Genomic DNA, 71226 nt, shown 5'->3' with positions numbered 1-71226 from the left:
AAAGACAGCTTTCCTTCATGGTGATTTGGAAGAAATCTATATGAGGCAGCCAGAAGGCTTCATAGAGGCAGACAAGAAAAACCTGGTATGCAGGTTGAAGAAGAGCTTGCATGGTTTAAAACAAGCTCCTAGACAGTGGTACAAGAAGTTCGATAGTTTCATGAGTAGCAGTGGTTTTACCAGATGCCAAGCAGATCATTGTTGCTACATCAAGAAGTTCGACAATAGCTTCATTATTTTATTGTTGTACGTTGATGACATGCTCGTTGCAGGCTCAGACATGCAAGAGATTATAAACTTAAAGCAAAATTGTCAAAGCAGTTGCTATGAAGGATCTGGGCGCTGCAAAAGCAGATTCTTGGGATGAGGATCAAGAGAGACACAAAGTCAGGGACTTTAATATTATCACAGGCTGAGTACATCAACAAGTACTCTCCAGGTTCAACATGCAAGATGCTAAACCAGTAAGTACACCTTTAGGTGTTCATTTCAGACTCCAAAGAACAGTCACCAAAGACGGAGGAAGAACGTGCACACATGGTGAAGGTGTCGTATGCCTCAGCAATTGGAAGTCTGATGTATGCCATGGTTTGTACCAGACCAGATATTGCTCAAGCAGTGGGAGCTGTTAGCAGGCACATGAATAATCCGGGCAAGGTACACTGGGAAGCAGTCAAATGGATCCTCATATATCTGCGGGTACCAAACAAAACTTTGTTTCAAAGGTGGAGATACGATACTGACAGGCTATGTAGATGCTGACTTAGCCGGAAATGTTGACATCAGAAGGAGCATACAGGGTATGTCTATACTCTAGGAGGAACCGCAGTGAGTTGGGTTCTCAACTACAGAAGATAGTTGCTCTCCACAAACTGAAGCATAATATGTCGCTATTACGGAAGCCAGCAAGGAGATGGTTTGCTCCAAAGTTTCTTGGAAGAGTTAGGCAAGAAAAAGAAAACAATGTCTTGTATTGCGACAGTCAAAGTGCTATACATCTAGCAAAGAATCCGTCTTTCATTCCAATACAAAGCACTACAATTGCGATATCATTTTATCCGGTCTCTTCTGGAAGATGGGATTTGAAACTTGAAAAGATCAGTGGAGCTCAAAATCCAGCAGACATGTTGACAAAGACGGTGACTACAGACAAACTGAAGTTGTGTTCAACTTCAGTTGGCATGCTAGAGTAACAAGACTAGAAAAGCTGTTGCATTGATCGAGGTGTGAAGACAGATTAAAATCAGTCTTCAAGTGGGAGATTGTTGAAAATATTAAAATGGTTTTCAAGTTTGGTAACCAACTTTGAAAAAATGGTTTTCAAAGTTTGGTAAATGTTTCTTTGAAAATAGTTTTCAAAGTTTTGTAAATGTTTCTTTGAAAAATAGTTTTTCAAAGTTTGGTAGATGTTTGTTGAAAATGATAATGGGATAATCACAATTAATCCCTAGGCTTTAGGGTATTTACAAGATTAAGTCCTTAAGTTTCAACTATAAATACCCTAGCTCATTTTGCTTCAAAACCATCCCAAAATCATTCTTTCTCCCAATACTAGAGAGTTTCTTGTGAGTAGTGAGTGTTTGTAAACACCTGTAATTTTCTCTCTTAGTAAAAGATCTGCAGCAGCCCGGAGACGTAAGCACAATTGGCTGAACTCCGTTATCAATTTCGAGTATTATTTTTCCGCTTTTATTTCGTATTCTCACTAATCTGACTATAGGAAAATTACTTGTACTTGGTTTATTTCCCAACATATCCACACTATTGTCTATATAACCCAACTCATCGAATTAAATTACAAATCTCATTGTCATGAATACTAATTAGAATATCCTAATTACGAGATTAAGCCTTAATATTCTTATTATTCATTATTTTAAAAATAATTACATTTTTAATTACATTTTATTATTATATTACTAATCAAACATTAAAGTCGATTATACTAATAATATCTTTTTAGATAATCAATTGGCTTATGATATTATCATTTATTGTTGGAGAGCTTCCTCACCATGATATCAACTTTGTGCCGCATATTTGTTAGAGGTGTGTTATTAAGTTGATATATTTCACGTAGATATTATTATATTAGTTATCATATCATTTTTCATATAATCTTGATATTATTTTATATTCATTCCGTGTACAAAAAAGCTTATAAATTGATATCAACTATCACAAGATAAATAATATAATATAAAAATATTTGATACCACCATTAAGAAAACATGTATGCAATATAATACCATTATCTCTCTTTAACAAATTAAAATGTAAAAGAAAACATAACAAGAACTCACATGGTTTCTTGGTTGAAAACCCAGATAATTTGTGTTTAACAATAATGGAGTTGTATACCTAAAAAGATGAGATAAGTTTACTTAGACCGCAAACACTATCAGATAAACAATGAATTGTTGGATTCGAATAACTTGGTGCTTCATGAGAGCAATATAATAACTCTTTAGTATAGTTTTAGGGTTTATAATTATTGAAAACTTGATGAGTTCAACACACCATATATCATTCATGCAATAGAATTGACCATATATTATTTAAGTAACAATATATTAAAACTAATACAAATGCATTAAAAACTTAAAACAAACTAAGATTTAATCTGAGAACTTACAATTATGAGAGAAGAGAACACTTTTATTAATACAAAATACAATCACAGTATTACATACTTAACTCACTATTTTTCTCTTCTCTACTTCTAAGTCTTTTTTCTCTGACTCACACTTTTTGTAATATTTTTCCTTATTTTCACTCTATAACAATCATAAATCTCACCTCTATTTATAGATTTTAGTGATAATTAGATGTTAACCCATATCAATATCTTAGCCATTAATCTTATAAATATCTATATTATTCTATAGATAATTTTAGATATAATATTAAATATTACAAATATTTAAATTATTTTATTAATATTTTTATATTCTGACATCTAATATTTTCATATTATTTTAAGACATTCTCAAATATATCTCCTGATACTTACAGATTTTCTTAGTTGTATCGTCTTTTAACAACAATAAACCGGACATGAGTTTGTGGAAGGAATAAGACAAAAAATTTCTCTAACGGCATAAGAGTGATTATCTTGCATTTCAGTCTGGGGATCTGGTCTTGTACACGGGTTCCTGACTGCCCAAACTTATTGGTCGTTGTGGGTGAAATGCAGAAAATCAATAAGAATTCTATTCTGCAGTTTTAATATCCAGCCGATGGAACTTGATGAACTGCGTACAGCAAAGGGATTGGCTTATCTCCATGAGGAATGCGAATTCAAGATCGTGCACTGTGACATAAGGGTAAATTGATGAACTGAAACCAAAACTGCACAATTTTACACTTGTAAGTAGGGGATTCATGGCCGGTTCATCGTATCGTTTAGTCTAAACGGTCGGTTAACTATTATAATGGTTATTAAATTTTGTTAATCGTAACTTAAACATTAAAAAATAATTAACCGATAATAGTTTACCGTTTTTAACGTTTCAATTACAAGTTAACATAACCTATAATAATTTTTTTTTCACATACAACGCAACACGAAAATTTGAAATTTCATAAAATTTACAATAATAGAAACATATATATTGTAGAAATCTTATTTATTTTTATAGAAATATATATATATTATAAGATATATTCATTTTTTTGCAGTTTAAAATATTACGGTGCATATTTATATTTTATATTTTAAAAACAAATATTTTTTCATCTATATTTGATTTAATGTATCCCTAAGGTAAACGTGACAACTAAAAAAGTAGAAAGAAACTTTTTTTTCTTTTTTTTCTAATTCTATTCTTTAACAGTTAATTGATGGTTAAACATTTAACAAAATTTATAATCGTAATTGTAACCGTTAACAGACACTTATAACCATTTATCGATGGTTAACCGAAATCATTAAACCTTATTAATTCAATTAATTAATTTGTAAAATATAACGGTCACACCGGTTAACGGTTTCAGTTAATGGTAACAAATTAAATTTGAAGACCCCTACTTGTAAGATAGTTTGCATTATGTTCCAAGATTGATTTACCCTTGTTTTCATTGTGGCCAAAAGTCTTTGTTGTTGATTGCTCTCACATTGAATTGAGCATCCTGTGGTGGAAAAGTACCAAGTATACAGGCATGATTAGTTTTTTATTGACAATTTATTTTTGTTATTTTAGAATTTTATACATTTTAACCCTAAAATTTTATAAATTTCTGACATAAAATCCTATGTTCGTCCCAATAATGTCCAACCAACCAACACTGGGGGAATCTCACTTTCAGCAATTCTGACTGACATTATAATTTACTTTCTCCTTTAACTATTATAATTATACAGTGGGGGCATCTCACTTTCATCTTCCTCTTAGAAGCGAAAAGAAAAAACCTTGAAATTGATTCATTGATTCACTGAGATATTACAGGAAAATGTTTCCCTGGAATAACAAAAACGAAGAGGAAATAACAAAGTATACGTTCTTTGTCTATATTTGAATTTTCCACAGTAGTAATCTATCTCTCAAATTTATATACAGAATCAAATTTCTTACTAGTTTACTTCTAAATCGAGATCCTTTATCAGGTTACCAGAATTCGTCCCGTCCCATGCAGAGTACCAGAAGAACAGAGACATCCAGAAAAGAACAGCAAAGAAGATCCGCACACGATCCTGATATATGGTCATCTTTCCCACTAACCTGTTCCACAAAAATGAACCATAAGAACACCACAACTTGCTGCCTTCAAAGCAGTTCCAACGTAATCTTGAATTCAAATGCAAAAAGAAGAAAAAAAAAAGATGAATTACACCGGACACTACTGAATTTATAGCTGTATCACTGAACTTTCAATTGTAAATTCAATTGCTTTACTTGAAGCTATGAACTTTCAGTGATATGAACGATACAACACCTGAAATTAAGTACTGTACTTGTAGGAGAATTTGAACTTTCAGTAGTATAATAAAAGTTTAATTCTTTAATTAAAGCAATTGAAAGTTCAGTGATATGAACGATAGAACACCTAAAAGTTCAGTTATACCGAGGGGAAAATAAGGGTCTTTTAATCCTCTTCTATTGCATTAACTTACAACAGGAAAAGACAAATATGAGCGGAAAATATCCAAAGTCGTAAAATTTCCAGGCTTATTAACAAAAGCCATATCAATCCCAGTACAAACTACAAAGGCATGAATATAATTACTAAAAGTTCAAAAACAAAGAGAAAATGGGGGAAACCTGGGGGGTCTGAGTCAGGCGGAGAAGGCGGACGGGATACGGCTGATATACTACGTGGCGGGCGCGTGGTGGGATTGGAACGGAGGCGGAAGGGCATGGGGCGGCGGAGGGGATGAAACTTCGGGGGAAATATTGAAGCTTGAAGGGAATCTGAAATCAAACTTCTGGAAATGAAAAGACTGGAGAAATTAGGGTGGCGTGAAGCAGAGCAAATGGTAAGCATTTCCATTTCTGGTTTCTATTTCACCAAATCATACATAAACTGGGGAAAATATCATTTATATAGCAGTGGACTTCGATTATTTCTTTTTTGGGCCTTTTCATTTTTCACATCTAAAATTGGCCCTAGCAACTTTTGGCAAATGAATTGATTTTTTCACCTATTTGTCAAAAATAATCTTTAAGGGTGCGTTTGGTTCGCAGAATCTTACATTATGAAGGAGAATTTTTTTCCGAAATTATTTTCTCACGTTTGGTTCACGGAATCTTACATTACTCGGAATACTCTTTTCCCAATAGTAGCATTTTTGGTTAAAATGGTTGGAATGCCATTACCTCCAAATTCTTAGATAATCTTACATTCCCACCACTTTAGACAAGAATACCCTTGGACTAATAATTTTTTTATAATGATCCTTATAAATTCTTATTTTTTATACTTTACTCAAAATTATAAAAATAATAATAATATACAAAGATTTTGATTTACTGAAATATTAATAATTTTGAGAATTTAAAATATTTTATATTTTTAATATTCAATATTTTAATATTTATAATTTTATGGGATGAAAAAATCGTATTATTATAAAAATGTAATTATTTAAAATAATATTTTACTACCATAATATTATTTTTTATATTATAGTATATTTTATATAAATAAATATGATACTTATGAACATTATTTAAAAATATAAATTCAATATACTAATTATATTAATTGTATATTAAATTTAATTTCTCCTCAAAAGTTAGATTGAATAACGATTAAAATATTTTTATGAATTTTCATTCAAATATTTATAAATTAATATTAAAGTTTAACTTTAAAAAAATATATCACGAGAATAATTTGGTAAAATATGCATCCAAGTAATCTTATATTCCTCCAACCAAACACTGTAATATTACATTCATGCTAAACAAACCAAACAAGGTAATTCAATGTTACATTCCAGTAATGTTATTCCTAAAGGTAATCTTACATTATGTGAATCAAACGCCCCCAAAATGTTTATGTTTTAACCCTAGTAGAAGATTTCTAGGGGGTTTTGGAATCTTTCTCATATTGGAGGGGTTTTGAGTGTTGTTTGATAATTCAAACGGTGAAAATATTATTTTAAAAAAACGAACGATATAACTCAAAATTAATTTTATCTGACGATCATTGAAGGATAATTTTGAGTGGATTTGTGAAAAACCAATCTGATGAGAAGATGGAGGAGTTAAATGTAAATATTTTGATATTAATCTTTTCACGAATCAAGACGGTGACATGTGTCAATTGATTGCCTAACACTTAATGCTTGGAACGACGTCATTTTCAACATCAATATTTGTGTCAAAACGATGTTGTTTTATCTATATCATCACAATGAAGAAATATTTGTTCATGTCATTCGTCGTTAAAATTTAATGACTCAGTAATATAATCGCAATCGAAATCAAACTTTAGTGTCATAATTAAAACAATTGAATGTTCTATTATATAAACGATACACCGCCTAATGTTTCATGATATCTCGTATAGTCATCCTTTAAAATATAATAAATTTAATATAATAATTATTATCCTTTAAAATATAATAAATTTAATATATAATATTATTATATATTTTTCCATAGAGAGCACTTGTAGTTCACAAACAACAAATTTAACAGATATATGCGTTGTATATAAATCCATAATTTAAATCCAAATTTAATGGCTAAGAAAGATTATGATCATATTGTCTTGTAATTAACCTATACTATTAAAAATGTAACACCCCAATTTAGGGGCTAAAATTAAGAAATTATAAAGTGACGGATTTAATTGATATTTTGAAAGAAACATTGGGAATTAAATTGTAAAGTTTTAAAGTTGGCAGACCGTTTTATAAAGTGCAAGAAATTCAGTGGCTAAACCCATGATTTAACCATTTCTTATATATGATGAATTATAAGCTCCTCCCCGTGCGCATGTTTCATATTTTCCAGATTTCTCTTCTCCAACAACCCAACTTCCAACTCCGATCTACTCGCCGTCCGATCTCCAAACGACGAGCCAAAACCACTATCGTGTTCATTGTCAATCGATGAACAAAACCCCTCAAACCTTTCATCGTGAATCATCGCCGTTCGTCGTGAATTTCAGTCGGAAGTATCGTCGGTAATAACTCGGTTTTAGTTGGTTTTTCATCGATTCACGACGATCGGGTCATCTATTTACAACACCTCCCGCACCATCGTGTTCGTTGCATCGTTCCGAGTTTGTCGGTGTCATCCTTGGTCTCCGTCGACGGCGGCGCGTGAGGAGGTGAAGCGGTCAAAGTTTCCGATTTGTTGAAATCGAGCTCTCCGCCATTCAAAATTGTGAACCGAGCTTTGTAAGTATCTCGAAATCGCTCAAAATAATTTTTAGAAATTTTTCCGGGATTTTAGCACTGTTCACGCGCAGCCACTGCGCGTGGGGAAGAAAAAAATGAATGATTTGACCGGTTTTGGTGCATAGTTGACCGGTTTGACCGGTCACAACCCGACCCGACCCGTTTACCCGACCCGTTGACCCGTTGACCGTCGTTGACCACTGTTGACAAAAACTTTGACTGGTTTTGACCGGGCATTAAACGACCTTTGACTTCGACCGAGTATACCTATCCTGACATTTTTCGACGTTTCAAATCCGATTCCGCTGTCCGCTTTTCGAAATTCGAACCCAAAGGCCTCGAAATTGTCAGTCAAACCCGTTGACTTTGATTTTGACCGAAAATTCCAAATTTCCGAAAAGTCACATTTTATGCTTTCGACGTCCTGAATCCGAAGTCCGTTTCGCCAAATTCAAACCCGGTAAGCCGTCTTTCACTGATTTATCACCCGATTTGATCCGTTTATCGCAATTAAGCTCCGTTTCTGATATAATTTATGTTGATATGTATCTGAGGAATTATTTGAAGTTGAATTGAAGATCAAAGGCATTCGAATGGAATTTTTATGGTCGATCGGTATTGCACAGAAATCGAGGTAATATTTTACTGCCTCTTTTTGCTTTATGGAACATGTTGATATTGGTAAATGCATGAATAATATAATGTTGGTCACTTTTGTGGAGTTGAATAATTTATTCACTCGATATGAATATGGTAGAAATTCTGTAACTGAATACGGATCGAATGACTAAGATAAGAGATTGATAATTGTTAGAATTAAATTACAAGTTTGTGATTGGTGATAAAGAAATCAGCTCTGGATTTGTAACTTATATTTTATATCATCAAGGGTTAATGTTAAAGATACTTGGATGAAAAATTATGAGAATACTCCGATATGGTAAAATTACGAAATTACCCTTATATTGGAAAATGATAAGAATTGCCACTGGAAGTTGGTTAATAACATGAAAAGACATATTGATCCGATATAACTACTGATGTGCATAAGAAATGTTAGTTTTATTTGGAAATTATGGATAACCGGTTTTAATCCTATGAGAGTTTGTGAAGGAATCATTTCAAAATCAAAGAATATTCGGGAAAGCAATTGATCATAGGATCTCTAAATTATAATTATTTTCGTTAAGATCTAATATTGAAATTATCTGGTTAAGAAATTACGAAAATGCCCTTGAGAGATAAAATAGTCTGAATTAACCCTGAATGAGAGAGTACTTTGAGGATTTGTACTTAACTCGATTAAGTACGAATTTAATTGTTAAGATCCTGTCTTTGTACAGAAAAATTTATAATATTCCGTTTGTAAAATCTGAGAAGACACTTGACCCGAAAATATTCGAATAAGGAGTAAATACTTGAAGAGTAATTTATCGGAGGTATTATGCTGACAGAATTGTTCGAAAGGACTGAAGTAAATGATAAGATTGAATTAAATAATAAGACCGGATGGAAGGAAATGATTGAAAGATTCTAGAATTATAAAATGACCAAATTACCCCTGGAATGGAAATGATTCAGGAATGTCACCAAGCTCAGGAATGAATGGATATACTCAAGCTTTGAAATGAATAGAAAAAAATGTTAAGCACCAAAATGACCAAAATGCCCTTATGACCTAGAATAAGTAAATGTCTTGGATTAATTAAGAAATCCAAATAAACATGGATGTTGTGCTACCAGTAAAAGTTGTGGAACGCAACTTAAGTGATTAACCAACGTTAGTACTATATCATTACCTGAATGATATAAGTATCACTTGAATGTTTGTTCATCTTCTCAAATTTGGATCGATGATAATTCTGGAAGTACTTGGCGCAGCTCAACTCTAGAGCGCATAAAGTACTAATAAGTGGGTAGTCGTTAGTCAAATCAACCACGAATACCAGAATGACTTTATTATATGAATAAATTGAAATGAAATGAAGTACAACGTGTATTTGAAATTCAGAAACGTCTGAATTATTCTGGAAAACTTTAAAGTAATCGGGATAGACTTGCTTACCAAACGAACTAAGTAACATCAATGACTAAGGATTAAATAGGTGATTTAATGAGTTTGGAAACACTGTTGAACTTACATGATGAATTGTCATTATGGGTTATGAGCCATGGATCAAGTACGTCAGTATTTCCTGATATTGTTGAAACGTGGAAATGAAATAAAGACCGTTGGAAGATTTATTCAGTGATGATTATGGGGATGCTCTATGGATCTACACTATGGTATTAAAGAGTGAATACACTGGAAGGATAATGAATTGACTTGTTGACATGCATCAGTTTGAGAGTTGTGTAACTCGAGTTGTTTGATAATATGATCGATAGTCGTAGATTGTAAATGACTTGAATCTTCGATTCTATATTTCATCTAAAATCACTTCGGTCATGTTTGAAAAAAAAAACAAGTAACGCAGATGGAAAAGATTCTGAATATCTCATTTGGTTCAATTGGGCTGAAATCCTATGAATTTAAAGTATATTCCTGAATACCCCTAATTGTTTGGGTAATGGAATCACTCGCAGTAAATCTGAATTTAGAATTATTATGTACAAAGGTTCCTGAACGTTTTCCTAAAGCACACGAAAATATAGTGGGATTCTAATGTATCAACATTAAATGTCTGACTAGATCGGTTAGTAATCGATTCTCCTCAATAGGACCTTGTTCCAGGAATTCGTTCAAATTTCATAAGTTTCATGTTATCCAAAATGATAACTACAATGGCCTCTGGAAATACTTGGATTCTCTAGTGTGTTCCCTACTTATTACTGAACTGTTTTATTGGTTTTAATATGTGGTACACCGAATTCATTGGTTATTGTTTTATGGATGCACCAATTTAATGTGACAATTTATGGAATATTGCTGCTATCTAATTTTTGTTTTGAAATGGTATATGATTACCATGTTTTTGGATTTATGGAATTTATGTCACGGTGCAATTGAATTTTGGAATTGAATTACGATGGAATAGCTCTGATCAAGCTAAATGGGCCTAATGTGACTCTTGAGGGCCCCAAGATGTTTCATTAGGTCGGCTTTCCTTTGCTGTGTGCTTAGGGTAAGCTATATGGACTTATTGACTTGGGCTTAAGGATACAAGCTTCATAGCCTATCCTTAAGTTGGCTTTCTTTTTGCTATGTGCATAAAGTAAGCTATATGGAAAATAATTTTTGGGAACTACTGATGGTTTACCAGAAAAGGGTTTAAACTATGATTTTCAAAAGTTAAACTCTTTTACGAAATTGTGAGATTTACTGGACTATGATTTGTACCTATTATGATTTTATTATACTGTTGGAACACACTAGACATCCTATTCGATCTCCTGAAAATGTCATACTTTGAAAGGTTTCTTATGAACTGAGATTCATGGCTTCTACTCGATGAACTTCTAAGGGAACTCCAAATTATTCTGCAAGCTGGTATACGTATGATTCAATAAGGAAATTATATGGCTTTCCATTTATCTACATGTCATGTAGCATCATCTGGTAGTTTGTATTACTGAGCTTTCCAAAGCTCACTCTATTACTCACCTTTTCAGGTTAAAACAATTGTACCAGTGCATCTATCGATTTCAGTAAGGGAGTTCTTCCGGCGTGGTTGCAGAGTATGGTACTTGTGATTAGGGGGCATGTAATTGTATTTTGATTTATATACGAGTTTGGAAATCTGTTTTATTTTTAAATAGTGATAAATGATTTTATAAGTTTACATGTTCTGATAAAAAGTTTTAAAATTTCTGCTATTTTTACGGTGGGTCGCTCCGGTGGCCCTAATGTGACTTCCCGAATCGGATCGGGCTACCCGCATCGGTTTGGGGTGTTACAAACTTGAAAGAGCTGTGTGTCGTGGCCATGCGATCAAGGTTGAAAGAACTTATCCCCACATTTGCATTCCACGCCAGGAGATAATAGTTATCTTCTTCATCACCACGATACGTCGCCTTTTTGAAGCTGTTCTTCCATTTGTGCGAAGGAATGACTGGAGTAGCCATGCAAGGCCTGCAACTCAAGCACTTGTTCACACAACCGGGAGGCTTTGACCCCAACACCATTTTACTTTGCCGCAACCCGCCTGAGTTTACTGCCCCATCTGCAAAACCTAGGCTACACAGTAAAATAGGAATTAAAAAAAAGCTGAAACATAATCCAGATAGTTTTTGGAATTTTTATTACCTGATGGAATCAGAAATATTGCAATGGACAAAATGAAAGCCACAGTGATGGCAAGTTTGAGGCCATTGGGGCAGATTCTTGATGAAGCAGCCATCACTGTTTGCTTAATGTGAGGCTGTGTTGTTTTGTGAGGAAAGGTACAAGTTTTGAAAATGATGGAGGGATATATATATATATATATATATATATATATATATGTTTGAAATAAGTTCAAAGTTTTCTGCCTGTGGAAAAGGGGACATGGCACTGGGGCAGATGGCTTGTTCACCAATTAAAAGCTCTTCGTCATTGAAAAAAGCAAGAAATTGTTTGTTCTTGGTCCTTCTGGGAAACTGGTGCCCTTGACTTTAAACGCTTCAACGACTTGGATCATTGTTTTTGGTGACCCTCTCCATTACTTGTGTGGGGAAAAAGAAACACACACACACACATATATATAAAGATTAATGTTACTGATATTACCCCAGCTAAGCTTTTTCTTTCAATTGAAAATAAAAATGCATAATTAGATATTAAAACGCATGGAACTGTACAATCATGCACAGACAACAGCACGTTTCATACAGCCAAAACACTTTTTCTTTTGTTTTCAATTGTGACAGCAACCGGACAGGATTGAGGAAGCTGCTTTAATCTGGGAACTTGCCTTCATTTGTTTGTTAACAGTACTCTGAGCTTCAGAAATCTCCTGTTTTTACTAGAAAACCAGCATCATCCTTGCCTTCTCTCAAACCCCCTTTTTTGTCAGGAGAAAATTAAAAAGGCTCACCTTTCTCCCTCTGGTCTCTTAACAAATAGAGATTTAAAGGCAGTCATAAAAAAACAATAGTAAGTGAAGAATGCTGCAATTTAACTCCATACCACAACCACATATAAAATCTGAAGTACTGTAGTTGTAGGAGAATCTGATCTCTTAGGAAAGATGACTCCTTTTCCATTCCAAGATCAGCTTCCTGATTATTGCAGAAAAAGTATGCTCTGCATTTACAATGTGTATATATATATCTATAAATATATTTGGGGAAACGCCAACTGCATGTGTTATTAAAACCATTCATGCAGTGCGTTTCTGTGGACAGTGAATTTTGAAGCTTTGCAGGCTTAGTTAGCAGCAAGATAAACGAATTTGTTAGGTAGCTTAGGTCTCCCTTTTCAGTTTCTGATTTTCGTTTTGCATTTCAGATTTTTCCTTGTTTCAGGCAAGGAAAATGCAACTGCTTCCTCGAAGCAGACCATTTACTCTCTGCTTTTCCTTTATGAAAAGAAAATGATTTCAGTTTATTTACTCATTGCAATAATTCTGTCATTACATATTCAAATGAACGAAAGCAAACCACATGTAGAAGGTAACCTCAACCTATGTAACACCCTCAAACCGAGATGGGTGACCCGATTCGATACGAGGTGTCACATTAGAGCCACCGGAACAACCCCACTGAAAATTCGAGGAAATTGAAACTTTTGGTAAACCATTTAAGATCGTAAAACAATTTATAAATAAAAATTTAAGTTCAGAAAATCATCCATATATTAAAAACAGAATTCAATCATATCCATTATTTAAAACAAATTCCAGACTCGAATATAAAAACAGAATACAACCTACATGCCCCTAATTACATGCACCGTACTCCATAAGCAACTATGGTGGAACTCCTTTACTGATGTCGATAAAAGCACAAGATCAAACTACTTAACCTGAAATGGTAAATAACTGAGTGAACTTTGGGAAACTCTAATACAGAATTACGAGAAGTATGAAATAGGTCATTAGATACTTGGTAAAGCATAAATTTCCTAAATGATACGAGCATCATCGGGCTTTATCGGTGAGTTCAGATTTCATTGATTAGTTTTTCATGTAACAGTCAGAATACTTACAGTCTGAATGAAACGTTTAGAGAGACAAATTCAAAAGATTGAGTTGAGGAGTCTAGTGTGTTCCAACAAAACAAAAGAAAAAAATGTACATATTAAAAGATAATGGTAGTTTAAAAACATATTTTAAAACATCTATAATACCCTCAAACAAAACATCGATATGCAGTTCCCTAGAATTACATCCATAAGGACTTACTCTAGGCCCAAAGGGCTTAGAAGCCAACATAAATAAGCATCTTGAGTCGTGAAAGCCTACCCTAGTGAGTTTCTTGAGGCCTCAGAGCCTACCCAAGCGTTACCTTAGGTATATAAGGATTTATCAGCTTGATCAGAGTTGAATCTCTATACTCCAAAATCCTACCCAGACAGTATCCCAATAAAATAATTCATATAGTAAACAGTAAATTTTATGATACATAAATCAAACATAATTATATTTTCCAGTGAAATAGGTACCTAGAGAGCATATATCAAGTAGTCATTGTTCATAAACGGTAAATCAATAAATAAGTAAATCAGAATATCAAATAATTAAAATATTCGTAAACCAACCAGACAACAAATCACATTTCAGAATAGATAAAACAATCATATAGCACACATGGAACACACTAGAAGATCAAGTTATATTTCGGAGGTACTTGGTAATTATTAGGCGGGAAAAACATGAAACTTTTGCAAATTGATCGAACTTTAGAAACGAGATCCCTTTTAAAAGAGTTCGATAGCTAACAGATTAATGAGTCATTAGGAAAGTGATACATCAGGATCATATAATATTCGGATCTATCCAAATGATATTTAGGAACTGTTACATCAGAATTACTTAAGATTTAGAAATTCTTAGGGTGATTCCATCAATTAGACTCACAAAGGCATTTTAATCATTTGATTCCCAAAAAATTTTGGTAATTCAATTTAATAAAGGTAAGTAGTGATTTACAGTATTTCAAATTTCAAGTATCTTATCAGGCTTTCAAGTCCAATCGAACTGTACCGACCCAACACATGCAATACTTACCAAATATACAGGTAGAGTAACTTCACGAATATTCATTTCTTATTATTAACAGCACTATAGAGTCGAACTGATCACCTTCAAAACCATCACTGGACGAATCTTGAGGAGACGAACTGATATTCAGGTTTTATTTATTTTATTCTCATATTGTAACAGTAGCAAGCATGACTGATATGCTTGGGACGTGTTTCAACCCTTAGGGGCGATATAACCTTTGTTTATTATTTTTATCAGTATATCCAAAATTTATCCTGGGCATTCACTTATTCTAGACCATGAAGGTATTTAGGTCATTTCGGTACTTGAAGTTAATTTAGTCATTTTAAGACTCGAGGGTATTTTAGTCATTTTGAAGTTTAAGGGTATTTCAGTATTTTGGTACTTTTTATTTATTTCAGTCATTTCGAACAATTTTGACAATAAAAGTACTTATGATAAGTTAATCTTGGGGTGTTTGCTCATAAATCATAAATTCTAGGTCTAATGTTTTCTCAAATGTTATGAATTGATTATCAACAATTTTCTTAACAAATTAGGAATTTATTAGGTGAAACAGTAGTTTATCATATTAATTACGAATTTTTTGGGTACTCTCGCTATCAGAGTTAATGTTGGCCATTTTTACCTCCTAGGAGTAATTTCGTAATTTCTTTTATAGGTATTTTCAGCATTAAAACTTTTAACGAGAATAACTAGAATTTAAAGATTTTGAGGTTGATTGCTTTATCGGTTAATCATTGAACTTGAAATTATTTCTTATCAATATTCTAGTGTCTTATACGTGTAATCTAAGTCTTATTCAGTTTAATTATTTTATATCGCATTCAGATCGAGTTTAGAAATATTAACTACACACATGTAACCAAACATATTCATCCATGCATTAACCAATATTTACATGTTCCATAAAGCATGCATAAGGTAGTAATGTATCACCTCAATTTCCGAGCCATTTAATCTATCACTTAAACTCCATTCGATCGCTCTCGATCTTGAATCCAATGTCCAAAAATATCTCAGATATAAACAAAACGAATTACATCAGAAACAGAACTTAATTGCAAAAAACGAATCGAATCAAAAGGAAAAACACTAAAAAACAACTTACTGGGTTCAAATTTGACGAAACAAACCTAAAAACGGACTCAAAACGTCTAAAAATCAAGATGTGTGTTCCTGAAAAAATGAACGACAGTCAACGGTCAATGGTTAACAGCTCAGACGATCGGCTTGGCTTAGTTTGGTTCAAGCAGGCCAGTTCAAACCGGTCTAGTCTGTCAACAAACTATCTGGCTGGCAGATGACTCTCACGCGCATAGAGCGGCACGTGCAGCGCGTACGACGGCTTCAGTCATCTGTTCGGCTTGAAATTTTCCAGTCTTGTAGATCGACACCTCGGGAGTCTCGTGCATGTATTATTTTACGACGAAGCACGACGGAGAGCGGGATTTTAAAATGATCAAACCTTTTTCAACGATAACAAGTGAGTGACGATGGCAGAGCAACAACGAGGGGACAAATCGGTTGGGGTTTATTTGCAAAGCGTCGAGGAGCACATGGAACGTGGCGGTGTGGTGAACTGACGTCGGGATCGATAAAAAAACGTTGAAAAACCGAAGGGGATAGCTTAAACTCCGACTATCTTTACAAGGCTTTTTAGGACTGACGACGAGGCTGGGATAGCTTAAACTCCGACTATCTTTACAAGGCTTTTTAGGACTGACGACGAGGCTTCTCATAATGTAGCAGGTCAGATTTTAGTCGTGAGTCGACGACGCATACACCGATGACCGGAGAGTAAACGACAGGAGGGGCGACGGTGGGTATGATTCAAATATTTGGGGGTTTCTACTATGGGTGTGTCTAGCTTTGGGGGTTTAAAACCATATTTAAATATGTTAAACTAACCTTCTTATTAATAAAATTTAGAACAGTAGCCTAAGCTAATGGCTAAGTCATGGCACACCACAGGTAATGATTTCAAACCTTTGCAGCCTCACAATTCATTTTATCAAGTCAAGAAAATAATGTGTAAATTACGCTTAAAGCCACTAGTTTCTTTAAAGCATCTTTTTGGCTCAAAGTTCTTCCCCTTAATCAACTTAGTCCATAAATCTCATATTTTCCTTTCAAATTTAATTCCAAACTTTAATAGTTAGCAATTTAATCCTTCGACTTAAATTCGGGGTGTTACAACCTATGCACGAAAATGTGCAAAACACTAGAGAAGATTTTGCTGCCTTGAAAACCAGAGGGTGCAAGTATTTTTCTATTCCGGATTTTCATTCCAGAGCAAATAAAATAGCAAGGTCCAAAAGGCCAGTTGAATTGAGAAGGAAAATAAAAACAGAAGCAGGCAAGACCCTGAAATTTTTACAGTCGATATGCACGCCAGGCTATGCTCTAATGCATTTTTACCTATTAAAACAATTACAAATGTTACAACAAATCAGATGGATATTGATATCTAACCACCTTTCAAATGCACTTGTACTGTTGTTTCTCAGTCATACAGCCCTTCCTGCTCCCACACATCCACGAGGAAATCTATCATTTCCTGTCATTTTTTCAAGAGAAACACAGAATCAGATAAACAAACAATCCAGTGTTCCATGAGCTTCCTGGTGCTGGGACTTACAGGGAGAGGAATAGGCTGAGGGAATGGCTTGTTGCTTCCAAGTAAACTTTCGTAAGTTGCATTCCAACTGCAAAGCCAGAATTGTTTAACATGCACAGACAATGAGTGCTGACAAGATAACGAAAAAGTTCATAAATGATTAAAGGGTCATATACTTGTATAGAGGAAGTTGTTTTCCCTGAGTCGACAATATGCCATTTCAAAGTTTAGTACCTAAAATACAGATTCCATAATGACAAGCATCTGGATTTTGCTAAAATCAGAATGCTTGAAAATACAAACATTAACCTTTTTATTCTTCATTATAATATCCAAATATCACACAAAGCACAGCAATGAATGCAAGGAAAGTAGATATCAACAAATGCAGAGAACGGAGATGTGACATAATGGAGTGGTTGAAAGAACGAACGAACGAACAAACAAGTCTTGTATGTGGTAACTATAGAAGGGGGCCTCACTTTACTGAGCTTAAAGAAGAAATGGTTCTAAATAAAGCACAGTGGTTGATGTCATGCAGCTAAGGGCACCCACATGGGTAAGGTTGTCATTATTTTAGTACTTAAACAATTGTATATGATTTGGTAGCACAACATATCCTTTCAAGGTCAAAGGCTGGTAAAACGTGGAACAATTAAATCTGCTCCCTTGTCCAGAAGCTTAGAAGTTGAAAATTTAATTTTGTAGAAATAGCTATCTCTTCTTCTTTGCCTTGAGCCTCTGTATAGCCTCGATGAAAGAAATGAACAATCATGATAAAATGAATGTCACAGCATAATTTAGTTAAGAGGAAATTGTTTCGGATATAGTAATTCCAGAAAAAATACGGTTGTAGATGCCTTCTAAACTTTAAACAATACAGAGAAGAAAATAAACAAATCCGAGCACACATCAGTTTGCAAGTGGAGGAGAGTTCTTAGGAAGAACGATACTTGAAACCAAGACATAATAAAAACACTAAATCAATATTTTCTGACAATAACTCACTTTAGTTTAGGTTCTCGAACCTCTCGCTTCCGATTTTCAGACTTCCTGTTTCCCACCCAGCGCTGCCGAATTTGATTCCAGAGAAGAAGGCCTGCAACTAAGTGCATCTCAATTAGATGGTTCATAGACAGCCTTATCTTATTTTAGCACTGAAATAGATCCAAAAATGACTATCCAGGCAGGAAGATAAGGAAGTTCATAGAACTGTCACATACAAATGTTAATCCAAACAAAGTAACAAAAGAACTAAGAACTTGCCATGATTCACAAATTCACGGGGGGCATTAGCAGCTGCAACACTGCCATGCAGATCAAGTGTCTGGTTGCTTGTGCTGATCGATGAGATGCTTCCCTGTGATTGCACTGCACTGTTATCCATATCGCAAGTGCTAGTGGTCCAGAAATTTTCTGATATGCTGGCTTTCTTGCCTGTCTGACCTTGAATTTTTAGTCGTTTTGTTGACTCATTCACCAAGGGATTCAAAGTCGGCCTTTCATAGCATCCTAGACAACCACTGCTCTATTACAAATCACACAATCATACCAGCTGCCAAAAACTCTAGCTGAGGCTACTAACCCGATAATAAGTTTATCAGGAAGATATCAAATTATAATTTCATAGATACCAAGGCCACATAAAGCATTCTTGACATTTTATTTATCAAGTATAACAAACAGCAGCAGAACCATATTTGCAACAAAAAGCATACATCAAGATACAGTACTGATACACCTAATAGGTTCATCTATTAGCAAGACAAGGGGATTAGGAATCAAATCCTCCAAAGTTTCAACCTGTTAGAACTAAGCTAACTGGTATAAAATCTTACAACTTACAAGAAGGGCCCCCCCAAAAGAAGTAAAATTCCCTTCAACGACATGTGCAGGCAATTTCATTTGAAAAACTCAAACAATGAAATATATGATTGAAACCATACATTGACCTTGCATGGGGTATTCGAATTTGAAACTGAAGCAATCATTGGGTATTCGAAGTCCTAATGTAGATATATCAATCTCAACAAAAAATCATTGGTCGCCACTTAATAAAAGAAATGTTATCTGCTACACCAAACCACTAAACAACATCCGAAAATTATCCATTTTCTAATCTAACATTAATAGCAAGCGATAAAAGTATCCTATATGCCTAAACCAGTAACTTATAATCATACGATTGTTTGGAAGGGGAGAAAACTTTCCTTTTATAGATCTTTTCTTTTTCTTTATCAAACACAGCCATAGTAAGTGCAAAGACACCAGATGCAAAAGAAAGTAACAATCAACATGATAAATCTTACACAGTCATATCATTAAAGAACCATGCTGAACATGTCAATCACTAAAGAATAAAAGGGTGCATGATGAAAACAGATAATCACATACATAGTGTATTTTTTTTTGCCCCTTTCCCCTCTATTAAACCGCAAACAAAGAGGAATCCAAATACAAACATATCCAACCAAAAATAATATCAATCTTGTCAATAAAAACCCATAAATTAGCAAAACCATAAGACCCCAAAAAAACTTACCCCATATATACAAAACCAATACCAATAGAAGCAAAAACAGATCTGCAAATAAATGGGAACCTGATTTCCTGAAATGAAACATCAAGACAAACCGTTGAGGAAACACAAAAAAGTACGAAATTTACAGGAGTGAAACAAAAATCCACTATCGACATAGCAACTAAAAAAATATATTAAAGAAAACAAATTTACCTGGTGGTTCGTTGGTCTAATTTGGTTGATTATGGCTTTTAGGTGAGAGATTTTCGCCTTTAGGAGTCGAAAAGAAAGAGAAAAAGCTACAGATTATTATTATTATTATTTATTTGGAACAGAGAAAAGTAGTGTAGATTAGAGAGATTAGTTTAAGCTACCTGAGTTGTTCCGTTTAACCTCTTCTACTTGTTAATCCATAGCCAAACTCTTCATTTTGTTATGTAGACTTCTAACCGTTACAGAATGTACTTCTCTGCTCTATTTAATATTACAGGGATCAAAATGTATTTTTATTATTACTATACAAGTACTTCCACTAATTTAAACCCATCCGTGTCTCCTCCATCCGAAATCCGACCTGACCAGTATAATATATACAATCCACTAGATTCGATTTTTTGAAATAAAATTCGAACTCGACCTGACCCAACCTGAAATAATAAAAAAATATTATTTTTATTCAAGAAAAATAGTGATTTAATTGAAAAAAATAATATATAGAGGGGTATTATTGTAATTATTCCTAAATATATACGGTAAAATTATATTTCCCGGGTCGGTTCGGGTCGTGTATTTTTCAACCTAAACCCAAATCTGACCCAACCCGAACATCACCTTTAAAAACCCGACCCGAACCTAATTTTTTTTAAAAAAAACTGACCTATCGGGTCGAGTCTCATGCTCATCCCTAATTGTTTAGGTTAACTGTTCAAATAGGGTATAATCTATTAGAGATTGTTCACATAAGGGTTTAATATTTCAAAATAGTCAAATAAGAGTCCAAACTTTTAAAACATTCTCAAATAAGGGTTTATAGTTTATACTCGTAATCCTAAATTCATCTTCAAATTTTTTATTTGTCCTGAATATTTCAACGTAATATTTATTTAGAATTTTCTTAGTTTACTAACAACACTTACTCCACAAACGTAATTGTTACAACATAGATATTTTATAGATAACAACATTCATTTTTATCACTGAGGTCACTTAATAAATTTTTAATGTCGAATTTCAAATTAGGGTGGATTATACTTATGATCACTTAATTATTTCCTTTTTTCATTCTGACCATCGATCTTCTAATTATGTCAATCAAACCACTCAACTATTAAGTGTTGCTAATAAAGCCGCTTGCCTTTAGCATTTAACGGTAGAGGTGACATGACTGTTAAAGAAGTTAGTATAATTATATATTTGGTCATCAATATTTATATATTATATCAATTTAAAATTAGGACTAAAGTGACAGAATATATAAACATTAAGGATCGAATATATCATTATAGCTATTTTTAAACAGTCACGTTATCATCTCTGTGAAATGTTAAAAGCAAATGGTTTGACGAGTGACACCTAATAATTAAATTGTCTGATTCAAAAAATTTAAAAATTGATGGTTAAAATAAAAATAGGTAATAATTAAATAGTCATATATATAGTTTACCCTCGTCATTATAATATTTGGTTCTCCCAGGAAACTGCTTGTTAGGTCTAGCAAAGTAGAAAATGAATTGGAACATAATTTTTTATTTTTTTTTTGGTAACAAGGAAACCACTAGGGAGCTAGTGGATTAGCCAATATTAAAGTATGCACGATCCAGGTCGAGCAACCTCTCAACAACAGCTGGAGGTTCCTGAAAAATCCAAAGACCCAGCTGGCCATCTTTTCCAACGTGAGCAAGGGCATCAGCAAGTGTGTTGGCTGATCGATCAATGTGGTTGAAGCTAACTCTCCATTGTTGGTTCAGGCATCTTTTGATTCGTCGAATGGTGGCGTCATCGTTAACCCGCTCGGCACTCGGCAGAGTTGAGACATCGCACCACCTTGCTGTTATCAACCCCTATTACAACATTACGGTGGCCATGGTTCCATGCGATAGTGAATCCATCCAACACCGCCCATAGTTCAGCTTGGAAGGTAGAACAACGGCCGATGTATATGTTTTAAACCGCAAAACTTTCGAGATAATTTTCTGGGAAAAATTAATTCACGAGATAAAGCACTCCCAAGATTAATTGCTTAAATAAGGTGAAATCCACAGTGTTGGCCGTAGGTCGCCATGCCTTCCGGGCAACCTACTAGGTCGCCATGTCTTCCCGGCAAGCTACAAGAGATTGCATGTGCCATGCACGTCCCAACACGCTGGGCATCTGAGGCCATCCGAGAGCATCCGAGGCCATCCGACCGAGGCCATTCGAACGGGCTATGCGAGGGCATCCGAGGGCAACCGAGCGAGCTATGCGAGGGAATCCGAGGGAAGCCGAGCGAGGGTAAGTCGCCCGGAGTGCATGGCGACCTACAAGGTCGCCTGGAGGACATGGCGACCTATGTGTTGGGACGTGCATTAGCTCATGAATTAATTTCTTTCAGAACATTATCTCGAAAGTTTTGCCGTTTTAAACTGCACAATTTTTTTACTATATCAATTTCGTTCAAGTCCATCCGGACTTAAAGGCCCATATTATATTGCATATTATTGGCCTCTTCAAATTAACACAAGAATATTAATTATTTATATATATATTTTGCATAAATATTACCATTTAAGATAATCATACCATGGAGTTTTTATATAAAAAATAGAATGCATAATAGCCACCGACCTGCAATATAATATTAGGGGAAAAGTAGATGATTGCTAACACTGATTATTTATGGTTTGTTATCAATTTAATGTTAATGCTTTTACATGAAGTATTGTCGGTCTATATTTAGTAAAAAAAATTGTAATATTATTTCAACGCCTTTTACGAAATGTTATTTCATATTCAGTAAAAAATAATTCAATAAATATTAAATATATCCTAAAATAATATAAATTATTTTTACATAAATTATAATATTTAGACAACTTATAACCTCGTTTCAATATAAAATTTAATCTAATTTAATAGAAACTCTTATAACTAATAAAAAAATTGGAATACATGGAAAAAAGCAAAAGGAGAAGTCAAAGCTGGAGTTGGTCAAATTAGGTAGGCAATGTTTGATCTGTATTTTGAGGACAATCCTATCCTGTTGTCTGAATAATTGATAGCCAATAAAAAATGAGAAAATAATCTCAGTAATCAAAAATCTCATATAATATATGATTTTAATTAATTTTTTCGTGATTTGCCAAAATGACCAACAAAATCGCAATGCGATCGCTAATTCGCAAAGCGATCTCCATTATCGTAAATCAGTTTTCAGATTCGCAACGTGATTATGACTATCGCAATGCGATTTTCCAATTTCGCGTTGCATTTTTCACAATTCACAATGCGAATAAGTAAATCACAATGCGAATTTGGAAAATCGCAATGCGATACTGATTATCGCAATGCAATTTTCCTAATTCGCATTGTGATTTACGTATTTGCGTTGCGATTTTCATAATTCGCAATGTGAATACGTAAATCGCAATGTGAATCTGACTATCGCAATGCGATTTACATAGCGTCATTCGTATTAACGCGTATTTTTTTTCAAATTCCAAACACGAATTTTTTCTTAATATATCGGAAACTGAACCGTCCACAGTAATCGCAACTCATAACCTCAAACCTAAAATCACAACACTCAGTCCCATCTCCACCTCTCACTCTCTACGGCGAAATCCGTCCCCATCTCCGAAGATTTCCGTCCCCATCGCCGGCGAAATCCCTCACAACCATTCACGGTAAGAAATCCCTCACAATCATTCAGAAATGGAAAATCAACCTCCGAGGGTTAGTTTTTTTAATTATTTTTATTTTGAAAATTTTGCATTATTTTAGGTTTTTCATATTGAAATTGATGATAAGTTTACTGGTAATTTTAATAATAGATTAACCATTTCACTTAGATTTCTTATTAAATTCATTCGATTGCTGTCAATACTGTTAAACTGTTTAGTATTTAACCCTGTGAAGTTAGTATTTGTCTTTGTTTTGTCTTTTGGTTGAAGTAATGCAGAAGAAGAATAGTTTCGAGAATGAAAATCGCAACGCGGAAATGACTATCGCAACGCGAAACCAAAATCGCATTGCGATTTTCATTTCTCGTTGCGATTTTCATTTCGTGTTGCGATTCTCTCGTTGCAATAGTCATTTCTGCGTTGCGATTTTCATTATCTCGTTGCGATTTTCATTTCAACCAAAAGACAAAACAGTGTTGCAAATTTTAGTTTCAAGAATAAACTACTATTTATGTTTATTGTTTTTGGTATATCTTCACAGTGTAGTTTTTGGTATATCTAACTTGGTATGTTTATTGTTTTTGTAGAAATTTTTTTCGGCTTCATTGACATTAAGGAATAAAGTTAGCCTAGCCACTACAAAACCTTCGAAGCTTTCACCTGCACAAAGAAAATTGTTTGAGGAAACCTGCTTCGGGCCATGGCTGAGAGTACAGCATCCGGGTGGAGATGCTAATTTGACCCATTTGTGGCTTCAGACCATGACTAGCGATCTACCCGACAGTATACAACGTGGTGAGGAAGAGATATGGTTTCATTTTCCACCGGCATATACTTGTTTTGGGCGGAAGGAGTTATGCTTAATAACTGGTCTACGATTCGGACATGATGATGTAGGCCGATACACTCGTCATATCACCCGCCCATCATGGTTATCCAGGGTTTTTCCTGATGAGTCAATAGAGAAGCCGAACTTACACGTCGACGACCTGAAGAAATTGTTTAATAAGAAAGATGGTTTTACTCGGATGAATGACGTTGATGTTGTCCGAGTATGCCTTCTACTACTTTTGTATGCCGGCTTTTTAGGCAGAGAGGCCAGACAACCTATTCCTCAGGAGCTAATATTATTGGTAGAGGACCTAAATGCATAGAATCTGCTTCCGTGGGGTTCGTATATATGGAAAGCTACCTGGACTAAGTTGTCGTCTGCCTTTGATGACCGCAAAAGTTTGTGGGGCGATGGGTCGAAATACACTTTGTCAGGCTTTGTTTGGGCCTTTAAGGTAAGAATTTCTATATAATGTTTTCAAAATTATAATTAATTACAGTTACTAATGTTTGTTATTATATTGTTTGTAGATTTGGATATTCGAGGCTTTCCCCAGCATGCAGATATATGCATTAAAAACCTCAAATGATATTCCTAGGGCTATTTCCTGGAAGAGGAAACGTCTGTTGGATTGGGAAGACTTAATATCATATGCGACAATAAATAATGTAAGTTAACACAAATTCTATCATATATAAACAAGTTATTAATAGTAGACGTTTAACTTTGTTTGAGTTTTTATATTTTTAGGAGGCCAACACTCCATTAATGAGACTGACACCCACGGAGGCTGAGTTTGCCACTGATTGGTGGCAAGCTAGTCAGCGTTTTCTTGATGGCACGAATGATGAGCAGCCTCCACTTCCTCCACTTCGAGAGCCATCACCTCACCCAGAGCCATCACCTGATCGACCCGACTATACACCTCTACAACGAGAGTCATCACCTATGCCGTCACATCATCGATCCTCTTCTCTATCATCACCTCATGATAGGCGACCGACAAAGATGTCACGACTTCTATCTCCCTATTCTCCACCTCCCGGGGATGAGTCAAGGGAGTTACGTGATGAGGTCAATACTGTAACATCCTAAGTAACGGGTTAGTGACTAAATTGTAAGAATTCAGAATTTGGTGATTAAAGTAGAATAGTTATATAGTTTAAAAATAATTGTTAGTAAATATGAAATGAATTTAAGGACAAAATGGTCATTTGCAAGGAAAAATAATAATTAAAATTTTTTTTATGGGGTTATATTATAACCACATGATGTTTCTAGATTCCTCTCATCTCTTCTTCCTTCTTTCTTATCTTCTTCACTCTTCTCTTCTTCCAAACGTGAAGACCCAAGTTTAAGGTAAGAATCTGAACCTTGGTAGTTTCTTTGATGTTTAGCTTGGAAATTGAAGTTTGGATGTTATATAAGCTAAAGGAAAGCTTATATGACATTAAGACAACAAGATAAATGTTTTAGAGATAGATTTGGAAAATGAGTTTTTATATGAAATTTTGATATGGATGAGTTTTTGAAGTTTGAATAAGATTTTTGACTTGTCAATAAGCTAACTAAGAAGTATGAGGTGTTAGAATTCAAATTAGAATATGTTGGAATTTGGGTTAGATTCTTAAACTCTACATGAAGAATTAGATTTCTAAGTTTTAGAAGTATTTAATGGATAATAATTAGTTTAAGTAAGAGTATGCAAGTTAGGAAATAAGAAAGGGGATGATATATGAAGTATTAAGCTGAAAAGAGTGGATTTTCGGGCATAAAAGATGATTCTGGGCAGAGTGCATCGATGCATATTCATAGTGCATCGATGCATAAAGTTTAAAACCCAGAAATTATTTGAAGGTGTATCGATGCATTGGTAATGCATCGATGCACTCTTTTAAAATAGAAACATCGAATGCAATTAGTGCATCGATGCATAAGTCATGCATCGATGCATCCCAGTAATAATACAACATCGAATGCATTTTATGCACCGATGCATCAGTAGTGCATCGATGCATACCTTCATTAAAGGATGAAATTGGCTTTTCTATGAGTCTAAGGAATGATAGTTTAGAATATATTAATTAGTATACTGATAAGTATCATTGAATTATTATGTAGATATTGAGCCTACACGAGTTCGGGAACAATCTACAAGTAGGATCGATCGAGGAAAAGGTAAAGAAATATAGGTGAGTGCATATGCATAGCATTATTATAGAAATATACTCAATTCTAGACTTGTGATAAGTCTAGATTTTATATCTTGGTACATGAGCATATTCTGTATTATGAGACATGACATGAATTCATATAAAATGCATTATATGACATGAATATGCGGGAAAAGTTATGAGCTATGTGAAAAGGTAAGAATTTACATGTTTACGCGATATAGACTACGTGAAATATAAAAGCCCATGTTATGTAGATGAGAACTATAGGTATAGTTGGCATGCCAAGGGTAGAGGGTCTACGCGGTCTTTCGGGACAATATTCTACGCGGTCCTTCGGGATATATATATATTCTTTGGAACATGTGTGAAGTCTGGTGAGACACATATGTGATCCCTAGCATATATATATGATTCTTAAGGAATTCTATGTGGTCCTTATGGACATTATTATATGGCACTACGGTGTAATTCTACGCGGCACTTCGGTGCATTTATACGAGCTGTGGTGACAGCATAGTGCACAACCTCACATTACTCAGATACCTTAGGTTCTCAATATAATATCATGGGCTAATAAACTCATTAATACAAATTCATGAATGTTAAAGTAATATGCTTACAGGTAAGGATAATGGTGATGTAAACTACCTTGATTAAGTATAAGCTTTCATCTCATTTCATATCATTATGACATTTTCATTACATTGCCTGGTTATTATTATTATATTGCCTCACTAAGTCGATGACTTAGCGTGTGAGTGTTTCACACGTAGGATCCGAGAAAGTAGACGAGACAGGTGAAGCAGCTTGACAGCATTACTCCTGCAACCACCAGATCAGAAGCAACTTAATCAGTAGGTCATTTTGTTATGTAAATGGCAGTTGGCATGTAATTAAAGGGTTAAGTTGTGTATGCTCTGAATATTTTGGTAAACTTATATTACAATATGTATATTATCGTATTTTCTTAATATAAGTTCAAATATTTTGCTATTATTGGCTAAGAGTTGTGTTTTAAAAGTCAATGTAATATCTCTAACTCATATCCGGGTCGGGTACGGGTTGGGGGTGTTACATTTAATGGTATCAGAGCTATGGTTTAGCCGATTCTAGGCATAAACCAGAGTCTATAGAGTCTTTAAATGGAATACATGCCAACAAATAGTGAGAACTTCTGATCTGGTATAGTATGAGTATGTTGTCTTGCTAATAGAACAATGTGTTTATTCTTATTAGATGTCCGGACATAATAGCTCCCGAAGTGAAGCGGGAGAAGATAGGCATGCTGAAAGCAGTAATTCACCTGCCCTGGCCAGGCAAGGTGAAGAACAGGCATCTCAAGGGGTGCCTGTGCAAGATCAAGATACGTTCTTCAGAACTTTAGACGCTATTCTGACGCGTCTTCAACCTTCTGCTCCACTAACTCAAAGAATAAATGTAGCAAAAGAGTTGAGAGGTTTAGGAGCTCCCGAATTTAAGGGAGAAGTTGAGGAAGGTCCAGTGTCAGCGGATCTTTGGTTGAATGATTTGAAAATCATGTTAGATGGTCTCCACTGTTCCGAAGTGGAGAAATTAGATGGAGCTGTATCTTTATTGAGGGGTCAGGTGAGGATATGGTGGACGAACGTCACCATGAGGATGTCAACCGACCAGTTGACTTGGTCTTTGTTTTTAGAAGAATTTAAAAACAAGTATATTGGAGATCAGTTTATCCGACAAATGAAGCAGGAGTTTATGAATTTGAAGCAGATGAGCCGCTCTGTATATGAGTATGAATGTGAGTTTAATAAGCTGAGCAGGTTTGCAGCTGAGCTTGTGCCTACGGAAAAAGATGCTTGCGAATGGTTCGTGGAGGGCTTGCGCCCTAGACTTAAAGAATTGTTGATAGTGTTGAATTTGTCCTCGTTCCAAGAGGTGATCAATCGCGCCAAGGCTCTTGAAAGAGCTCAGAATGAGAGATTCGGGGATTTTAGAGTTCAAACATCAAAGAGAACGGGTGCTTCTTCTAGCTCAGTACCATCAAAAAGGGGAAGAGACTCGGGATTTCGATCACAAGCTAGATCAGAATCAGTTGCATCGTCTGCTAGGGGAGTAAGTCAGGCAAGACCTAGACAGATGTAGTCAGTGGAATCTGGTGCTGGGAGATCTACTCCGAGTCAAGTGAGACAATGCCAACACTGTGGGAAAAACCATTATGGGGCTTGTCGGATGGCTGCTGGGACTTGTTTTCGATGCGGGGATGCCGGACATTTTATCCGGGATTGTCCATTGATTGTGGGTGAGCCTGCACCATCTGAAAAAGTTGGTTCTTCCTCACAAAGAGGACGAGGAAGAGGTAGAGGAAGGAATCCGTCTGAATTCTCTGCTCAACCTGAAGTTCGATCCACTGCTCGGGTATACAATTTAAAGACAAGTGATGACTGTGATGATCCTGATGTCATTGCAGGTACTTTTCAATTGTATGATAAATTAGTATTGGTGCTGATTGATCCGGGTTCTAATTATTCTTATATTACAAGTAAGTTAGTAAAGGAGTTGAGGATTCCCTTAGAAGCTACGAGTAATGAGATTATAGTAACAACTCCGTTAGGCCATAGTGCCCGGGTGAATAAAGTCTGTAAGGGGTGTCCCATAAAGGTTCAGGGAATTGAATTCCCTGCTAATCTGATGGAATTACCCTTTGACGAGTTTGAAGTGATTCTGGGAATGGATTGGTTGTTCCGTTATTATGGAGATGTTAATTGCAGATTGAAAAATGTAACCCTGAAAAGTCCAGGAGGAACAGAGATAAGTGTGAGTAGTGAAAAGTTTAATCCCTTGGCAAATGTAATGTCAGTAATGTCAGCTAAGAAGCTATTGCTACAGGGATGTCAAGGATTTCTTGCAAATGTAATAGATTTAAGAGCTATAGAGAAAGGGCTAAAGGAGATTCCAATTGTTCAAGAATTCCCTGAAGTTATCCCGGCTGAGTTACCAGGATTACCTCCGGATAGAGAGGTAGAATTTCAAATTGAAGTAATGCCAGGAACCGCTCCTATTGCAATGGCACCTTATCGGATGGCTCCGAAAGAATTGCAAGAGTTAAAGAATCAATTACAAGAGTTGTTAGAAAAAGGATTTATTCGGCCAAGTGTGTCACCTTGGGGAGCTCCGGTGTTATTCGTTAAGAAGAATGATGGATCAATGCGTCTCTGTATTGATTATCGACAGCTTAATAAGGTGACCATCAAGAACAAGTATCCCCTTCCGCGTATTGATGACTTATTTGATCAACTAAAAGGAGCTTCGGTATTTTCGAAGATCGATCTACGTTCGGGTTATCATCAATTGAAGATCCAGGAGAAAGATATTCTGAAGACGACTTTCAGAACGAGATATGGTTATTATGAATTCATCGTAATGCCATTCGGAGTAACGAATGCACCTGCTGCTTTCATGAATCTCATGAACAGGATTTTTCAGCCCTATCTGGACCAGTTTGTTGTTGTCTTTATTGATGACATACTGGTTTACTCGAAGTCCATTGAAGAGCACAGCACACATCTGAGGCTAGTTTTGCAAATTCTCAGGGATAAAAATCTCTATGCGAAATTGTCTAAATGTGAATTTTGGCTAGACGAAGTAATTTTCTTGGGACATGTGATCTCGGCAGTTGGGATTAGAGTAGACCCTCAGAAGGTTAAAGCTATAATGGATTGGGAAGTTCCTAAGAATGTGTTTGAAGTTCGGAGTTTTCTTGGACTTGCCGGTTACTATCGAAGATTCGTTAAGAATTTTTCGATGATTGTGCTGCCTCTAACAAAACTAATGAGAAAGAACGTACCATTTGTTTGAACTTCTGAATGTCAAGAAAGTTTCGAAGCTTTAAAGAGAATTCTGACGGAAACTCCGATATTGGTTCAACCGGAATCTGGCAAGAATTTTGTAGTATACAGTGACGCATCCCATAACGGGTTGGGGTGTGTATTAATGCAAGAAGGAAAGGTGGTAGCGTATGCATCGAGACAGTTGAAACCACATGAAAGGAATTACCCCACTCATGATTTAGAAATGGCTGCTGTAGTATTCGCTCTCAGGATTTGGCGTCATTATCTTTATGGGGAGCGTTGTTACTTATATAAGGATCATAAGAGCCTGAAGTACCTGATGACTCAAAAAGAATTGAATTTGAGGCAACGTAGATGGGTAGAGTTCTTAAAGGATTATGATGTGATAATTGACTATCATCCCGGAAAGGCTAATGTGGTAGCAGATGCTCTGAGTAGAAAGACGTTTGCAGCTTTACGAGCTATGGATGCAAGATTATCTTTAACGGGAGACAATGGTCTTTGTGCAGAATTAACCCTTAAACCAGCATGGTTGGAACGAATAGGAGAATTGCAAAGTAAAGATGAAATGTGTTTGAAAAGAATTGAACAAGTAAAGAACAAAGAGATTAAAGACTTTGAGATTAAGTCAGATAGAAATCTATATTGTAAATGAAGAATTGTAATACCCGACAATGACGACTTGAAGAAAGAAATTTTATCAGAGGCTCATTGCAGTCCGTTAACGATGCACCCGGGTGGAACCAAGATGTATATGGATTTGAAGGATCGATTTTGGTGGTCAAGGATGAAGCGAAGCATCACCGAATTTGTGTCTAAGTGTTTGATATATCAACAAGTCAAAGCCGAGCATCAAGTTCCATCAGGATTATTGCAACCGCTTTTCATTCCTCAATGGAAATGGGAAAATGTTACGATGGATTTTGTTACGGGGTTACCCTTGACTCCGAACAAAAAAGAATCAATCTGGGTAATTGTTGATCGATTAACTAAGTCAGCGCATTTCCTTCCGGTTAGAACAGATTTCTCTATGGAAAAGTATGCAGAGCTGTATATTAGAGAAGTTATTAGATTGCATGGAGTACCTGTTTCCATAGTCTCTGATCGAGACCCTCGATTCACTTCTAGATTCTGGAAATCTTTGCATGGAGCGTTGGGAACTCGTTTAAACTTTAGTATGGCTTTTCATCCTCAGACTGATGGGCAATCAGAGAGAACTATTCAGATATTGGAAGATATGTTGAGAGCATGCGTAATGGAATTTAAAGGATCATGGGAAAAGTATTTACCGCTGGCAGAGTTCGCTTACAACAATAGCTATCAGTCGAGTATTAAATGGCTCCCTATGAAGCTCTTTATGGAAGGAAATGTCGTACGCCTTTGAACTGGTACGAGCTTAAAGATAAAGAAGTGCTTGGTCCTGAGTTGATTCAGGAAGTAGAAGAAAAGGTCCAGATAATTCAGAGTAATCTCAAAGATGCAGCAGACAGACAGAAATCATATGCAGACCTAAAAAGGAAAGAAATTGAATTTCAAGTTGGAGATAAAGTGTTTTTAAAAGTGTCTCCATGGAAGAAAGTGTTGAGATTTGGTCGAAAAGGAAAATTGAGTCCTCGGTTTATTGGACCATATGAGATTATAAAGAGAGTAGGACCTGTAGCATATCAGATAGCTTTACCACCTGAGATGGAAAAGATACATGATGTCTTTCACGTTTCAATGCTCCGAAGATATAGATCTGATCCCTCTCATATCGTGACACCAGAAGAAATTGAGGTTCGACCTGACTTGACTTATGAGGAAGAACCTGTTCATATATTAGCTTACGAGGTGAAGCAACTAAGGAATAAAATTATTCCTTTGGTCAAAGTGTTGTGGAGAAATCACAAAGTAGAAGAAGCAACGTGGGAGCATGAAGAAGATATGCGACATCAATACCCTCATTTGTTCGTGCAATGAAAATTCGAGGACGAATTTTCTTAAGGGGGAGAGATTTGTAACATCCTAAGTAACGGGTTAGTGACTAAATTGTAAGAATTCAGAATTTGGTGATTAAAGTAGAATAGTTATATAGTTTAAAAATAATTGTTAGTAAATATGAAATGAATTTAAGGACAAAATGGTCATTTGCAAGGAAAAATAATAATTAAAATTTTTTTATGGGGTTATATTATAACCACGTGATGTTTCTAGATTCCTCTCATCTCTTCTTCCTTCTTTCTTATCTTCTTCACTCTTCTCTTCTTCCAATCGTGAAGACCCAAGTTTAAGGTAAGAATCTGAACCTTGGTAGTTTCTTTGATGTTTAGCTTGGAAATTGAAGTTTGGATGTTATATAAGCTAAAGGAAAGCTTATATGACATTAAGACAACAAGATAAATGTTTTAGAGATAGATTTGGAAAATGAGTTTTTAGATGAAATTTTGATATGGATGAGTTTTTGAAGTTTGAATAAGATTTTTGACTTGTCAATAAGCTAACTAAGAAGTATGAGGTGTTAGAATTCAAATTAGAACATGTTGGAATTTGGGTTAAATTCTTAAACTCTACATGGAGAATTAGATTTCTAAGTTTTAGAAGTATTTAATGGATAATAATTAGTTTAAGTAAGAGTATGCAAGTTAGGAAATAAGAAAGGGGATGATATATGAAGTATTAAGCTGAAAAGAGTGGATTTTCGGGCATAAAAGAGGATTCTAGGCAGAGTGTATCGATGCATATTCATAGTGCATCGATGCATAAAGTTTAAAACCCAGAAATTATTTGAAGGTGTATCGATGCATTGGTAATGCATCGATGCACTCTTTTAAAATAGAAACATCGAATGCAATTAGTGCATCGATGCATAAGTCATGCATCGATGCATCCCAGTAATAATACAACATCGAATGCATTTTATGCACCGATGCATCAGTAGTGCATCGATGCATACCTTCATTAAAGGAAGAAATTGGCTTTTCTATGAGTCTAAGGAATGATAGTTTAGAATATATTAATTAGTATACTGATAAGTATCATTGAATTATTATGTAGATACTGAGCCTACACGAGTTCGGGAACAATCTACAAGTAGGATCGATCGAGGAAAAGGAAAAGAAATATAGGTGAGTGCATATGCATAGCATAATTATAGAAATATACTCAATTCTAGACTTGTGATAAGTCTAGATTTTATATCTTGGTACATGAGCATATTCTGTATTATGAGACATGACATGAATTCATATAAAATGCATTATATGACATGAATATGCGGGAAAAGTTATGAGCTATGTGAAAAGGTAAGAATTTACATGTCTACGCGATATAGACTACGTGAAATGTAAAAGCCCATGTTATGTAGATGAAAACTATAGGTATAGTTGGCATGCCAAGGGTAGAGGGTCTACGCGGTCCTTCGGGACAATATTTTACGCGGTTCTTCGGGATATATATATATTCTTTGGAACATGTGTGAAGTCTGGTGAGACACATATGTGATCTCTAGCATATGTATATGATTCTTAAGGAATTCTATGTGGTCCTTATGGACATTATTATATGGCACTACGGTGCAATTCTACGCGGCACTTCGGTGCATTTATACGAGCTGTGGTGACAGCATAGTGCACAACCTCACATTACTCAGATACCTTAGGTTCTCAATATAATATCATGGGCCAATAAACTCATTAATACAAATTCATGAATGTTAAAGTAATATGCTTACAGGTAAGGATAATGGTGATGTAAACTACCTTGATTAAGTATAAGCTTTCATCTCATTTCATATCATTATGACATTTTCATTACATTGCCTGGTTATTATTATTACATTGCCTCACTAAGTCGATGACTTAGCGTGTGAGTGTTTCACACGTAGGATCCGAGAAAGTAGACGAGACAGGTGAAGCAGCTTGACAGCATTACTCCTGCAACCACCAGATCAGAAGCAACTTAATCAGTAGGTCATTTTGTTATGTAAATGGCAGTTGGCATGTAATTAAAGGGTTAAGTTGTGTATGCTCTGAATATTTTGGTAAACTTATATTACAATATGTATATTATCGTATTTTCTTAATATAAGTTCAAATATTTTGCTATTATTGGCTAAGAGTTGTGTTTTAAAAGTCAATGTAATATCTCTGACTCATATCCGGGTCGGGTACGGGTTGGGGGTGTTACAAATACCTTGCGTGAGGAGATCGGTACTCTACGCGATAACGATGGTGCATGGCGTGTGGAGGTGTCTACTTTACGTGGTGAGGTTGCCACTCTACGTGAGATGGTAGTATCGTTGCAAAATGAGGTTCATACTCTATGCAACGAGGTAAGTTTAAGATTTTCCATATTTAACTTGATGATAAATTTACTCGTAATTTCACTTAGATTAAACTGTGTATTCTTTATCACTGTGAAGTTAGTATTTGTCTTTGTTTTGTCTTTTGGTTGAAAGTAAAATTGTTCGGTTGCTGCCAATTCTGCTAAACTGTGTATTCTTTAACACTGTGAAGTTAGTATTTGTCTTTGTTTTATCTTTTGGTTGAAAGTAAATTTGTTCGTTTGCTGCCAATTCTGTTAAACTGTGTATTCTTTAATACTCTGAAGTTAGTATTTATCTTTGTTTTGTCTTTTGGTTGAAGTAATACAATCCATTCAAGTTTCAATTTGCAGAAGAAGAAATAGTTTATTCTTGAAACTAATTTAGTAACACTGTTTTTGTCTTTTGTTTTGTCTTTTGGTTTCGCGTTGCGATTTTCATTTCGCGTTGCGATAGTCATTTTTCACGTTGTGATTTTAAGTTCCAGAAACTATTCTTCTTCTGCAAATTGAAACTTGAATGAATTGCATTACTTCAACCAATAGACAAAGACAAATACTAAGTTGACAGTGTTGCAAGTTTGAAACATATTTGCCTTTGTTATCTGATGCATTTTGTGAACTATGATAGAATAATGACTTAGGTGAATTCAATGCAAGTTTGAAACATATTTGTCTTTGTTTTCACTGTTTAAATATCATGTCTGTTTATTTACTGATATTTGTATTTAATTATTTAGTGGACCGATAAGGAGGATGCTTTACGTCGGGTTTTTCTTGCACGATAGAGTTCACGCATCAGACGACGTGCACGTGCTATTAAGTCTACGTACACCCCAATAGTGCGAAAACACCGCAAGAAGAAGCCCGACTCGCATGTCATCCCTCAAGAGTCCACTCCTATCGTTGAAGAGGCCCCTATCATTCCTCGAGAGTCCCCTCCCACCGTTCAAGAGGCCACTGTCATCGTTGAAGAGGTCCCTCCCACCATTCAAGAGTCGATTCACATGGCGTCATATTAGGATTTTGAGAACCCTCTGACGTGCCGGACATGATGGATTCAAGTTGGCTCTCGTATGAGTTACCGGCCAGTACCATACCGGTATCTGAAGTGGAGAGGTGACAACTACCAGACACAATTCTGGATAACACCCTTTGGGCTAAGACCGCAGTTGATTTTTATCTACATGAGCGGAGCCAGGGGTGTTTCACTGACATATGCAAGCTCAACGATGATATCTATTTGTTGCTTGATCGGTCTTGGTGGGGCGTATTATTAGGGGTCGAAGACAATGGCTATTTCGATGGAGGGGTAAGTCTTATATTTTTCTTATATTCAATTTGATTATTTTTTTTAAATTTATAAGTTACTAATATGTCTTTTTTATAAAATAGCATATCGATGCGTGGGTGTCACGTCTTCTAATAATTAGGAAACTTAAGGAAAATAAAAGAAATACACGATATACAATTATGCCGACGTCTTTTAACGCCGTTCACTTGAAGAATCAACGAGATGAGTCATTTGCGTTGGGCAATGGACAAGCTAAACTTTATCCTGCATGGTGGGAGGTCGATAAGGTTAGTATTTATTTTAGATTGAGTTTAAAGGTATTCATAAATAAGTGCGCAAATGAATGAATTATTACTTATGATTGCAGGTGTTTATCCCTGTTTTGGAACGTAAACATTGGTTTCTCGTCGAGCTTCAGCTCCCATCCCTTAAGGCAATAGTATATGACAGCATGATAAATTACATACTATTGGCTGATTTAAGAGATATTATTAAGGGATGGAGCTCTCATTTGGCTAAATTCTTGGATACGATAAATTATTGGACGTTTCGGAAACAAGAAGCCAAAGAAGCTCAATATTACATTTAGCAGAGATGAGACCGCACCACAACAAATGAAATGACCCAGAGGGGATTGTGGTCCTCTCGTATGCTTGGCGTTGGAGCGTTTGATCACAGGAAGTATAAAATATCTACCTCCCACCGATAGAGATAGAGCTGCAGTAGGCTTGTGGTTTCGACATTATATGGCTAGATCGATATATACGAGATGCTGCCTACCTGCATCCGCGTTATAAAAATGTCCATAAACAATTGGTAAGTTTATAGGCTTGTGGTTTGAAAATGTTTGGTTAAGTACCTAGAATTCAATAATTTGATGTTTGTAGGTTTTAGATGTGTAGAGAGTGTTGTTTGAGCAAATATTTGGTTTCTGCAGGTTAATCTCAGAAGTGAGCTGCGTGAAAATGATGTATGGCTGCAAAAGTTGATTCAATAGTAGATGAGGAAATAAGAATTATTGCTTATTTTTTGATTGTTTAATTGATTTGTAAAAGATGATTTGTAAAAGTTGATTTGTTTAATTGATGTGAACATAATTCTTATTTGTGCTTGTTTAATTGATTGAAATATAATGGTTGATTTTGTTGATTTCAATCTGCATTATGCTGAAGGCAAAAATGACTATCGTAATGCGAAATGAAAATCGCAACGCGAAATGAAAATCGCAACGACAAAATCGCAACGCGAAACTAAATTCGCATTACGATTTTCATTTCGCTTTGCGATTCCCTCGTTGCGATTTTCATTTCGCATTGCGATTCTCTCGTTGCGATTTTCATTTCGCATTGCGATAGTCATTTCCGCGTTGCGATAGACATTAAGATGATTGCGAACGTCATTTACGTGTTGCGATAGTCAAATGATTGCCTAATAAGTGATAACAACTGAACAGATCATAGCAATTTTCAAACTCAAGTTACTAATACATGCCTAACTGAAAATGTTAAAAGTTCATACATAAAATCTACATAATACAACGTTTGCATTTAAAAATCACCTAAGTTAACAGTCCCAAAAGGTGAAGCCAGTTGTGATTGGGATTTTAAAGATGATTGCGATTTTGATTGCCTTTTTCTTGACACCATATGAGCTTTGAATTTTGATGAGGATCCATATTTTGGTAGAGGAAAAGATGATTGTGATGGCACTGGTGATCCACATGTCAACCTTGTATGACCACTTTCCTTGCACCGACTACATGTCGATCTCTTCTTCTCTTCACCCTTAGACGGTATACGATCGTGACTTTTTGGTCGGTCAGGTAGCCTTCTATCCATGGCTGGTGGCAAAACTGTTTGTATGTCATCTGGTATGTCCCACTCAGAAGGATGTGGAATAGGGTAGACAATCTCGCCATAAGTCTGTCGATATACTTCTGTAGTGTAGCAATCCATAGCGTATGCGCTTGAATCATCTTGGTTTAGATGAAGAGAAACTTTTATAACATGGTCACACGGATACCGATGTTTGCCATTTCATACAACTACACGTCTTTGCATTTAGATCTACAAGCCCATTTAAGTTATTATCCAGTACTTCAAACAAAGTGTTTGAACATGGTTCAACTCTCCATGACGTTGACTTCACAACAGTTCGTTATCTTTTTTTGTCCATGGTGTAACACGATGTTCCAATGTTCCTGTAAATTTAAATAAATAATACTTAGTAAAATATATGACAAGTTACAAATTTAAAGAAATAATACCTTGCATGGTTTCTTTTCTTGTAGTACCACTGTTGAATAGAGGCTCAAAAAACTCCATTAACATAGTAATGGTAATTTCTGGGAATGACGACTTAGAGCGTTGATTGATGCACTATTAGACGTCATGAAACCATATCTTGCTCCAAGTTGATGTACTCTTGACCATCTTTCAAACCCGACATCTTCTAGTGTTTGAGCACACTGAGGCAAAACACGTCTTAACAGTTTATATGCTTATTAAAATCCACTTCCGATAAGCTTTTACAGCCTTCCAGTATGTCCATTTATGATTTTTTATACCAGCAGACCTTGATTTTAGATTTCTATACAAATGAACACCATAAAGTCCATGAAAAGCATCTGGAAAACACCTTCTAACATCGTTGTCAATTGAGTTTGCCCTATCGGATATGATTGTCAGATTGCTAATAGGACCTATGCAATCCCTAAGATGCCCCATAAACCATGTCCATGAATCAGAGGTTTCAGATTTGCCAACCCCGTAAGCTATTGGCAATATCCCATTGTTAGCATCATGGCTACTGCTAATAAGTTTACTCCAAGGTATCGACCTTTCAAATGTGCTCCGTCAACTATAATAACTGGGTGCATGCAAGTAATAAACGAACGAATCTACAAAATATATACACAAATATAATCATTTAAATGTGAAATGCATGTAACTAACAAAATGAGTCAACAGAATTATATTGATTTACTAACCGCAGCACCAATGGCGATAAACACAACTCAAAGCGTCCATCTCTATCTGTTTTGATATGAGTTACCGACCCATGATTTTCAGCTTTAAATTGTGACAATAAGCCGGCAGTTGGGCAAACGATGCTTCTGGCGACCCCCTCAACAATTCCAAGGCATAACATTTGGCTCTCCAAGCTTGAGAATATGATATACTAATCTTGAACCGAGCATCATGTTAGTCATAATTTCATGTCCCGATATACCCTGCCATTCAAAAACATTAACTCAGCCAGAAAACCACCCAACACCTTTTTGTTTGCCTGTCTATGGTGAGGAAAAACTTGGGTTCTTGAACATGTATGTTTATCATAAAAGTCCTAACTTGAAACATTTCGCAATCTTTTATCCTCTTTGCAATCATACGCCACGTACAGTTTTTTGTCAATCATACACCTTGTTTCGAAACGATCTTTGCTTGATTTGTTAACTTTTAGTTGATAGCCATCTTTCACACATTTCGTATACAAAGCTATCTTCGAGTCTTCCTTTGTATCAAACATCATCTTTCTTGATACGAATAACTTTTGTGTAACAATCAACTGCTTTCTTTACCAACTCTTCTTCCGGTATCTGAAGTAATTCTGGCATATTCCAGTTATACTCCCGTGGCATTTTCTTTTCTTCGGGGATTTTTTCTTCTTCTTTTTCTTCTTCAGGATTATATGAATTACAGAATGGATGTTCAACATGTTCATTCACAGTCGTAACTTCCTCCTCATTATCATCAACAACATTTTCCTCGGCAACGGCTGTTTCATCATCAAAATTCGGGTATTGACCAATATCAAAATCATTACACGTAGGGTCTGTTTCTTCTTCTGAAACATCATCAAAATCCGAGTATTGACCAATATCAAAGTCCGGTATTGACCAAGATCAAATTTGAATACTGACTAGTACTCACAATTTTTTCTGTTGGCTTATCATCGTCTAATTGTCAATACGAAAATCGAAATTTGGTGCTGAAAGTTGATTGGGATTTGGATTAGAGAAAGGTTGTGGGTTTTGAGAAAAACTTAGTTGATTACTACCCGCTACTGACCCAACAATACTACTTCTAGGTTCAACAACATACAATGTAACATCATCACTTGAAACACTAATGTAAGCAATGAATCGTTAACATCTTCATTGTCGGTTAACAAATAAACTTTACCATTTCTCTGATAAGATAGCCTAAATCCACTTAGGGGCTCTAAATTCAATTTCTTTGAAACACGTAACATTAGAGTTTCATAAGTTAACTTTTTAATGACAGTTTTAGTTGAAGATTCATGGGTAAAGGCATATATTGTAAAACACCATGAACATTCTCCCATGACCCTCCAAAACACAAATCTATCCAAACATGATCAACATTAGATGATTTCATGGTTGTAAATTAATTTACTAAACAAACGAGCTGCGAAACTAAGACCTGTTGCCAGATGGGGAAGGATGTAGGAACGGATATAGGAACGGATGTCACCGGAGAGAGTGATAGATGGAGATGGAATGAGTTGCGATTTAGGGATTTAGGTTATGAGTTGTTGCTGCTGCGTAGATATATACACAAAAAATTTGTGTTGCGAAACTAAAACCTGTTGCGAACTTTGAAAATCGCATTGCGATTCTGTATTATCTCGTTGCGATAGTCAGAATCTCGTTGTGAAAGTCAGAATCGCGTTGCGAAAGTCCGAATCGCATTGCGAAAGTCAGTATCGCGTTGCGAAAGTCAGTATCCCGTTGCGATTTTGTATTATCGCGTTGCGATAGTCAGTATCGCATTGCGATTTTCCAAATTCGCATTGCGATTTACTTATTCGCATTGCGAATTGGGAAAATCGCAACGCGAAATTGGAAAATCGCATTGCGATAGTCATAATCGCGTTGCGAATCTGGAAACTGATTTGCGATAATGGAGATCGCGTTGCGAATTAGCGATCGCATTGCGATTTTGTTGGTCATTTTGGCAAATCCGGAAAAAGTTGGTTAAAATCGTATATTATATGGAATTTTTGGTCACTGAGGTTATTTTCTCATAAAAAAATTCAAATATATATTAGTGCATGAATCAAGTGAATTTCGTGGTAATTTATTTTTGTTTTTGGGATCTCGAGTTTAAACACCATGAATATTAGGAGTATGAATGTTCAATATTAAATGATTATATAGTATCTTTAAACAAATAGTACATTTTACTTACTTCAAATTAATTAAATATCGATGGAATGCCGTTGACTTTTTGTCATTAAATTCAAGAGAATAATGTTTTGATCACTTGTGCATTCAAAAGCCTACTGGTGTAGGCAATTGGTGCGGCCAAACGTGGTCGTTGACAGGACTAACCAAATGTGCATGAGTTTCTTTTGGAATAACGAGGATGAGTCGGCTAAAGGGGTTCGGGTAAGGGCATATCCAACGCGGTAAGAATGTGGCGCATATTTTCATTTTGGAGTGGTCCAGTGCTGCGTTAAATTCATCTTCACTTTGAAGAAAAATGAAACTGCACGCTACATATAAATTCATCCGTCCACCGAATCTTTGTTCAATCTACCCATCCGTTAAGATTTTAATGACACAGTTAAAATTAAACAAAAACTAAACATTTGATATGATTTTAAAAAATAAAACTTTAAATACTAAAACATATTAAAACTAATAATTTAGAAACTAAACACATAATTTACCCTAAAATCAATCAAATCCTAATCACATGTCTGGTGTGTATATTGACCAATAGTTTTTATTGTCATTTGTTCTGCATCTGACATAGGGGTGGTTAATTTGGGACAGTTTCAATTCTCCCAACAATCTTTTCTTATTCATTGATGCGTCAGAAGCCCTGAGATTCTGGCCTCAAAAGTACAGTTTTTGAATTGAAAATTGAACTAGGAATTACTTAACATTTTCAAATTCAAAACCCAAAAAGGCACAAATTTACAAAATTTGCCCAAATCTTCATTCAAAAACTCATAAATTTGGACAAAGTTCTATCTGTTTACATTCTACCAAAGAGATCAAAGGGAGAAGAGAAGGTTTCAGAAAAGACAACTTATCACAGTAATCAGTACGAACACCCCATTCGATGAACATGAACACGGTCCCTCAGAATTCCGTTGTACAAAGCAACCCTATTCGCCGGCATTTGGTTTCTGCAAATTCCGTCAACTTTCGATCCTGATCTTCCTGCAATCAACTTCTTCTGCTGCTCTTTCCTATACTCTTCCCCATCTCCACTTGTTTCCTTCACATTCTCAGCAAACTTCACCTTCTTATTCTTCTTCTTCTTCTTGTCCCTTTTCTTTCCATCTACCCCAAAAAAAACATTAAATCAATCACTCAAGACATAAAGAACGAAAAGATAAAAAAATCAAAAGAACCCAAGAAGCAGTACCTGAAGACAAGCAAGAACGAAGGGTTTGTTTCGAAGAAGACGATGGTTTTTTCCTTGAAAAAGTAAGGAAAATAAAGGTGCTGGAAACAACCATGGCGGTGGCCAAGACCAAACCCTGTGAACATATCCCCGACGACATGGCGGCCGGCGCCGAACTCAGCCTCCGTTGGCGTTGAAGAAAGACAGAAGAAAAAGAAATAGGCGTGAGAATCTGGAGTTGTCCGGCATGATTTCAGCTTTTATAAGGCGTTAAAGAAAGAAAGAAGAAGAAGAGCACCACATGAACAAGGCAAAGCTCTTTGCGTCAACAGAGTCCTTGGACTTCTAGAACGAAGAAAAGTGTCAAAATAATTATTATTTGGGTAAACTACACGTTTATCTTCTAAACTATTATTTTTATTCTGTTTTGATATCTAAATTTTATTTTTTTAATAATCGTACCTAATATTTAGTTTAGATTTCAATCTGATACCATGCCTTTAAAATTTTAATGATGACATTGACATATTATCGAAAGATAACTCTACCTCATCATTGAAAAAATAAAAATCTCACGTCAATAATTATGTTAATTTTTTAACGATGGGTACCAAATTGAAACATAAACTAAACGTTAGGTATGATTTTAAAAAAAATTTAGGTACTAAAATGAAACAAAATAAATAATTTAGATATCACAAGTGTAGTTTACCCTTTTTATCTTCTTTTGTCAGAATAAATTAATCAAATTGGGAATGTGTGAATTAAATTGTTTAGCGTATTAAAAAAACCAAACATTCTAATGTAATCTCTTAATTGTCCGGTTAGGAAAAGAATTTGTTCACATTGGTTAGAAAACTTTTATTAAGGAAATATATTTAATTATTTTTGTTAGTTAGAATTCTTTTTTTGTTCAAATTAATTTAACTTTTACTAACATTTTTTTAATTAAATAATTATAAACGTACCATCAATATATTTGTAGTGTTCGACTCTTATCAAAAGTCAGTAAATTTTTGTAGAGGAGTCTTTAATGTTTTATCCCTTACATAAGTCCTTTAATGAAGAAAGGGTGTGAACTAGAGGTTAGTTGTGCCAAGTGTGTAGAGACGAAAACTTTGAATCATACTTTATTATATTATCTTGTATTCACGTTAGATTTATAAAAAAAAAAGATCTCTTGATTTTTTTAAAACATTTTTATAACTAATAAAAGAAAAAGACAACTATTGATGATAAATATTGGGAGATGAAGGTAGTGGTTGGATATGACGGTTCACCTCCTTTAGTTTAGATGGAGAGTTACGATGCATAATTATCAGAGGTAAGATCATGATCTGAACTTAATCTCGTATACCTGAGGTCGAGAGAGAAAAGAAGAGAGCTTGAATATTTTAGGGGTTTCTTCTTTAGGAGAGATGTGGAGCTTCTTATATACTTGCTATCATTCGGGTTATATAGCATTAGTGAATTATTATGAATATAGTATACAAATAGGTTGTTTTAGGTTTAGGGTTTAGGGTTTAGTCGACGAGGGTGACAAAGTGGGTTAAGCTATCTTGTTTGAGTGGAGGGAGATTTGCTTAAGAGTTACGATTCTGCTCTAGAGTTGATGGATCATAAAGCGTCGAGGGTCGTGTCATTCCGACATTAAATTTTGTGAGATCTTTGAGCTTACTAAAAGAAAAATAATGAGCCAATGTAACTCTCGTCCCTCTTAGGTGAAGGAACACTCGGCAATCACATAATTTAAGACTAATTTTTTAATGAGAATTTTTTGGATAATTCAGATTTTTATTATCCAAATAGCAAAATGCTACAAAATACAATTAGTGTTCGTATAACAAACAATTACATAAAAAAATTAGTGATCTTCTATACCCCAATGATTGTAAAGAGTAATATTCACATTATCTACTCTATTGAATTTCCTACCCTTAAGTTGAATACATACAATTTCTTTGATGATCTTTAGCAAAGCAGTAGCAGTCCTTGATCGACCTTGAAACTGTCTTCGGCACCTTTCTTTCCATAGCAAATAAATCAGTGCGTTCAAAGCAATTTTCATAACAATGGATATCATTGACTTTCCTTTCCATTTAGTGCACGCCATAGCCAAAAAAACATCCCAAGAGCAGGCTGTAAAAACCAAACCAGAAAGAGAAGATTTGCTCCCACAAAAAAAGCAGCAGTTGGGCATAATAAGAAATGTGTTCACGTGTTTCCATTTCAAAGTTACATAAGACGCATGAACTTTCATTGATAAGCCCAATTCGGTGAAGTCGTTCCTTGGTTGGGAGTTTATCTAGAAGGGTCATCCAAGTTATCAGACTATATTTAGGTATGTGTAGTGGAAACCATACAAATTTTTGTCATGAGACCTTATGCTTTTTTCCCCGGATAGAATCCCATATGGAACTCGCTGAATTAACACCCGAAGAGAAGAGATTACGCACCTCAGGTCTCAGTTTTAATGAGAATTGATTTGAGGAAGTCGTATGCATTTGTCAGTCTTCGATTCCAACTCCATAACGAGGAAGTGTGTGTCTTGATGTGTCTGAGGGAGGAGATTTTAGGTAAAATTTTACATTTTCTTAATTCTATTTAAAGAGAAGATTATAGGTAACTTATTCTTTTTATCATAGCATCTTCAAACTCACATTTTCTTCTCTATATTCAGGTTATCTTTAAAAAGTTTTCTTCTTTTCTCAAATTTCCTCTCTTCAAAAAGAACATTAATAAATATAATTCGAATATTCTGAATGCATTCCCCTTCATATTTAAATTGACATTATAAATTAATAGAAAATTATGGGTTATACATTATTAATATTTTTGAAATTTAATTAAAATTTGAATTTGGTGGACTTAAATTTAATAAGGTATAATACTAAAATTGACCACCAACATTTATCAAAATAGTCATTTTGTCATATATTCTATTTTTTTTTGGAGTATTTTGGCCCCAATATTTTATTTTAGGATATAAAAACTCCTAACATTTGACAGAATAATCACTTTGTTCCTTATTCTTTTTTTTGGGCATTTTAGCCCTCAATGTTTATTTTAGATTAAAAAGTTTTCTATTTTGGAGTGTTAATCATGTGATAACTAATGGTGATAACTAATGGTTTTATCTATAGAGGGATTTTCCCCAAATTGAAACGTTGGGGGCTAAAATGCTGCAAACAAAAAATAAAAGTAAAAATAATAATTTTGGTAAACGTTGGGGCTATTTAGGGCATTATTCCAATTAATAAAGACAGAAGGCAAAGAGTTGTTCCACGTGGTGGCCAGATGGTTTGAGCATACCAGCCGAGCACCACGTTTTGAATCAGCGATGTGAAGCCTCGACCCGACACAAGATTTTGACATTCTTCTGATCAACGTGTAGGAACCTTCCTCCTCATGCAACCCAACAATCTTCCACATCTGTCTTTGTCTCTGCTGCTGTTAGGAAAAAAAATAATTCAATTCCAATGATTCGACCCTTTTTGTAATTTTACGAGCTTATCAACTATTAATTTAAATAAAAAAATAAAAAGATTACAGTGGTATATGATAATGGTAAAAAGATTGTATTTTTGAAAGGGATGGGACTGGGGACTACCCCTAATCACCATTCTTTCCTGGTAGATAATTATCAGACTCCAATCAACCATCGAAATAATATGAACCAGAAATCAATGTTTCAGGTTCAGTGTTTTCAATAGTTTCTGGTTGTCAATCAGTATATTCAAAAGGCCTAAGAAATTGTTGCATGAACCATGAGAAAGTTGTGGATGAAATCACAAGATTTCAATCAGAAATTTAAACAAACCAAAACTAATAGATGATCAACAATAACCGCATAAAACATAAAACGATCAGATAACACAATACTAGTTTTATTATACCAGTCAGCACTAAAATCACACCACGGTATCACAGTTGTTTAGGTTCAGATATGAGCAATACGTAGGAGAAAAACAAAAGCAACACAACACTGGGACTCTGCAGACTAGAACACACAAGATTTAGAGTACCCACTGAACCAGACAAGGTAAGCTATTATAACTTAGAACAAAGCAAAGATCCCCTAAGTAGTGAGGATAGGTGGGAGATAATCGGATTTGGCACCAAGAACACGGGCCTTCGTGTCTGGGAAACACTCAGTTCCTGGCAATTCAGTGACGGTTCCATCACTAGAAACGCCGATGGGATAGCGGAGCAGGTGTCCAGGCAAGTCTCGCTCAAGTGACTCACTTGCATATAGATCCCAATATCTGTCGGCAATCTGGTTCACCTTAGTGACACATTCTTCACTTTCTGGTGTGAGGAATGTATCATCAAGCATGCCAAGGTGCTCATACCACAGTGCCAAACGGAAACCATGGATCTGACCTCGTGCTGGTTGCCTAACTGATAAATGATATGGTTGATAGGCTCCCATAGCTATCTCGGTGTCTCTGGCACCATCCATAGATCGCTGGTTGATGTTGGCTGATCCAATTATTATGTATTCATCATCGACTGCAGAGCCCAAAACAAAGTCAAATGAGAAGTAGGTACTAAAAGAAAAAACATAACAAAAAACTAAAGAGAATCTCATCACCTACCAATCATCATTTTTGCATGAACATAGATCATGAAACGACGGGCTTCCTGGGCTCTGGCATAATCTGTATCAGCCTCTGGTCTTTCAGAAGGTTCGTATTCTCCACTATTCTTAACCTCTCTGTTCCCAAGGCAGAAAAATGTTAAATAGTTTCTAGGATTCTCCTCACGACCATTGGCTCTGAGAGCTTCAACGATATCTTTATACATCATGTCCATGGTCCTTCTGCCAATCTAATATTGCCTGAACTGAGGCACTCTCTGGGATTCCTTCCGGCCACATGGGGAGAACAACATAAACTGTAAACCTCTCTCCAGCATTGATCTTGCTAACAATTTTAAGTGAAAGTTCTTTTGGAATCAGATGCAAAGCATTAATATCCTCAGGCTTGATGTCATCATGACTCCAGTTAAAGGAGCTTCCGAGGAAATACTGATTTTCAATATAGATGTAATTCTTCGCTCGTCGGATAGCATTAATGTAGGCATCCTGAATACTTCGGTCAATGATATTGTCCTTGCCACTCACAAGGCCAACCTTGGTTGCATCTTCAGGTGAATCAGGGAAACCAAAAGCTGCCCCACCATCAATTGATCTAAACAACTGTACGTTCCAAGTTTCATGGTCATCAGGAAATGTAACTGGAGATGGGGGAATGATGACATCTTCAAGATCCCTCAGCTGAACAAGCACATCTTTACCCCCTTGTCGTCTCCATCTTTGCTCAAAATTGAACAAGACATCCCAAGCAATTGGCCCTTCAAGTCGGGAGTGGATGTCATGCCAAGGTTCCCTTGGCCCACCTTTCGTGATTGAACCATCACCAAAGTTTGGCTGATGGAAATCATCATGGTGAGCAGTGTCCAAGGTCCTGAACAGGGAATGGAAAGGTGTGTCATATCTCCCATCACAAAGATCAATACCTCCAACAAAGCTCACAATTCTCCTTTTCTCTGGATCTCCATTAGGCATAGCAGCATCCACTACAATAATCTTCTGGTGATGAGTGAACATGGTAGATATCTGTAAATCCTGGACAAAACTTCCACCGTCATCTGGATTACGAGGGCATAAGACACAGTTGACCTCAGTACCCTGGAAGAATTTTTCAGTATCCTCATCATGGGTGCCCATTAGCCCGTCTTTCTTCAGCAAACCAACAGACGTTCTATCATCCCAAACAAGCATATTAACCCTGACACCTTCACTTGCTTTCTGTTTCAGCAATTCACCGAGAGTGATGTCTCCACCAGGCTTTGGCCTTCTAGAGTCTCTCACCAAAGTGATCTCCGTATAAACAGACCACCCGGTAATGTAGATCATGTGTTTAGCATTTGTGATAGCATCAAAAACATCTTCCCAACATCTGTGAGGCTCATAATACTTGCCTCCAGCCAGAGGAATTTGAGGAACAAATCCATCTGGGATATGAGCATCTTGGTACAGAAAAACTTTACACCCTTGTCTCTGTGGATAAAATGTATATGGAACTCCAGGAAATTTGCGACTTATGATACCGCGGTCCCAGTTGCGGTCCTTTGTCACAGGAAAATACTGGAGCTTAACATGGATTTTACCATTATTTTTTATGGGTTTCATGTCTTCATCCAGGATTTCAAGCCACCTATCAACTTCTTCCCCTTCTACGAGATCCTCAACAGGGAGATATGCTCTTCCAATCAGAGTGGCTCCAATAGGATTGTCATCTTTGACTGTGAATACCACATTGGTAGCTGGATGGGCACAGTAAATGTGAAAAGATTCATACCATCTAGGGTTGGAAATATCATTTTCTATTGTTCTGGTTTTTCCAACTCTAGCCCTTTCAAGATCAATAGATGCGTAAATCTTTGGAAGTCCTTCGCCAACATTAATAGCCTCTTGAACATGCGCCAGAAGCTGCAAGAAGAATTTCATCCACCAGATACTTAAACAATTCACAAAATGAGAGGACAGTTAAAGCAGAAAAGTCAGTGTTATATCATGAAACAGGCTAATACTATTTCCGAACCAGGTGACTAAACAAGACAAAATACTTGACAAAATTGCCAAAACAAAAGCAGAAAATATGTTCCAACAGCATGAATGAACAAGAGATGCAACCTTGCAATAAAAGGATGAATAAACCTTCTGATAATCCTCAAGAGACATCACCAACTATAAGCATATTTAAGGAGAGAAAACGCTAATGTAAAGGAGTACATATTTACATAAAAGAAGAGTAAAACATGTTGCCATCAAAAGCATCAAGAAATGTAATATGAGAGAAATGTTAAAGACAAGGATAAAAGGCAGAAACTCAGCCAGCTGATTTCCACTCCAAAGTGACAGGGAAGTCAAGGTTTAAAGGTCCATGTTTTTAAGAGCACCGATCATTATCTAATTACTACCAGGTCTAAGACGTGATAGCTGCAAAGAAAAAAGTACCACAAATAGGTACCAATTGCATTTTCAAAGACAAATGTTCATTTATTTCATTAGCCCTTCGATTTGCTCTCCAAGTTAATGAATTTACATAATTCGATTACAAGAGTGTCCAATTAGAATTGGCATTCAACTTATAGGTAATTCATATACACACACACTCAGACAAACATATGCATACACAAACATACCCACATCTTCCTCAGGGATATCCCAATACAAAAACACAATCAAAAGTGGGGAAAAAAAGTAAAGACAAAGAAATTGATACTTCCTTATTTTCTGAAAAAATAAATGGTTTTGAAAACGAATGCTAGATCAGAGCATCTTAAATCATTTTATTTCTTTAGAATCACCGAAATCGTCTCCCTATATTTTACAGAAAATCAGTTGTTTGACCGTTCAGAAGTGAATCCATTTCAGTACAAACTCACTTTCAACTAGTGTGAATCTTCGCTACTGGAATTACTGAAAAGGAATAACTTCATATCATTATGTAGTCCTCATTGATTTTCCTTAATACAAAGACCTAGATCTCATCTAATAATCCCACATCTGGAAAGATCCATATATCTATATAAATGTAAGTGATGAGATCATTCGGAATTCAGATTATCCAAAATCAAAGAGTTTTTATTTTATTTTTTTGAGAAAAAAATATCTTAATTTGTAAACTCGCAAGATCAAAACCCATCACAGATTTTTCATGATAGACAATTTTGGTTACTCTCAGGAAAAATGAACCGGCTGATTAGTCAACCAAAAAAGGTACCCAAAACAAAAATATAAAAGAAGCAGCAAGCAATGATCATTATCCAGCATATGAACTTATACCTTGCCGAAAAAGTTTCCAGTTCCACTATGAAGCTTATCAACTTCATAGATCGTAGCATGTAAATTCCCGTGGAGCAATTTCTCCGACATTTCTCAGCTAAAAAGGAACAAAACAAAGAGTAAAGAAAGTTAAATCAACCCAGATAAGGATATCGAGACAAGATAACTTTAAAAAAAAAAAGAGCGATGGAAACAGAGAGATTAAGAAAGAAGAAGAAAAGGGTAGTTTAAAAAATACCAAGTTCAGTGAAAGTAGATCTTGATCAGAGTAAAGATTGCTTTTTTTCTCTTACAGTAAGAGATCTTATCCCTATTTGTATTGGGATTTATAAATGAAAATAAGGGAAGGATATGGAGTGTAGTGTTGTAATAATAATGGATCTAAAGGCCGCCACGTGAGAAAATAGACCCGAAAAATCAGCCCCTGAAAATCTTCCGCGTAGAGGAAGATGTGGATCAGGTACAATGACATTTATTTATTTTATTGTGTTTAACTAATTCATTCAATAATTGGCTATTTGTTTACTTCAGAATGATTAAGCGTTTAATGATTCAAATATTAAATAATTCAGATGCTCTAAATGGTTTGGCTCTGAATATGACATTTTTGATAACTGTCTCTGAATGATTCAGAATGTACTTCTGTGTTGAATCATTCAGCACTGTTTTGCTGAATCAATCAACACTGAATCATTCAGAGGTACGAAACAAACACGCTGAATACTGAACGATTCAACATTCAACGCTGAATGATTCTATTAAAAGACAAACAAACATTCCCTAAATATGATCAAATAATATATTATACATTTTATTTATATATTATATTAATCGATCTTATAAGTGTATTTATGAATTAATATAATTGTATTTTTACTAATAATATTATAATAACAACAAGTTATAATAATAATAATAATAATAATAATATGGATGATGTTTCTTAGAATTTAACTATGGAAATTAACAGGTCTTTGTATTTTATAGAAATGGGTATGATGTTTCCTATAATTTAAACTATTGCAATAAATAAGAAGAAAATATTTTTTATTGTGCCATTTCCTTTTTTATATTGAAGATACAATTTTAATAATAATAAAAAATATGTTGAGATTAGGATAAAATACATGAATAATTTTTCAATTATATGATGTTTTTTTTTTGGTTAAGTCTTGAAAAATTATAAATCATCTAATTTTAAAAAGGGTAATAAATTGGTTTATTATCGTAAAAATATTGACGAAAAATGATACGATAACTAATAAAAATATATGAATAACACAAATCATTCAAATTTATATTTTACTTTAATTTGGTCTTAATTTTAACTCCAATTTTAATTTTCTACCAAACTAGTCCCTACTGTAAGTCAACTTCTATTTCTTTTCTCCCCCATCATCTTTCTCCACCGTTCAACTTTGGACAAATTTCGCACCACAAAGTGTTTTTTACTTTATTATAAAAATATTGATAAAGATGTAATTTTGTAATAGTCCGGAAAATTAATAGTAAAATCCTTGGAATCAGAGCATTTAGTGAATTCCATAAAGAGTTTATTATACATATTTTTAATATAAAAGACTATTTATTTAATGGGTAAAATATACAAACGGTCCCTAATTATAAGGTGTTATTTTGTTGAATCCCTCGGCTATTAAAAGTTACAAAGTAGTCATTTGGCTGTAAGATGTTACTTTGTTAAGTCCCCAACTATTAAAAGTTATAAAATGGTCACTTGTTTTTCAAACTCGTTATTTTTTCATTAAGAATTTGGTGGTCATCTGAACTGGACGTTATGTTTAGGATAAAATATGGTCATAGAACCGTTTAAGCTGTATTTTGTGGATCTATTCTCTATTTACATTATGTCGTCTAGTCGGTGTTTGAAAACATTATGTCGTCAAGTTAGTGTTTGAAAGTAATAATATTACCAATGATCATCATTAAAACATAATTTTATCATATCTCAAACAACATGTTAATATCCAACTAAAACGACAGTCAAATTTTTAACGAAAAAATCATGGATTCTGAACATATGAATAGTCAAATGACTAATTTATAACTTTTAATAGCCAAGAGACTCAATAAAATATCACTTATAATCAAGAGATCAATCATATATTTTGCCCTTATTTAATCGATGATTCAAATCATTCAATAAATAACTATTATATGTTGATATAATAATTGTCCGTCTTAAGTAAGAGATATAATCTTCATTCTAAGGTTTTATAATTTAAAAATATATGATATACTTAATTTGAATATATATATATATATATATATATATATGATATAAATATCATATTTTATAATTAGTTTTTTGAAAAATAATTAGTACAATTATTGTTTTGTGATGATGCACGTGGCGCACAGTAAGGAAAACCGTAAAAGCAAAAACGTCGAAAAGTCTCCTCATTGGCATATAAAGGATTGATTGCCGACAGAAATTTCCAGATCCAACGGCTGCCAAGAGAAAAGTAGTCCCATCATAGCCGTTGAAACGAAATTATATCAAGATAATGATTAGGGCAACGTCAAAGTTGTCAGCTTTAATTGTTAAACGCCACCTGTTCCTCAATCTTTTCTAATATGTATATGCTGTTAAAAAAGCAGTATCAATTTTATTATTGGTGTGTATAATAAAATCGGTAAAATTTATAGAAAATATTATTATTTTTATCGATTTTATTATTATTTAGATATTTTATTGAATTTTTTAACAAAATCGATAAAATCGCTACCGATTTTATTATTATTATGCATAATAAAATCAGTAAAAATTATTGAAAACATCATCGTTTCTATTAGTTTTGTTATTATTTTGGTATTTTATCGGGTTTCTTAACAAAACTGGTAAAAGCGCTACTGGTTTTGTTATTTTTTACCGATTTTGTTATTGTTGGACATTTTACCGAAAATGTTAAAAAACATTAATGTTTTAGGTAGAAATAATAATGTTTTAGGTAATTTTTACCGATAAAAATATACTTTTTTAATGACAAAATTAGTAAACACAAAAATTTATTTTTAACATTTTGTCCAATATAGTTCTCAAACATTAAGTTTCCAAAACAGTGTCGATACATTGATAGTAAGTATTGATTATTAAAACATCGAAGTCAATTATTATAAAGTAATAGGTAAAATATACCGGTTTAATGAGATAATATGTAAACATATGTGTCGATACATTTTCTAAAAGTATCAACCCAAAAACATCGAAACCGATAATCATAATGTAATAGGTAAATTTACAATGTAACCGTTATAAATATATCGGTTTTATGATAGAATATATCAACATAATGTATCGACACAAATTTAAAAAGTGTCAATATATTTTGTCTAGAATGAATGTCAAACGATGTGCACACATAAAGTGTCTATACATTTATTAAAAGTATCGATCTCAAAAGCATCGAAACTAATAATTACAATGTAATAAGTAAATTTACAATGTACCCAGTAAAAATATACCGATTTTATGAGAAAATAGGTATACATAATGTATAGACACGTTTTAAGTTTGTGTCGATACATTTTGTCTAGAATGAATGCCAAACGAGATGCATGCATAAAGTGTCGATACATTTAAAATTGTATCGATCCCAAAAACATCGAAACCGATAATTAGAATGTAATAGGTAAATTTACAATGTTACCGGTATAAATATACCGGTTTAGTTAGAAAATGTCAATATAAGCGCTACCTAATATGTTATTGTACTTGATAATATTTCCGGTTAAATGACTACTTTATTATATAAGCGCTACCTATTACATTATATAAGCGCTACCTAATATGTTATTGTATTTGATAATATTTCCGGTTAAATGCCTATTTTATTATAAAAGCGCTATCTATTACAATATATAAGTGCTACCTAATGTGTTATTGTACTTGATAATATTTTCGGTTAAATGATATAACATAACCGATATAAATTTTAATCAGTCACTTGTTTAACCAATCACGTTGTTTTTTAACCGTTTTTTAAGCACTGCACAACAGAATTTCCCTTAAATTTAGGTTTTATTGACTATTTGTCTTTAAAATATGCAGTTTTTTAATTTAATATTTAATGTTATTTTTTAAAGTGTATTTAAATTTAAATTTTCTTTATCAAATTATTCTCTAATTTTTTTTAAATGTTTTATCTCTTAATATTTACTTTTATTATTAATTTTATCCCACAAATTAAAAAGATAAACAATCTATTTAATCGATTGTTTATCTTTGTATTTTTATTTATTATTCAATTATTTTTAATAAAAATAATACAAATGTTATGTTTTATTTTTATTTTAGTGATCCGTCGTTAGATTTATTTGTTGATTTAATGAAAATAATTATCATAATATGATATAATAATTATGTTAAATAATGTATGCCATTAAATTTAACCATTAAATTAGAAAATTTAATTTTGGGTTTGAATTCGAATAAAATACGATATCAATAAAATTTATGTATGAAATTAAGAATAAAAATATTTATATAATAACGAATAAAGTTTGTATATATATATACGTGTGTGTTTGACTTTATTTTTAAATATTAAATCCAATGCTCCAATTGATATGGATTCTAACCCAATCGAGTTGGATTGCAATTTTTTTAAAAACAGTAAATTACATATTTATTTACTCAATTATCATTTTAATTTTATTTTAATCATTCAATTATGTTTTGAAAATTTATTATTTATTATGCGTTTTGATTTTAATTTGGTTACTTATAATTGAAAAATATCAATAACGTTAATGTATCACCTGAAGAAATTCCATATCTTCATTGAAAAATAAAAAAATCAATTAAATTATATTAATTTTTAATAGCAGGTGAGCAAAACAAAATTAAGACATAAAGTAAATAATAATTAAGTGATTAAAATAAAATTATAGTGATAATTAGGTGACTAAATACATAGTTTAACCAAGAAAGAAACAAAAAGTTCGAACGACGGACACAATAACAAACCAGCAAGTCCCCTGATCTCCGTCTCCGTACCCGACAGAGAAAAAAAGAAGAGATACGGAAGTATTTGATAGAGGCGGATAATCTCATCGCGATGATTCTCGCAGTGTTATTCGCTAACTCTGAAGGGAATATCCTAGTTGAACGGTATGTCTTCCCCAGATCATACCCTCATATCGCTTCTGCATTTTTTTATTTTTATTTTTATTTTTTCTACTATGCTCTTTCTGTGTTCTAGTTTGTTGAATTAGTTTGTAATACTTGAATCTGCTCTATATAGATGTAGTTCTTTAATGGATCTTTGGATTTTGTTACGGAAAACGAATATTTTTATTTTACTTTCTGATGGGATTTGGTAGAGATTGGAAATGGGTGAGGTTTGGAAAACACATGATCTGTTGTGGCTTTAGAGGTAGAAGTAGAAACAAACAAGAATGATGGGGATATGAGATGGATTCAGACAAATGGTGTTGCCTTTGAGTTGATCAAATGATCATTCCCCCAATTGCCAATGAAATCCTACCTTCTCATATTTTTTTAACCTTTCCTGGGAACGGGATTTGGGAATTTGAACCTAGATTAAACCTCTGATATCAACTTAATAAACAAGTTAAGAGAATACTATCTAATCCAAGTTCAACTGAGGTCCTAAATCAAATCAAAACATATAAGGACCATAAGTTCAAATGTCTTGGAGAGTGATCACAACTATTCTTGTCATCCATATAACAATAACAGAAAAAGAGGCATTTGATTACATTTCCACGACTTTCTGTTTCCTAATCCCAAGAATCCTACAACTAACAATGGTCTCAGTCCTGTGAGAGTGAAGTAGCTTGTACATCTATAAATTATTTTTCTTTGTTGCTGCATTTCGATATTGGTATGTCCTTTTGAGGAATGTGTAGTTGAACTTCCAAATGAGAGTTCAGCTTGATATCTTATCTCTTATTGATAACATAGTTGAGCATTGCCTCTGGGATTATTTTATATTGCAGCTTTAATGGTGTTCCTGTTGAAGAACGGTTGCATTGGAGATCTTTCCTAGTTAAACTGGGAGCGGAAAATCTTAAAGGTGTTAAGAATGAAGAGCTGCTTGTTGCTTCTCACAAGTATGAATATCCTTCTCCCTTCATCCATTTTCTACTTTTGTATCTATCTTATAGCTATAATGCATGTTTTCCATCTCTAAAATGCCTTCAAGAATTATTCAACGGGGAATGGTTTCTGGGGTGGTCGGAAGGTTTAAATCTGGAGTAAATGATGTTTGCTACTACCAGAAAGCTTTATTGATCAGCGTGAAATGATTGCATTTGCCATTAGCACAGAATTGCTATGATCTTAGAAGTTTTATAGGCTTGCACCCAAACTTACCAACAAGGATGTATCCCGCAGCAAGCATACCATTTTATTTTAGTTCTGATGTTGAGGTGTTACACATGTAGCTAAAGTTAACTAAGTTGTAGATAGCATAATCAGCTGATCAACAGGCCTGGTTTACTGGATTCCTTTCCCAAACTTCCATCTTTATTCATGAAGCCTTGTAACTTCAATTACAGGAAAACCTGTTCTAAGAGTAAAAGAAAAACATTCACTCTCTACTCTGGAGTTGGGATGTGCTTTTGGCGGCCAATGAATCCTAATTCAAAATACATTTTTCAAGCAGTAGCATTAGTTTTGTGCTCGTCTTTTTTTCTGTCCTGAAATAATATAATCCCTGGAATTAACTGATCAGGGGCACAGGCTTCTTGTCTTTGTTAGTTGTGGATGGTCAGTGTCCAAAACTAAACTTGATCATGCAAGAGAAATTGTCTTATAAACATAAGTTTTGGGGTGGGGGGTGGGGGAGGGGAGACAATCTACTAATGGTATTACTGTGTGAAATATGTACTTTTATTCATGATCTCAATTTCACATTTATTGCATTATCAAAAAAGCAATAAAATGTTTTATCTTCAAGACCTGAAATATTGTAAGAGATTCATAATATACACATTTAAAAATAATAAATAAAAATATGTTATTATTTTTTTGTAGCTTAGGATAAATTTTTTGGGAGTTCTAGCATCATTCATCCGATAAAAATATTATCTTTTGACTAAGAGATATAAGTTTAAAGAACTTAACAATCATGTTCTTTTATCAGGTCTGTTTACATTGTTTACACAGTGCTCGGAGGTGTCAGCGTCTATGTAGTTGGCAAAGATGAGTATGATGAACTTGCATGTAAGTATACCTTGCGCTCTTTACACATACAACCTAAGTTTGTGAGAGGTGAAGAAGCTACAAACTTGAAACTTCTCAACTCAAAATATGTAACTTCCGTTCTGTTTGATGTTAGAGAACTTGATTGGGTCATAAATTCTTTCCTTGGATGATTTTCAATTTGAAAAGAAATGGATTTTCGATACATTGACTTGCATAAATCTCTATGCTCTTAGTTGGATAAGCTTCTCTATTACGTTTAACATGGCTTGCTTTTTACCCATAGTGTGGCCCATTCTTATGGTCTGTAACTTAAATGAATATTGCTTTTTTTATGAAATATAATTTAGTACTGTGTAAAATTAAAGAAAGAAATTTAACACTTCGATACTTGTAGTGCATTGAAAAGGGTATCAAATATATCGTCTAGCATGGTGCATTAAGTTACAAACCTTAAGTCATTACTGATTTACCTCAATTGTTTTGCTCTAGTGGCAGAGGTGATCTTTACTATAACCTCTGCTGTAAAGGATGTATGTGGGAAGCTACCAACAGAGCGCCTTTTTCTGGATAAGTATGGAAGGATATGCTTGACTTTAGATGAAATTATTTGGCAGGTGAGGTCACAAATTGGTATTCTATCAAAATTAATTTGGCTTTCTTACTTTGATCAGAAACTGTTGCTACTATTTTTTTATGATTGGAATACACACCCCTTGAGCGGGGCTTGAAAAAGCAATTATGATATTTCATCTGCCAATGATTATCAAAAAGGTAGGACTAATGTGGCATGTGGCAGCTCACTTCCTTTTGATGCCTAACCTAAGCACCTGTTATATCTCTGTGTCAGGAAATTGTTCCTTTTCGTCTGATTGTTAATTATCATCCAATTGCATTTTCCTAGTTGGCTACTGCTACTGACGTTTTTCCCACTCTTCTTTTCTAAATATTCTCAAGGGATATCTGGAGAACACAGATAAAGACAGGATCAAGAGGTTAGTACGTTTAAAACCCCCGACTGAGTTTTAGGCCAAGAATGCTCTACCATCGCTGCCTATTCAGAGACGTTAAATTTGGGTCTTGTACTCTACAGAAAGGCATGGTATATCGTACGTCGTAGTATGTATTTACCATGTGAGTGCTGTGTAATATCATGGTTCCTATTCTGAATTACAGATATTTTCACTTCTGGGTTTTGGAGCTTATGGATCTTTTTCATGGATTTTATGATATCTCACACTGTTTGGAAACCAGTGAAATGTTTTTTGAGTTGAAGTTCATGACTGTCTGAAAACATTTATCGTTCTTTAATATTAAAGTCATTAGCATGGTAATTGAGATTATGAATTTGGTATATTGTGCTTTTCCTGTAACACATGTTAATAATTGCTTTACGTGTCTCAACTGCAATTATTTGTATCATATTGTATCCCCATCTTATTGAAGTTTTTCTTTTAATTATATAAATATTTATAAAAAAGCTGCTTTGTCAAATCAAAGAAAACATTGGACAAACACGTGAATGAAAATCATAAACAGATGGGGTATAACTTTTCCACTTATGGATGAAAATGAATATAGCGTACAAATTAACATGAATAGAATTGTGATCTATTTGTTTAGGTTCACAAATAAATTCGTTTATCAGATTATCCTTATTGGTTTGTTTAGGTTCACGAATAAACTCTTTTATAAGTTTGTTTATGGAGCATAATTTCACTTTTTTTTACTTGCTAATAAAAAGATAGAAAAAAAATATTGATTGTCTAACATTAAACGAATGTTAAATGAATTGAACACGAACACTTTTAAAAGTAAATAATACAAACGCAAATATAATATTAAAAATTTAAATAAATACAAACAATACTTATAGTATTATTCATTCAAGTCTAGTTTATTTACACGCAAAAAAACAATCCGATTGGAGATTTTTTGTATTTATGGGTACAATGACTTGCCCAAGAATTTGGAAGCAGTCAAAGCAGGTGATTCACATCTCAAAGGATAATGCAGCATATTCTCTTGTATTTATCGCTACGATCCTCCGGATGGTGCCCAACACACAGAAGCAGTTTTATTTGTCATATTAATAAAGCATCTGCCTTTCTAACCAGTATCTCATGCCCTTCCGATACACTAGAGGATGACTTTTTACTCTATATAAATGTCAGTCCCTATGAAACCATTGGCTGCAGTATTAAACTCAATTCGTATATAGCAGAATATACTTGAATTCGGTGGCATCAACGAATATCCCACAATCTACCTCGTTATTATCTTCGTCCTTTCAGCAATATGATATATATATGTGTGTGTGTGTGTGTGTGTGCAATTGAGGGGATTAGTTTTTACAGGGAGAGAAGACATGAAACATGGAAAAAGACACAGAGCTGAAGTTGCAAGAAGCTTGCCCCAATGGGAACGCAAGTTCTTGGCATACAAGGCATTGAAGAGGAAACTGAAACTGGCAAACCCTAATTCAAATGGAAGAAACAGGCCAAGAGACATGGGCTTCAAACAGTCATTGAACAGGGAACTCGATAAGGTCAACACCTTTTATCTGGACAAAGAGGAAGACTATATCATCATGTTCAGGGTAAAAGCATCACAGTGTGTCATTGATCAACTTTGCATTTGTTTCTTGTTCAACGAAACAGTTAATCCTTCTGGTGTTTCCAGGAGCTCGAAAGCAGGGCTGAAAACCTAAATGGCAACGAAGAAATGTTGGAATTGCGGAGGGAACTCTTGGATTTTTATTCTGAAATGGTGATGCTACTTCATTACAGTGTCATCAACTTTACAGGTACAATACACTTAATCATGTTCTATCTAAAAACTTCGTTTCGTTCGAATCTCAACATCTGCAACCGACACGAAAAAAAAATGTTCCTGACCATAAAGAGCTTGAAACAAAACAGGGTTGATGAAGATTGTGAAGAAGCACAACAAACGTGCAGGTGGAGCCGTTCAGTCATCGTACATGCCTAGGGTTTTGCAGCAGCCGTTCTTCTCCACCGAGTTGCTTTACAATCTTATTAGGGGGTGTGAAGCCATACTTGAGCGCCTCTCTCCCCCGAATGATCCTTGATGAAGATCAATATTATGCTTCAGCTCCTGTTTTCTAATGATGTATAATAGGTGCTAGCTCTTGATGGCATGGCTTAATACAGTATTAGAGAGGAGAGGAGAGGAGAGGAATTGATGCTTTATTGTTCTACTATACGTCTCTGCTTCATGTATGATTGAATTTGAACTGTATGTTTACTTTGTTATAGAAATCATATGGGATCTTCTTCTCAATCTTTAATTTTGTGTGTGATTTTATCATCTGCCCAAGCAATGCCCCAAACACCTTGGAGTACATGAAGTATTCTTTATTCAAGAGATATGGCAATGAATTTTGTTGTACCTTCTTCCTATATTCTTTGCAAACCGCGTTTTTGCCGTCAATCCTTATCCCTATAGAAGCTTCTCGAGCTTCTAGATATTTTTGGAGTTTCATATATAGAGATGGGCATCGGTCGGGTTGGGTCGGGTTTTTGGTACACCCAACCTGACCCGAGAACAGAGAATCCTCCACCCGAGACCCGACCTGATATATAACTTAAAAATCCGACTGACCCTAAATAATAATAAAAAATATTTTTATTCAATAAAAATAATGACTTAATTGAAAAAATAATATATAGAATGTTATTATTGTAATTATTCTTAAATATTTAAGGTAAAATTATATATTTTTTCAGGTCGGGTATTTTCACCCTAAACCTGACCCCGACCCGACCCGAACATCACATAAAAAAACCCGACCGACCCGGATTTTTTTTAAATTTGACCCGATCGGCTCTGTTCCCGTCTGGTTCGAATCTCAAGTCCATCTCTATTTATATCTCTGGTTAAGCGCAATTTTTTAACATGATCGCTTATAATATTATAGATTAAATTTATTAATTGATATTTATATTTATTTAATATATCAATATACAAAAAATTATTTTTATCTTAAGTTTGATATCGATATTAATGACCTATACATAATAAGTCGCAACATAAAATTGGAAATGAGATCTCTTCATCACATAAATATATATCACGACTCTCTATCTAAACAAAAAAAAAATTAAAGAAATTAGTATAAACCCCAACAAATTTAAATATTTATCTGTTTAATTAACTATTAATATAAATTAATCTGAATTTAAATATTAAAAAAACTTATTTTAATGAAAATCTATTTTGTATTTAAATAATATTTATAAATAAATAACATGAGAGATCATGTCCATAATGATATTCATTTTTGAAATTTCATCGAAATTAGAAGTTAAAAAATAATTATATAAAAATCTTCATATTTTCCACCATGGTTTGATAGTAACAACGGCAATTCCGTCCAATAATTTATATTCCTTTCTCTGTCCTCAAACCCTAGATCTAGGGATTTAGTTTCCCTCCCCGTTTTCATTTTCTTGTTTCTGTTTTTTCTACATCATAACATCAAGAGAGAAACGAAAGTCGTACCTTTTATCGAAGCCGAAAGGTGTACGTTCTTCCACTTTGCATCTATCTCTTACTGTTTCGAATGTTGCAAAAGTTCAAAACCCGAACTGTGAATTCGGAAATAAAGTGGATTTTTTTAATAGGATGGGTGAGATAAAGGACAACGACGCCTATGAGGAAGAACTTCTCGACTATGAAGAGGAAGATGAAAAAGCCCCCGACTCTGTCTCCATTAAGGCTGCTGATTCTGTTAAAAAGTTAGTCTTTTTACTTCATATATTTTTCAAAATTTATTGCAGTATGTCATTTTAGTGTAAATATTTCATTTGTTTCTATTTTTTCAACAGAGAAAAAATGGGTGCTTTTTTTCTTTGATCTTTTGAAGTCGATGAAGTAGTTTAAAATTTGATGCTTAGCTGAAAACTGAATTTTACTTTTTAATTATTGGTGCCGTTTCATACGGATGTAATTTGAATATTAGGTTGTGGTCTTGTTGGGTTGGTTTTAATTTTTATTTTACGTGGTGTAGGGGGTATGTTGGAATTCATAGTTCGGGATTCAGAGACTTCCTGCTGAAACCAGAGCTGCTTCGAGCTATCGTGGATTCCGGATTTGAACATCCTTCAGGCAAATGTCTGATTTTAACATATGTTATTTCAATTTAAAGTGCTGTTTTGGATGACGCATTAACTGTCACTGTATAATTTGTAGTAATCTTTGAAAAGTTTGCCTTGAAATTATATTGTTAGCCTAATTATCCAGGCATGTTAGTATTCAGTATCATCATTGCATTTATTTTCTTTTCTGTTACTTTATATTGTCTGGTCAAACTCTTTTTTACTTTTTTTTTTGTATAGTTTTTAATTATATGTTTAAGTTAAGTTTGCTGGACATGCATATGGCTGAGTATACAATTCCTTTTTTTGTGTTTCCCAAGTAAAGCTTCATCTTTATTGACTGATCTATTCAATCTTGCTTGGTTTTTCTTTTTCTAACTTTTTCAAGATTTTGTTATCCAGGTAATCACTACCTCTATATTCATCATTTCAACACGAAAACTGGTTTGGTAACCTTTCCGTTAAAGGATCGGGAAGAACATTTATAATTTACTGAGGGTTCGCCTACTGCAATTTTATTTTCTTATTCATTAGTGCAACATGAGTGCATCCCTCAAGCTATTCTGGGAATGGATGTGATCTGCCAAGCAAAATCTGGTATGGGAAAGACAGCTGTTTTTGTTCTATCAACTCTTCAGCAAATTGAGCCAGTTGCTGGTCAAGTTGCTGCACTTGTTCTATGTCATACAAGAGAATTAGCTTACCAGGTGTGTTTCAGAGACTTCAATTTTTTGTTTGGAGTCAGCATGGCAGTTGGGGGTTGTAGTGCCATTTATATTTGGTTCCTTCTTAATAAGTATTACTTCATCTATGCTTTGACAGATTTGCCATGAGTTTGAGAGGTTCAGTACTTATCTGCCAGATATTAAAGTTGCTGTCTTCTATGGTGGTGTCAATATCAAGGTTCACAAGGATTTACTAAAGAACGAGTGTCCTCATATTGTTGCTGGAACCCCTGGAAGGATTTTGGCTCTTACCAGGGATAAAGATCTTAGTCTGAAGAATGTGAGGCATTTCATTCTTGATGAATGTGACAAGATGCTTGAGTCACTTGGTATGCTTTCTAAGTTCCTTTCATCTGCTGTAGATATACTACTTCTTAGGTGCTTTTTATTTTACTATATCCGTCAGTCATCATTTATATTTTTCAAATTGTATAGACATGAGGAGAGATGTGCAAGAGATCTTCAAGATGACTCCACATGACAAACAAGTTATGATGTTTTCAGCCACACTTAGCAAGGAAATCCGACCTGTGTGCAAGAAATTTATGCAAGATGTAATTACTTATTTTTAATGTCTGCTATTTTGTCTCTTCAATACTACTACTTTATGTGGGTAATATATAGTTTTTGCATGTACCATTCTTTAATGACAGGATACATACTTTTAGAAATTGAATTGCATTTAAATTTTGAAATATATTCCTCCTTTGATGGTCTTTTTTGATGTTTTTGCTGCAGCCCATGGAAATTTATGTTGATGATGAAGCCAAGTTGACTCTTCATGGTCTGGTACAGGTACGCATAGAGTTAACCACATCCCTTTATAGGCTTTGTTTGAATTTGAAGGAAACAAAGGTAAATGGTATAGAGGTGACCTTTTTTGTTTCACTAATTTTTTGGTCGGGTAGGAATCTGGATATAACTCTTTGTTCCTTCAAATTTGGAAGATTTATGGATGAAGATCCCTCTTTGAAAAATTCTGTTTGGCAAGAAAGAATTGTCCTTAATTTAACATTTCCATTTCAGACGATATAGTAGATTAATGACTTGGCCCTTTTTTTATGCATCACAAAATAAGGTTGGTTGGCAATGTATCCTTACCCCAGCCCACCACACCCCTTTCATTTTCATTTTTTAGCATCCAAACAAGGGAAACTTGTCCTTCCCTCTTCTTTTTCTCTTTCCTGGTCTTTGCAATTTTCTTGTAGACTCGTTGTTAATGCCTAGATAATTGTTTTCTACCCATGCAGCATTACATTAAATTGAGCGAGCTAGAGAAAAACCGCAAATTGAATGATCTCCTTGATGCCTTAGATTTCAACCAAGTAGTTATTTTTGTCAAAAGTGTGAACAGAGCAGCTGAGCTCAACAAGTTGCTTGTGGAGTGCAATTTCCCCTCTATCTGCATCCATTCTGGAATGTCCCAGGAAGAAAGGTATGCATCCATTACGTGATATTTTGTGGGCATGAGGGCTGATGTATCCATTTATCTATGATCTATGCCTTACATATTACTTTATCAACTTTCCTTTTGGTGTCGACGTGTAACGTGTTTGCACTAGGGTAGAAGTGAATTGAGAAGAGCTAGATATTTTAAGATTGTTTTGCCTATTTTGTTTCCTCTTATGGATTTACATCTTGCTATATCGGGTAGATTTGAAAAAATAACCTGAACCTGTTGGGTTCTGACTTGATATGATAGGATCTTTTTTTTCTGTTTGTTTTGTTTCTCTCTGAAAATGTGGTTCAGGAATGGGCAGGTCTGATTTTCTTATTGAAATATTTCAGGGTGGTTTGAGATAAAACCTGTTTTGCCCTACTTTCGGTTATTTACTATTTAGTATTTACTAATAAATATCCTCTTATGACTGTAGCGTTTGTGTTGATTAACTTTTTGTTGTGTATATGAAATGTATATTTCAGCTTAGGCATAAACATTCAGCTGTTTTCTTAGTATAAAATTTTCGTTTTGGAACGAGCTTCTGTTTTGTGCCTCTATTGTGTGTGAATGTGTGTATGCAATTTATCCTTTTCCTTTGAATCTAACCTGTTGTTGGCTCTGATTATTTGTTTATTATCTTTTAAGGTTGACACGATACAAGAGTTTCAAGGAAGGTCACAAAAGAATTCTTGTGGCCACAGATTTAGTTGGAAGGGGAATTGATATTGAGCGTGTTAACATTGTTATCAACTATGATATGCCAGACTCTGCTGATACCTACCTGCATAGGGTAAATTCTGTTTTTCCTTTATTGCAGTTGAACCAAAGTCATGCAGACCTCGACTTTCTATTATATTTCTCTGGGTTCTGTTATTGCAGGTTGGTAGAGCTGGTAGGTTTGGCACCAAGGGGCTTGCAATTACATATGTCTCATCGGCATCTGACTCTGATGTCCTTAATCAGGTTATAGATAATTTCTGTTTCATATACTCTATTTATGTATTTAATAGAACTAATTAGTCACTTTTGTTTAATAACTATTGTTACTTTGATGGTTTCAGGTTCAGGAAAGGTTTGAGGTGGATATAAAGGAGCTTCCCGAGCAGATTGATACTTCGACATACAGTAAGAAATTACCTTGTACTACGTGATGTTATAGTATGACTGATGCATGCACATGTGCATAATAATTTGCTTCACATGTCAAAACGTATTACATTAATGGATATGGACTGTATATACTGTCTCCAGTGTACTTGATTTGGTCCAAATATATTTACATATAGTTACAAGTGGTTCAATGAAGTAGGTTGTAGGCATTTCTGTTTCTAATCTGTGCAGCTAACTATTCATTTACTTGTTGAATGCATGATATGCCTCAGATGTTTCCTCTTTTTTCTGTTTGTTTAATCATTTTGGGGTCCAAGCTAACAGAATTTATTTATTGTGTAGTGCCTTCATGATGCTAGACATCGAAGCACTTGGGTTGATTTGGATTAGGAGTTATAGCACGAAAGGGCATGCCAGAACTGAGAATTGTTGTAAAACTATAGGTGGGATGGAAACATCTGTGCTGGAATTATCATTTTTGTTTTGATGTACTGCTTTTGTTCAATTAGATTGTTACCATTAAGACTGAATCTGTAGTTTACTTGGGGTTTGATCGGGATTTTTAGTCAACAAGTAATGGTTGGTTTCATTTCCTTTTTATTAATCTAAAGTGATTACAAGTAGTATTTGTTCTAAAGATTTTCAATCATTTGACAATGAAAGTTCAAACACATTTTCAGTCTCTGCTACCCGTATCTGGAATATCTAGGGATAATAATTATCCTTTTAACCATTGAGATAATTTAATTCGTCTGATTTCATGTTCTTCTTAGTTGTATGTTTCTTTTTTTATATTTGAATATTATTTGTGTAACTATATTATGTCGGGGCAAGTTTTCATATTGCCAGCACCCCCAAGCGATACAGGCCAAGAATTGCAGTATTTCTCTATGATGCTGCTCCATGCCTCATTCTTGACCAGTTGGAAGCTCCATAATAGTCTTAATTTTGGTTTAAACATCTTTTAAATTTATGTTAATTTTAAAATTAAACAATTTGATTCTTCTTGAAAGAGAATAATTTATTCATTGATACTAGAATAATATCTTTTTTTTATAATATAATCTTGTGCGCTAGAACAATAATTTTTATTGTTAAAATAATGCGCAAATAATTCCTTGATCGTAGGGTATTGTTTCATTATTGTTTTATAATTATTAAAAATGATAAAATGATCATTTGATTATAGGATGTTGATTTATTGAATCTCTAACTATTTAAAGTTATAAATTGGTTGTAGACTATTCAAATGTTTCAAATTTATCATTTTCCATTAAAAAGTTGATGGTTTTTTGGCAATTTTTTATTTTCTTTTTCGATTGATTGTCGTTTGTTTTTTTCATGGTTGGATTTGACGTCGTCACGACTTGTTAAGATGGTGCCCATTTGTTATCTTGTTGATATTCCCTTCTTTAAACCCTCGAGTTTGAATTGGATATGTAACCTGTGACTGTAGATAGTTATCTCACGATGTTTAGCTTTGATTTGCATTTTATCTGTGGTCTCCCAATTGTTTAATCCTCTGTTGTTATTCGTTTTCCATAGCAGTCAGATTTGTCCGTATTTACTTTTTTGTTTAAGATTTTATGGAGGGGGTTTTCACTTTTTTTTTGTATGGTCCTGATATGAATTAGAGTGACTAATTTTTTTAATGATTTTATGAGAATATCCCAATTAAGTACTTAGTTGACAAATTTTATTGGAAACATCTATTTTAATTTTGGAATTTTTTATTTATTCATAAAATTGGTTATTTCTATTTCAAAAAATCAATTGATGTCCTTTTCAGTTGGACGTTAACATGTTAGTTAAAATATGATAAAATTTGATTCCAGAATCGTTTGAGGTGTATTTTATAGATCGAATTTTTGTTTACATTATATCGTCGAGCAATGCTTAAAAGTAACGACGATGTTAGTAGTAATCGTTAAAATATAATTTTATCATATCTCAGTCAATAGATTAACATTCATTTTAAACGACCATTAAAATTTTTAACAGAAAAAATAAATTTAGAAGATAAGAATAGTTAGATGTTAATAATTGAAAACTCAATAAATTAATATTTTATAATTAGACGATTATTTTATAATTTTTAATAATTAAATGAGTAATATCCTATAATCTATTTGCGTACGGTATACCCTAATTCTTTTCAGAAAAAGTATGGTCGGACAAATCTTTCATTGGCTAACATGGATTTATTAAATTAAACCCAATAAAAATATAGTCTGTCAGATATTTAGAAAAGTTTTCTCATCAACGTCATTTCACATGTGGCAATCAAAAGCCCTAATTCTATCTATTCAGTTTGGGCCTCTCGGGTATTCCCAATTTCTGATTGGTTTCCTTTCCATTTCTGTTTTTCCTTTTGGATTTTATGGGTTTTATTTTAGCAACTTCGGTTGATATATGATGTTGGTGGATCCCTGAATCTTGTTCTAATTTCCCATCTGCATTACTCGAGCTTGAGCAGCTGCACTCAAATGGTGTTTACCATTTGAGTGATTATAATCTGAAAATTTTAATGTCGGAGAGCTGCAATTCTCGGCACTTCTCATGGCTAATGAAGTCTTGTTTCCCAAACCAAAACCAGAAATCTTTGATAGTTACACCCCAACAACTCAACCCCACCGTTTCCCTAACCCTCTCTTCTCTTCCCGATGACCTCCTCTTGGAATGTCTTTCCAGGGTTCCTTCCTCTTCCCTCCCTTCCCTTTCCCTCGTCTGCCGCCGTTGGTTCTACCTCATTCTCTCCCCTTCTTTTCTCCTCCTCCGCCACCAACTCCGCCTCCTCCGCCCTTCCGTCTTCGCCTTCTCCGCAACCGACTCCGGTGCCTTTGCCGCCACCCTTTCTTTCTCTTTACCCAACCATTCTCATGCTGCTACTTGGGACCTCCCTTTATGTCTACCCATGAACACCGCATCGCTTTACAGTATCTCCAGGCTCGTTTCTATCGGACCCAGGATTTACATGATCGGTAGGAATTCCATGCTTAGGTACAACACTTGGACCCAACACGTTACTGCCAAATCTCCCATGCTTTTCTCTCGCAAAAAGTACGCCGCAGCGGTTGTTTCTGACAAGATTTACGTCGCCGGAGGTGTCGGTTCGAGGATTGGATCCGCCGTGGAGGAATACGACCCGGAAAACGATACTTGGCGCGTTGTTGCTTACTCGCAAAGGAGGCGTTATGGGTGCACTGGGGCAGCGGTGGATGGAGTCTTTTACGTTATTGGTGGATTGAAAATCGGTGGTGCGTCTGGGGATGGAGTTGGCAGGGTAGAAGCTCATGTTTACGCAAGCTCGATGGATTTGTACGATGTGGAGGCCCGTGTTTGGTTGCGAAGCAGAGCGGTACCTGGTGGCGGCTGTGTAGTGGCGGCGTGCGCTGTCGCCGGTTACGTATATGTTCTAACGAGCCACGCGGTGGAACTCTCGTTTTGGAGGTTCGACGCGCGGAGAAAATGCGGCGGCGGCGAAGGGTTTGGGGACTGGTGTCGGATGAAAAGTCCACCGATGCCGACTCAGATACGACTCGACGGGACGGTGAGGTTTTGTTGTGTAGGGGTTGGGGATAATAAAGTAATATTGGTACAAGTCGTGGGATGCATAGATGACTTGTTGAGAAGAGGCGGAAGGAGTGAAAGGGGTTTTAAAGACGGGCTTGTTTTGGTCTACGACAGCGCCGGTGGTGAGTGGAGTCGAGCGCCGGATCTACCGGAGGTAATACGACGCGCCGCCTGTGTGAGTGTGGAGTGTTAATCGGCTTAATTGCCCTATCAGAAGCTTTTTTTGGAGTTTTGTGTAGTGTAACAAGCAGACAAAATGATAGTTTGTAACGTTCAGGGAAGAAAAAGGGCCAAAAAGGATTGGGCACATATTTGATTAATAGAATTTGAGTGGTTGGAGTTTCGATTTTGTCATTGCCCTCTTTATTTTATTTAGTGATTAAAAAATTATTATTACTTTTCAATATCTTGGATTCAAACACTAAATATATAAGAATGTATATGCATTTAAGGTTAAATGGTGTCCCAATCGTCTTTTGGGTGTGTCTGGAATTGAGTTTCGATTTGAATAAAAACGTTATAGTCGCTACCGATCATTTAAAAATAATGTTTAGGTCGATCTGATACCATTTTACATAATAAGCATTTTACTAGAAATGTGTCGGGTTAGGGAGTCGGTTACAGTCAAAGAAGAATTAGCACCATTGAACTACCTTTTCGGTACCATTTAATTTGTCGGTTGTCTTAGTTACGAAAATTAAAATTTAAACATTCTATTCAAATTACTTACATTTGATTGGTTGAAAGTATCCCTAAAAAGTAAAAAATGTTAAATTAGAAATAATAAATAAATATTGAATAAATCAAAGGAAAAAATAAAAAATAAATCAAAGGAACAAAAGATGAAAAAAAAATTGAATAAATCAAAAAAATAAAATAAAAAACATACTAGAATTAAAAGGAAAAAAATGAATAACTAAAATAAAAAAATGCTAAAATTAAAAATAATGAATAACTAAAAATTTCAAGGACCAAATTGAAATGAATTGAAATTGATGGGTTAAATTGGTACTAAAAATGAGCTGCAAAGAAAAATAAAAAATTAGGGGCCAATTTGCAAAACATAAGAAATGTAACAGGGATTAAATTGAATAAATTGAAAATTCAGAGAAAAATTGAAATAGGTGACCAAAACGAATTACACATAAAAATATGGGGACAACGAAATAATTTAACTATTGACTAATTACGCAGTGGTCCCTCCCCTACAAATAACCCAAAATCGAAAAAATTTCATTTTTAACACAACAACAACAACAAAACCCTATTCCCAAATGTAATTGGGGTAAGGGGGAGGTAGGGTAGTTGGCTGCCCCCAATGCCAGGTTGAGAGCAGCTTCCGTAGAAGACCTCCGGCAGTTATAAAATTTAAAAATAAAGATAAA

At 34.6% G+C, this 71226-nt stretch overlaps 8 protein-coding genes and 1 pseudogene across 9 annotated transcripts; 4 read left to right on the top strand and 5 right to left on the bottom strand.

Moving 5' to 3' along the window:
• Window positions 1-4332: 4332 nt before the first annotated feature.
• LOC120159385 lies at window positions 4333-5528 on the bottom strand. The gene is made up of 2 exons (XM_039169979.1): window positions 5261-5528; window positions 4333-4721 (listed from the first exon to the last, which is right to left on the bottom strand). The coding sequence occupies exons 1-2, from the start codon at window positions 5488-5490 to the stop codon at window positions 4574-4576; spliced, it is 378 nt and encodes a 125-aa protein (XP_039025910.1). The 5' UTR covers window positions 5491-5528; the 3' UTR covers window positions 4333-4573.
• Window positions 5529-10097: 4569 nt separating this feature from the next.
• On the bottom strand, window positions 10098-12509 carry LOC120159521. Its single transcript, XM_039170105.1, has 3 exons — window positions 12099-12509; window positions 11754-12024; window positions 10098-10128 (listed from the first exon to the last, which is right to left on the bottom strand). Exons 1-3 carry the CDS (start codon window positions 12190-12192, stop codon window positions 10098-10100), a joined length of 396 nt encoding a protein of 131 aa, XP_039026036.1. The 5' UTR covers window positions 12193-12509.
• Window positions 12510-17235: 4726 nt separating this feature from the next.
• On the bottom strand, window positions 17236-20528 carry LOC120159387. Its single transcript, XM_039169980.1, has 7 exons — window positions 20513-20528; window positions 20352-20408; window positions 20160-20227; window positions 18884-19140; window positions 18626-18716; window positions 17639-17705; window positions 17236-17557 (listed from the first exon to the last, which is right to left on the bottom strand). The coding sequence occupies exons 3-7, from the start codon at window positions 20162-20164 to the stop codon at window positions 17504-17506; spliced, it is 474 nt and encodes a 157-aa protein (XP_039025911.1). The 5' UTR covers window positions 20165-20227; window positions 20352-20408; window positions 20513-20528; the 3' UTR covers window positions 17236-17503.
• A 21863-nt stretch (window positions 20529-42391) lies between these two features.
• On the bottom strand, window positions 42392-43028 carry LOC120159425. Its single transcript, XM_039170018.1, has 2 exons — window positions 42850-43028; window positions 42392-42764 (listed from the first exon to the last, which is right to left on the bottom strand). Exons 1-2 carry the CDS (start codon window positions 42986-42988, stop codon window positions 42520-42522), a joined length of 384 nt encoding a protein of 127 aa, XP_039025949.1. The 5' UTR covers window positions 42989-43028; the 3' UTR covers window positions 42392-42519.
• Window positions 43029-46700: 3672 nt separating this feature from the next.
• Window positions 46701-51024, bottom strand: LOC120159631 (annotated as a pseudogene).
• Window positions 51025-55677: 4653 nt separating this feature from the next.
• LOC120159632 (TSET complex member tstD-like) lies at window positions 55678-59125 on the top strand. Its single transcript, XM_039170208.1, has 5 exons — window positions 55678-55814; window positions 56666-56779; window positions 57814-57893; window positions 58365-58489; window positions 58830-59125. The coding sequence occupies exons 1-5, from the start codon at window positions 55762-55764 to the stop codon at window positions 58899-58901; spliced, it is 444 nt and encodes a 147-aa protein (XP_039026139.1). The 5' UTR covers window positions 55678-55761; the 3' UTR covers window positions 58902-59125.
• Window positions 59126-59952: 827 nt separating this feature from the next.
• LOC120159460 (SPX domain-containing protein 1-like) lies at window positions 59953-61088 on the top strand. 2 transcript variants are annotated; one of them, XM_039170058.1, is made up of 3 exons: window positions 59953-60471; window positions 60555-60678; window positions 60794-61088. In XM_039170058.1, the coding sequence occupies exons 1-3, from the start codon at window positions 60241-60243 to the stop codon at window positions 60961-60963; spliced, it is 525 nt and encodes a 174-aa protein (XP_039025989.1). In that variant the 5' UTR covers window positions 59953-60240; the 3' UTR covers window positions 60964-61088. The 2 variants fall into 2 exon arrangements, with proteins under 2 accessions (XP_039025989.1, XP_039025988.1); XM_039170057.1 differs by having other exon boundaries at window positions 60555-60931.
• A 1218-nt stretch (window positions 61089-62306) lies between these two features.
• Window positions 62307-66950, top strand: LOC120159407 (DEAD-box ATP-dependent RNA helicase 15-like). The gene is made up of 12 exons (XM_039169994.1): window positions 62307-62415; window positions 62519-62632; window positions 62905-63002; window positions 63524-63699; window positions 63815-64046; window positions 64153-64271; window positions 64456-64512; window positions 64968-65152; window positions 65804-65948; window positions 66038-66121; window positions 66220-66283; window positions 66611-66950. Exons 2-12 carry the CDS (start codon window positions 62520-62522, stop codon window positions 66619-66621), a joined length of 1284 nt encoding a protein of 427 aa, XP_039025925.1. The 5' UTR covers window positions 62307-62415; window position 62519; the 3' UTR covers window positions 66622-66950.
• A 1765-nt stretch (window positions 66951-68715) lies between these two features.
• On the top strand, window positions 68716-70119 carry LOC120159633 (F-box/kelch-repeat protein At5g26960-like). Its single transcript, XM_039170209.1, has one exon. The coding sequence runs from the start codon at window positions 68796-68798 to the stop codon at window positions 70032-70034; it is 1239 nt and encodes a 412-aa protein (XP_039026140.1). The 5' UTR covers window positions 68716-68795; the 3' UTR covers window positions 70035-70119.
• The last annotated feature ends 1107 nt before the right edge of the window (window positions 70120-71226 follow it).

Source organism: Hibiscus syriacus, unplaced genomic scaffold (genome assembly GCF_006381635.1).
Source record: "Hibiscus syriacus cultivar Baekdansim isolate YM2019G1 unplaced genomic scaffold, ASM638163v2 tig00111366_pilon, whole genome shotgun sequence".
NCBI lineage: Eukaryota > Viridiplantae > Streptophyta > Magnoliopsida > Malvales > Malvaceae > Hibiscus > Hibiscus syriacus.
This window is presented reverse-complemented; position numbering and strand designations above follow the sequence as displayed.

What these genes read in the sequence shown, in the direction of transcription:
- LOC120159385 (XM_039169979.1), bottom strand. Translation starts at nt 5,490, where the DNA reads ATGGAAATGCTTACCATTTGCTCTGCTTCACGCCACCCTAATTTCTCC. An exon ending in CCTGACTCAGACCCCCCAGG is followed by an intron (nt 4,722 to 5,260) that starts TTTCCCCCATTT and finishes TTTGTGGAACAG; the next exon opens with GTTAGTGGGAAAGATGACCA.
- LOC120159521 (XM_039170105.1), bottom strand. Translation starts at nt 12,192, where the DNA reads ATGGCTGCTTCATCAAGAATCTGCCCCAATGGCCTCAAACTTGCCATC. An exon ending in AATATTTCTGATTCCATCAG is followed by an intron (nt 12,025 to 12,098) that starts GTAATAAAAATT and finishes TGTGTAGCCTAG; the next exon opens with GTTTTGCAGATGGGGCAGTA. An exon ending in ACGACACACAGCTCTTTCAA is followed by an intron (nt 10,129 to 11,753) that starts GTTTGTAACACC and finishes ACCATAGTGTAG; the next exon opens with ATCCATAGAGCATCCCCATA.
- LOC120159387 (XM_039169980.1), bottom strand. An exon ending in GTTCGAGAACCTAAACTAAA is followed by an intron (nt 17,706 to 18,625) that starts GTGAGTTATTGT and finishes CTGGCTTTGCAG; the next exon opens with TTGGAATGCAACTTACGAAA. An exon ending in CTCAGCCTATTCCTCTCCCT is followed by an intron (nt 17,558 to 17,638) that starts GTAAGTCCCAGC and finishes AAAAAATGACAG; the next exon opens with GAAATGATAGATTTCCTCGT.
- LOC120159425 (XM_039170018.1), bottom strand. Translation starts at nt 42,988, where the DNA reads ATGTCGTCGGGGATATGTTCACAGGGTTTGGTCTTGGCCACCGCCATG. An exon ending in TCGTTCTTGCTTGTCTTCAG is followed by an intron (nt 42,765 to 42,849) that starts GTACTGCTTCTT and finishes TTTTTGGGGTAG; the next exon opens with ATGGAAAGAAAAGGGACAAG.
- LOC120159632 (XM_039170208.1), top strand. Translation starts at nt 55,762, where the DNA reads ATGATTCTCGCAGTGTTATTCGCTAACTCTGAAGGGAATATCCTAGTT. An exon ending in CTGCTTGTTGCTTCTCACAA is followed by an intron (nt 56,780 to 57,813) that starts GTATGAATATCC and finishes TTCTTTTATCAG; the next exon opens with GTCTGTTTACATTGTTTACA. An exon ending in TGAGTATGATGAACTTGCAT is followed by an intron (nt 57,894 to 58,364) that starts GTAAGTATACCT and finishes GTTTTGCTCTAG; the next exon opens with TGGCAGAGGTGATCTTTACT.
- LOC120159460 (XM_039170057.1), top strand. Translation starts at nt 60,241, where the DNA reads ATGAAACATGGAAAAAGACACAGAGCTGAAGTTGCAAGAAGCTTGCCC. An exon ending in ACTATATCATCATGTTCAGG is followed by an intron (nt 60,472 to 60,554) that starts GTAAAAGCATCA and finishes TGGTGTTTCCAG; the next exon opens with GAGCTCGAAAGCAGGGCTGA.
- LOC120159407 (XM_039169994.1), top strand. Translation starts at nt 62,520, where the DNA reads ATGGGTGAGATAAAGGACAACGACGCCTATGAGGAAGAACTTCTCGAC. An exon ending in CGGATTTGAACATCCTTCAG is followed by an intron (nt 63,003 to 63,523) that starts GCAAATGTCTGA and finishes TTTCTTATTCAT; the next exon opens with TAGTGCAACATGAGTGCATC. An exon ending in ACTCTGATGTCCTTAATCAG is followed by an intron (nt 66,122 to 66,219) that starts GTTATAGATAAT and finishes TGATGGTTTCAG; the next exon opens with GTTCAGGAAAGGTTTGAGGT.
- LOC120159633 (XM_039170209.1), top strand. Translation starts at nt 68,796, where the DNA reads ATGTCGGAGAGCTGCAATTCTCGGCACTTCTCATGGCTAATGAAGTCT.